The sequence below is a fragment of the Miniopterus schreibersii genome (assembly GCF_964146895.1).
Source record: "Miniopterus schreibersii genome assembly, chromosome: 1".
Taxonomy (NCBI): Eukaryota; Metazoa; Chordata; class Mammalia; order Chiroptera; family Miniopteridae; genus Miniopterus; species Miniopterus schreibersii.
In genome coordinates, this window is record NC_138101.1 from 150,803,319 (window position 1) to 150,875,407 (window position 72,089).

Genomic DNA, 72,089 nt, shown 5'->3' on the forward strand with positions numbered 1-72,089 from the left:
TGGAGATAAGTGTAGATAGACCTCTGCAGACAAAATTTAGGACCAGTCTTTTCTTCAAAATGAACTACTTGAAAGACCACTGAGCCAGGAAGAGGGAAGAGGGAAGAAGAAAAGGGAAAGAGGCAGTTGGCCCCCTCATCTTCCTGATGGCTGTGGGAAGGGAAGGCCAAAGGAAGAGTGCAGAAAGGAAGCAGACCCTCTCTGAGCCCTGTGCTGACCCTTACATGCTAATGCTCAGGGCTCATCTAATCAAAAGATCCTGTGGTCTTATGTTATACCCACTTTTACAAATAGGTAAAACTAGGCTCTTGGATGTTAAGCAACTTGCCCCAGGACACACAGTTGTTTACCAGCAGAGCCGGGATTTAATTCTAGGTTGACTAAGTTCCACCTTCACTGACTGTGTTCCTCCTGTGAAGGCAGCAGTGGAGGCTGGTGGGAGGGTCTCTTTCAGGAAAACTCCCTGAGCAAAGAAACCACATAAGTAATGATGACAGATGTCTAGTAGATTTTTGTTGTAGGCACCTTCTTTCTTACATTCACTGGATGGATGCATGAAGGGACACATTTTATAGTTTGACTTCTTGAAAGTAAAGGGTTTGATGTGGGCATGAGAAGAGTGGAGAAAGCACATTTAATTGATCCCTATAGTAGGAAGAAAGACCAGCACTCCTGGAAAGCTTTGTTGTGGTTTCTTTGAGCTGGACAAGATCCTATTTGGTAGCTTTTGTGTGTATCACAACTGCCATGTTGGAATCATACGGTGTTGGCATTTCTAGTCTTGTGAGAGGTGGCTGCCTGGCTTGAGGCTTAGGGTGGGGCTATTTATGCAATAGAACTGAGTGCAAGAGAGGACAGAGTTAATTTTCAGGGCTTCCCCTCAAGGGCTCAGGGAAATTCCCACCATACAGGAAGCTGAAGACCTACCCTAACAGGGCTGAAGACTCTATAGGGCAGGTGCAGGGTGTGGTGGGAGGGGTTTTGGGTATATAGTAGGGAAAAAAACCTTCTTGTTTCATCAGTGCTACTTGAACTTCAACACGCAAACAAAGTGCTTGGGGATCTTGTTACAGTACAGACTGGGACTCAACAGGTGTGTGTGGGGCCTGAGAGTCTCCATCCTAATGAGGTTCCTGGTGCTGCTGTTGCTCTGTGAACCACACTGCTGCAAACTCTGCTCACCTTGGAGCACCTATTGCAACATCATTGTGACCTTGGAGCTGGTTAGAAATGTAGAACCTCAGGCTCCACCCACATCTATTCAATCAGGTTCTGCAGTGTCACAAAAGCCCAGGTGACTCAGATATACATCCAAGATTAAGAAAACCTGCTCTGGAAAATGGGAGCTGCCAGTCATGTCCTGGGGCAGGGGGGAGTGTAGTTGGGTGAATGATGGCCCCCAAAAGATATGCCCATATCTAAACCCCTGGAACCTGTGAATGTGACTTTATTTGGAAAAAGGATTTTTGCAGATGTAATTAAGGATCTTGAGATGAGATCATCCTGGATTACCCAGATGATCTCCAATCAAAAATAAATGTTCTTATGAAAGAAAGGCAGAGGCAAATTTGGGACAGACAGGATGAGGCAGCATGATCACAGAAGCAGAGATTAGAGTGATGTGGCCACAAGCCAGGGAGACCAAGAAGAAGGCAGAGAGGAAAGATTCTCCTCTAGAGGCTCCGAAAGAGAGCAGCCCTGCCATTGCCTTGATTTCAGACTCTGATCTTCAGAACCATGAGAGAATGCGCTTCTTGTACTTGAAACCTCCCAGTGTGTTAGGGTAGTTTGAGGAGACTTGTTCAGGGAGGCAGTGTCACACCTCATCTGGGTAAGAGCCTGTGATGCTAAAAGGAGGGGCGGGGCTCAGCTTCACAGGCTCAGAATAATAGGACCCATGAAACCGCCGAAGCAGTGACCTCTGCTCTGAGCAATTCGGGAATGTTCCTGGGAATTGTAAGAGAATAAGGAAGGAGACAACAGAGGCCTGGGAAGACTATGGGAAATATGGGAAATATGGAAGGTGGATCTGCAGAGGAAGAAGGAAGGGTAGGACAGGAAGCAAACACGCACCAGATTTGCTGGGAGAGGACGGCAGGCCTGGGGCCAGGAGGCTGGCAGGGGCTCCCTGAGCACTGGATCCCAGCCAAACTGAGGGCCACTGTATAAAGAAGGGGCTACCAAGGAGACTCATGTGGAAGGACCCATGAAAGATCTAAGAAGTAGTAGGAAAGAGAGTAGAATGAAACCTAAGAAGGGAACCAGGAATAATTGCATTGAAATCGGATGAAATGTGCTTTGATTTATTTGGAAATGAATTAGACTTACACATATGCATAGTGTTACCTCTCCCGGTAGCTGGTGGACACCAAATATGATCATTAAGCACAAAAATGCCATATATTTGTGATCCTTATGAATATGACTGATTATTAAGCTAAGAGAGGTTGAAAGATTACCTCTTTGTTGTGTGTTCCACAGGACCGACTTTTTGGCTTCCATTAAAAAATGCTAAAATCCTCATCACTTGGTTGTAGAGGGGGTGTCAACTCATAGACTTGTGGAATCTCAAGTTGCAGATGGAGTCCTAAGGTACATCTAGTCCAACCCCCTGATGAGTAGGAACCCACTGCCTGGCTCTTTTTTTTAATGTTTTAAATGCATAGCCAGTTTATTCATTGTCTTAGGATGGTTCAGTGGCATTTAGTAGACTGCAAAGACCACATTTGAGAATGTATATATGTGATACTAGTTATTCTTGTGAATTTAATAGAATTTGCTTCTCTTATTGGCTCAAAGATTCTTCCGTCATTCATTCACCAAAAATTTATTGAGTTCATGTTGTATGTCACACTCTGAGATGAATAAAATATGGATGGCTAGAAAAAGCATATTGACCAATTGACTTTGACTCCTTAATGTAGCCAGATCAATATAACTGGTTTGACCCACACTGGGCTGGTGATTAAAGAGACAGGCTAAAGTCCCAAGTCATTGTTTTTGAACTTATTCCCATGGTGGAGTGGCCAGTCAGTGCTAAGATAGGAGCAAACATTCACCAGCTTTCTCAATGCCTGATTTTCTACCCCCACCCCCAATTTTAATACTTATGCCAATTAAAACATACAGTCACTTATCATTACACTATATTTGATTTTACAAAGGCTCAGATCCCACTTTTAGTTAGTATAGCACAACAGAAAGATCATAGACTTTGGAATAAGTCAGGGAGTTCAAATTTCCAGCTAAGTGAGAGGGGCAAGTAACTAAGAATCAGTTTTATGACCTGCAAAATGGGGGATAATATGTATCTTGCATGATTGTTGTGAGGTTTAAATGAGATAACCTGGTCCATGGTAAGTATTTGGTGAGTGAACAGCTATCAGTCATGGTGCCTTAGTTATTTATAGCAATTCCTCTTCACACTTGCCTCGAGGACCACACACAAAGACATGTCAGCCACTCCCGCATTATCATGGGCAGCAATTTCTGCTAAGTGGGAGTTCATTTCTCTTTTTTAGTTGTTTCTTGAGTAGTAAAACCAGCAAGCTGCATTTTTGGGAAGGTGGTGAGCATGCCAGGAAGTGTTGGTGTCCAGGGAAAGTGTTAATGGAGGTACTATTGAGCTCTTAGTGATCCAGTTGGTTTGAGTATGGAAACAAGGCCACTCAGAAAAAAAGATTATTTGCTTCAGCAAATTCATTGGCTTGCTCACAAGTTCAAATAAGGCATGGAGCAACTATCTGTGAGTGAAATGTGTTTCATAAACTTACTCATGCACGCACACTCCTGCAGCAGTAATTTAGGGCTATATGCAGGCATATTAGTGTTTGGGGGCTTACAGTCTGCCAGTTGGCACTCACTAGATGCCCAAATCATCTGTTCAGTGACCAAATTGCACGTTTGACCTGAAAATGAGATTGTTTTATATGCTTCATTTGTTATTATGGCTTAGATACAGAGGGAAAAGTGGTGTTATGTTTATGGAGCAAAACAATAACAGAACAAAAGCATTGGAAATGACTGTAGAGTGTTGCTGGTGTCATCCCTATTTATGGATGGGTGTACTGAGGTCCAGATTGGTGAGAGGACACAGTATGTTTTTGTATCAGCATTGCCTATCTACAACTATATCAACCTCCCTTTTACTTTGACTGTATAGATATAGACCTTGGCTACATATATACATATAAAATAGCAGCAGATGTTCCAAGGGAATTGGATGGGTGAAGTTCACTGATCCAGCCTGTTTTTCTCTACTATGCAGCTCCAGCCAGAGCAGAGTAAACAGTGTGTTAATAATTATCGAGTAAATTAACTTGGATACATTAAATCTTAAATCCTGACCTTGCTTTCAGGGGTCTGAAATTATTTAGATGATTGTCTAGACCTGACTACAGAAATATCCAGGCACACAGGCATATTTGTATGTACGTTGGGGACCATATAGATGATTCAAATAATTTAAGTTCAAATATTTTCTTCTTTACTAATGCTCATCCTTGAATTCTTAGAATACCTGCCTCGCTCGGCTGGGCGTGGCTCAGCGGTTGAGCGTCAACCTAGGATCCAGGCGATTGGGGTTCAGTTCCCAGTCAGGGCACATGCCCGGGTTGCGGGCTTGATCCCCAGTCAGGGGCATGCAAGAGGCAGCCGATCAATGACTCTCTCATCATTGATGTTTTTATCTCCCTCTCTCCCTCTCCTTTCCTCTCTCTGAAATCAATAGATATAAAATAAAATAAAAAACAAACCCTCCCCCCCAAAAAACTGTTAAAAAAAAAAAAAAGAATACCTGCCTCTTCTTTACTTGGTTTCTAGGGTCAGTTGAGAGTGTCTATGAGCAAAAGTGTCTATTCAGTATTGATCTTGAGAGTAAAGGGATGGATTACAAAACGAAGGAAAAAGCCCTTCTCTCAAGGAGCTTACTCTCATTTTATACTCAGCTGCTGCCCTATTGCCAAACAGGATGAAGAGAATATTCAGATGTTGTAGTGACATTTGACGCAATGGCAAACATTTACATTTTGTAAATGAGTTTAATTTTTCAGCTTTTAAATGACATTCAGTTGAAACAATCATACTATAACACAACTGGTATTTTAAAAATTAACCTATTTGATTCCCTCTACCAAGCTAATTCCAAGGTGTACATTTTATCCATGGCTATGTATAACAGTTCAATAAACTAGACAATTGTTAAATCTCTACGACAACTATTAAATCTGAGGTAGGATAAATAATGGTTGCAGGGGTTCTACACTGATCACATTCTCTACTAATCTGTTGCCCTTAGCTTTGGGGTCATAGAAAGAGAGGGGGGAGGTGTCCAGGGAGAAAGATAATGCAATGGGAGAAGCACTCCTTAGAAGTCTGAGCCCACTGGGCTGTAGAATTAGAAATAGATTTAGAGGACTACTCCTCCCCCAAATCATTGGAGCTGCTATAAGAGTTACTGGATGTCATTGTTCAAAGTTATCTCTTGGTTAGCCATACCAATGGAGCTAAGCAACAATGCACACATGAAAAACATTTGAATTTGAAATATGTTGTGTGACTTTCTATTTCTACAGCAGATATATGGTCCTAATTATAATTTACTTGAGTAATTACTAAGTTACCTTGTATTACCTGAATCTACATCTATTATAGCAGAGGTAAGTGGCTGAGGCATGAATTGAGAGACTGAGAAAGGAGAGTCTCCTGTTTAACTTTTGCTACAGACAAGTCACATGTGGATAAACAAGAGTTAATTGAATACAATTCATAGGAAAAGTCCAATGCTGAATTTGTATTTCTCCAAAGATTATGAATGCTACAGTCCCACTGAAAACCAAATTAAATACTTTTATTCACACTAGCAGGTATGTTTGGCTCTAGGCACCCAGACATTGACCTGGTCTTTCTAATTGACTTGAGTGCTTCTGCCCCAGACATTCATTTGCTCTTGGGGCAGGGTAGTGGCGATCCCATGGGCAACCAGATATAAGTCTTGCTTGATGGCCTAGCTTTTCCAACATGTTTTGTGGAATTGGGCCTTTAAGACTGACCATTTTCCCTGCAAACTCTTGGCCTCTGTGTTTTCTCTTGCTCTGGTTCTCTGGTTTGGACAAGGTCAGGTGACCGATGTCTGCTGGTTTGCTAACAGCCCATAGGAGGTATGCCTATAAAATGCCATAGACCACCAAATGTTCACTATGAGAAGGATACTACCTGGCAAAGATGAATGGTTTTCTTGTGAACTACTGATGAGAAGTGCTGCAGAATAGGTACTGACCAATCTTCTTCAGCATTTGAGGCACTTGTCTGAATTTCTTGGAATAAAAATCATATCCAGAAAGTTGCTAGTTTCATCTGGGTGCACGGCCAAGTCATTTTTTATCTGCATCGCGTCAGCACATACTTGACCTTGTGGTGCCTGCACGTGGAATCGTCTCAGAAGTGTAACCAGGATGACTTTCATCATCACCATCGCGATGTATTTTCCTGCACAGCTACGGGGCCCAAAACCAAATGGCTGAAAATACCTGTAAGGAACCTATGAAAATGATCAGACAATTAGCCAGAGTTTTAAAGGCTAGAATTACGCAGTCTCTGTTTGATTTACCCTGAAAATACTGGGCACTCAGAATACTCTGTTTTGGGGTCTCAGTCATACTGCTCTTTCTCTAAGGTGAATGACTGTAACCTAGATAAGCCCCTTTGTCCATCCAGTTTGATTCACTGCCTGTGCTGCGCTCCCAACCTTGGACAGTACCCAGTTTTGCTTTTCATATAAAGTGCTGGGTAAAGCAATGCAGATAATGTTATTACAGCCACTGTTACTCAGCTAGTTCTCTGGGATGGCCACAGCTTTACTGCTCTTCTGCAGATCACTGAAGCAAAAACTGCTTTTGTGAAATGTAATATAACTTGATGACAACAGACAAATTTAGGGAAAGACGTAGATTCCTGACCTAGTAGTGCCAAACATCTAAATATTTTTAGTTATGCAAAAAATTAATGGGTACCACATCTGCTGTCTTATCCACATCTGAACTTACATAGGGCCTGTCACATAGTAGATTCCCAACAATTTTTTTTTCTTAATGCTCATCAGAGGACATTTTTTTTTTTTTAATTGATTTTAGAGAGAGAGGAAGGGAGAAGGAGAGAAACACTGATGTGAGAGAGAAACATCAATCAGTTGCCTCCCGTACATGCCTCAACTGGGGATCGGACCCTAAACCTGGTTGTGTGCCCTGACCTGAAATCAAACCCATGACCCTTTGGTACATGAGACGACACTCTAGCCAACTGAGCCACACTCACCAGGACCTAATAAGTTTTTGTTGACCAATTGTCAACATGGCATCAGTTGCTCATACAGAAGCAGAAAGAATTAGAGAACTGGATTAATTACCATTTTTCTATACCATTTGCAAATGGCAAAAGAAGGCACTAAGGGAACTATCTGGATAATACAGGTTAAAGATATCATTGCCTGAAATCTAACATAAGGGAAGCAGAATCTAAACTTCAATGATAGAAAAAGCAAAAGTGGAAGCTCCTCTAATTATCGAGTCCTGTTTAGAATGGGAATTAGCGCTCGTGGGGCCATTTGGTGAACCAAGGGCAGACTACCAAAACCACATCTTTTGATCTCATCTGATTTCCACCTGAAGCAGAAGTGGACTTTCCTTTGCTTAGATACTGCTTCAGCTGAATTTACATGATGACAAAGTGGTAACTTTAAATGGAAAAGTAGGTTGGTTGGGTTAAACAAAATTTGCCTCATTTTAATCAAACTCAGTTTCTGACTTCTTCACATTTTGACCTATTATGTGGCCACCATATAGATACTTCCCAGAGCTGGGAACCCAGCATCCTTGGCTTGAGGACAAATGTAGTAGCCATGGTCCAAGCTAGGGAAAATGTGTGTTTCTGGGGAGGCTACAGGGGGCAACAAGTAAACAGAATGAAATGCACATGGTACAAACACAGAACAGAGAGGATTTAACAGCTGACATTTTAAAGAGTGGCATACTTGGTTTTAAGGAAGGGCACTTACATTCTTTGCAAAGTTTTCAAGAGTAAATTCATTAGGCTTGGGGAAAAACTCGAGTCTATGCATTCTCCCAATGTTCAGGATAATGTTAGTCCCCTTTTTCACTGGGTAACCATCGATGATGTCATCCTGCAAGGCTTTGCGCATGACCAAGTCCACAACAGGCTGGTACCGCATGCTCTCATAAATAAAGTTTTCCACCATTTTTAATTTCTGAATATCATCAATCCTTATGTCTCTGTCACCTGTGGGAGAAGATAAAAAGAACAAAGAGGGAGTGTTAATTTCAACATGTAACTGGCATTGAAACTTCTACAGTTTCCACTGAGCAGTTTGCTCTTGGTTGGAAAAAACTGTATATTTATAATTCTGATGCAAATCAGCAGCCTGGGCCAAATATGTTATGTTTCACCTACAGAGTGTTTTATAAAAATTCGTATTTGAAGCCAATTATTTTTAAAAGCTGGGGGATTTCATAGAAAAGCCTGGATTTTTATTTAAATAAACAAACAAACTGGTAACACTGGACTCACCCCCCCACGTGGCAACAATGGGCTGAAGTTGAGTGACTGATGAGCCTTTAGAGGGACAAGCCCTCTGCAGTCTCATGCAGACCTACCCAATCTGCTTCAAACCTTTATCTGCCTGGCCTTTGAGGTCTTTGAGTTTTGCCCCCCTTCTAAATTCTAGGGGACATTGACTCCTTCTCTAGTCAGAGTGAGACAGTGCTTTAGTCAGTTTCAATGACATTTTCTCCTCCGGTTACTTGTGCAGTCATCTGCCAAGGACATATCACTGATGGCCCCTCCCCACATCTCATCAAGAACAACCTGTTGTGGTAGAGTGGCAAGAACCCCCCCCCCCACACACACACACACACACAACAAAATAGGTGACTCAGATCAGCCCTGGGTGTGCTGGGGATTGAAGGACACCCGCACTGTCAGACTGGCAAAGCTTCCAGAATTGACAAAGCTTCAGAGCATCTTCAAATGGGCTATCGCTTTTTGCAGAATCAAAAGCAGACCAGGGTCCTGAGGCAGCCCTGTCTCCTGTACAACTATGCCATTCAGGAAAGGCCTTAGTTGATCAGAAAATTCTAACAGCCCTGCCCCTCACATACTGCTCTTGGTACACTCAGGGTCTAATGGGGTGTGTTTATCTGGGATGAGGTGGTAGAAGGGAAGATGATGGAGAAGGTAAGCAAAGGCATCCCTAGGAAGGAATTATCATGAGTGTTTCTAGAGGCAGCATGGACACGTGCAGATGGTTCTGCTGCTTTTCCATCTTTGCAGACGTCTGTTGAAGTGTCAGGGGGACATCATGGGGCACAGACACTTTGCACTTCTCAAGGAAATGGTATGAAAGGCTATGTTCTCAAGAGTAATTTCCCCCCCTTGTTCCATGGACACCATCCTGCTAGGTCCTCTCCCTCACTCCCCTGAGCTTGCTTGTTGAGTTCTCCCCCCACCAGTCCGTGAGCCCCATGAGCACAGGGATGACACTGGCTTGTCCACCGCTGTGCCCCTGCACCTGGCACAGTACCCAAACCTGACGAGGCCACTCCAGGGAACCTTCTGGAGTCTGAAGACTGAGTGCTATTCTGGCTCTGTGCTCTCTAACTTGCCAGGCATTTTCCTACCTACAGCTATGCATCTGCAGACCCCTTCCCTCACGTATTTAACTCTTCTGTGAAACCCCCGTATTGTAAACTATTTCAAGCAGCATTGAAATGGTTTTAAAAAGATAATATTTTCCACGGCCAAATAATTTGTTTCACAGGGATTGTCAAGGTCAAGAGAGAAAAGTCTACATCATTATTGATATCTTGTCACATATGTCAGTGTGTGTTCCTAAAAAGATCACCCATGTGAAGGACATCCCAAATAAGGAATTCTGTTTTCTCTCAGAAAGCAATTCTGACTTCCGCATCTGACAGCGTTTCTGTGGAAGGAGGGTGATGTCAGGAGCAGTGGACAGAGTGATGCTCAGGCTGAGGCAGAGAACGGAAGGGGTAGTGTAGGGAATTGCTTGAGTGGGGGCCCCTGCAGGGGAGGAGGAGAGGGTGGGGGAAGGAGAGGCCAGCATCACTGGATTGGGGGGAGAGGAAAGCTGATTACTCCCCTGTCTCTCCTCTGCCACCAACCGGAAGTTCATTTGTGAATGGGCTGCGTGATACCCAGAAACACTGCTATAGGTGATAGCCATTTCCCTGGCTGGACCCACAAAAACCTCTTGTCACTGATAAGGTAGGCGAAAAATTGTGCGTGATCAATTGTTTTAAAAACACAAACAAATATGACCATATACATGTGTTTATGTGCACATAAAAAAAAAAAAAAAATGCACAGCAAGCTGCTAACAGTGGTTTCCCTGGGGAATGGGAATGAGGTTGGAGAGGTGAGTGGAAGGAGCCAGGGGATGTCACTTTCTACTTTACACATCTATCGTTTGAATTTTTTCAATGAGCATGTATTATTTTTATAATCAAATAAAACACAGAAAGAGCTTCTTAACCTATCTGGCATAATGAAAGTGTGAAGGATTGACTTGCTTTATTGCTCTCTGGGTGGATTATAATAAAGATTTTGTTTGACACCAGATTTTTAGTACGTAAGAGGCTAATATTCAGAAGAAATTGTTTTCTAAGCCTTGTTATTTATTTAAGGGATTCTTACCAACAACAGTTTGGATTTCCTTCATTATTGCCTCTTCAATGTTAGGGTGCTTTGCAATGAGGAACAGCATGAAGAACACAGAGACAGACATGGTGTCCGGGGCTGCGATCAACATCTCCAATATGCACTGGTTCACATTCTCTCTCGTCAGGTCACCACGCTTCTGAATAATTGAAAGAGGGAGGGAAATCGGAAAAGTGAGTAAGAATTTCACAAAACGAGGGGCAGTAACACTCAAGGGTCAGCAACCTCACCAAAATGAAATAATACATATTTCATGTTTCTGTAGTTGACTATGAACATTTTTCGTAATCTTCAGCTGAAAACTGAACTATTAACAAATTATCTACGTATGTAGTGTCTTTGGAGTCTCCCATTTTCGTATTTTGTACTTTGCAGACACACAGTCTTAAAGGTCAGTCTTACCAGAATGTCTAACGCGTGGGCCATTTGAGTTGGACATTATAGAAGAGCTGGCGCAAATACTTAAAAGCAGAACTATGCAACACGATCACAAGAGGGAATCATCACACACCTACACGCAAACAGTCATACACATAGGTTGTGTGGGAATTATGGTTAGTTCACGTCAGTACCTCAGCAAAAATCAACTCAGTGGCGAAATCTATACAGTCTTCCAGTTTGTCTGCTGTGGAAATCCTGTGTCTTTTTTCTTCTATCAGAATTTCCATGGCATCTTTCAAATCCTTGCTGGGAAAGAAAAAGTGAAAATATAATCTATCTGCACTCAGTTAAGACATGTACAAAAATGGATTCATTGCCATTAAATAAAATTATCTGCTTTAATTGAAACCGTTAGTGCTTATGAATAACTGAATTTACACTTAATTCTTCACAAATATCCTTAAATTACATATACATTACACTTCATGTTAAGGAACCAGAATTTCTAGGCACAGACTGCAAAATCAAGGCTGTAATCTCTAGTTAAGGGTTAAAAACTGGTACCGAAAGCTAACTCCAGCCATGTTTTCTGATATTGTATTTGGCCAGCACAGTGCATAAATGGAAAAACAAAACCAAAACCGGTGAATGTCTCTAGTGGGGACATGCACTTTCCAGTTTGCCACGGGCACCTCTGTTTTCTGTCGTCTTATATCCACCCTGCCCACTTTTATTTGCCTGGCCCTCAAGACTATTGAGTTTGAGATGTCTCTTCTACACAGTAAACTCAAGTGACTGCTTATTAATCTTGATATTTATTCTCATACCTTGCAGTGCCTGCCACATAATAAAACTAAGTACATACTTGTTGAATGAATGAATGGCTACATAAATATGTCTAGGCATTTTGACAGTGTGGTGGAGGGAAGAGCTCCTTGGACAAAGGGTCAGGTTCTAGTCCAGGTGGTTCTCTTTCTACAAACCTACTTTAAGTCTCTGAGCCTTACAGCTCTTTTAAAGGGGTCAGACTAGGTGAACGATGAGGTCACCTTGAGATCTGAATTCTGTTATTCTTGGCTTTGTCTTTAAGTGTATGTGTTCATGGGTGTGTTCCCCAACCTCAGGGAACAATTAAACGTAATACAAGCACCTATTAAAGTGTTCTGTGACTGAAAAGCCTTATATCTGCCAAAATAAAAAATAGAAAACAATAATGCTGTAATATTTGGAATTAAAAGAAGCAAAAATATAAAACTGAATAAATAAGGATGGGGGTACATGTTCCAAAATCCTGTCCATAAATATATATTTTAAAGTATTAGCATGATAGAGAAAGACAAATACTGTAGGATCTCACTTGTATGTGGGATCTTAAAAAACACACAAACCTGAGCTCGTAGATACAGAGAACAGGCTGGTGGTTACCAGAGGTGGGGGTGGGGGGAAGGCCAAACAGGTGAAGGGGGTCAAAAGGTACAAACTTCTAGTTATAAAATAAGTAAGTTCTGGGGACATAATGTACAGCATAGTGACTATAAGTAATAAATCACACCATATTGCATATTTGAAAGTTGTCAAAAGAATAGATCCTAAAAGGTTTCATCACAAGAAAAATTTTAAACTATGTATGGTGACAGATAGTAACTAGATTTATTGTGGTGATCATTTTGCAATACATATAAATATTGAATCCCTATGTTGTACACCTGAAACTGAAACTAATGTAATGTGTCAATTATACCTCAATAAAGATATTGGCATTATTACAAGGGTATGGAGGGGAGGAAATGAAGAGATTTCTCTAGGCCTTTACTGCTCTGTGACATAGGGGATATAAATTAGTGTACTAACCGTTGGCAAACGTTATATATAGAGAATGTTGCTAAGCTATTTCTACAGAAACCTAAGAGAAACTGTTATATAGTCTCCTGCAGCGAGTTTCTGTGGGCTACTGGCCAAGACCAAGGCCAAACTAATGACCAAGAACTACCACCAAATCTGACCTCAGTGAAGTGACGAATCCTTTATCTTATCGATTCAAGTCACAGTAGGCTCTGGTAGAAATGAAATGAAATGTATAAAGAATGAAGTCTACATTATACATGCGAGAACATAAAGAGCAACAAGTTGATTTCCTCCCTGGAGGCTAATACTATTGAATTTAAAAATACACGAACAGGATATAGTTGGGTCTTCAATCAAGTGTGGGAACTTTTAGAGATTGGGAATTTAAGATGAACAGAGGGAAGGGGAAAACTAACATATTTAGTGCCTACTATGGCCCAGGCTCTCTGTTCATTGCCCTCCGTGTAGGATCTCATTAACCTATATCCCCACTCAGGAAGGCAGGTTCTGTTTTACTTTAAAGAACTTTCCAAGGCTATTTATTTACTAAGTGGTAGAGACAGGCTACAAACCACATCTGTCTGCCTCTAGATCCCATGGGCTTTCCACTGGTGATTAGAAGTGGCAGTGTTTAATGGCTGGCTACTTACACTAAAAAAACACGTTGATTAACTAAGGCCATTGGGCATTTGTCCAGTTTTCTGCTAGACTAGTCTAAGACCAAAGCAAAGCCATTTAATGATTGTTTCAGGATCCCCCAAAGACACAAGATATATAACTAAAAACGACAACAGCGAAAAAAAAACCCACACCACACATTTTATTGAAGTTCATTATGAGAAAATTCTTTTGAGACTACTGTCAATTCCTACAAGTTGAATTAAGTTAAATTTATTCAGAAGCAACACAGCTATAAAAGGATTTCATATTTCCATTTTTCCAGATATGCAAAGAGAATTTTGACAAATAATAATGGCAGGTTCAGCCAGCCCTCTGTTCAACTCAAAATACACTGTAGCCCTGGCCAGTTGGCTCAGTTGGTCGAGCGTCATTCTATACACCAAAAGGTTGCCAGTTTGATTCCCGGTCAGGGCACATGCCCGGGGTTTGGTCTCGATCCCCAGTAGGGGGCATGCAAGAGGCAACTGATGGGTTTCTCTCTCTCTCCGCCCCCCTTCTCTAAAATCAATAAAAACACATTAAAAAAAATACACTGCAATGTTTTAGTTCCAGATATGGAGCTCTCAGACCACCCACTTGGCCCCCTTGCTAAGAAGCTCCCCTGGCCAAAGGCTTCCTTTACTCTGGTCTAGCCATATTCAGCCAAATTGATGTAAAAAGTGTGACATCAGCAACTTAATCAACATCTCCCTTGTGGGCTCTAGTAAGCAGAAAACTTGCTGAAGAGGCCAACAACAGCAAAAACACAATGAAAAAACAATCCAGTTTCACAGACAAATTTTCCAAACTTGTGTTACTTACACAGACTTTTCATATTTTTTGTATAGCCAAGAAATCTTAAAGAAGATGTCTGGTTTGAGAAGGAGAGCTTGCCATGCCTCAAAATAACCCTGGATTTTAATTACGATGGCATTTTCTGGAAAAACAAACGACAAACAAAAAGAGCAGAGTAATGAGCAAAAATGTGAGTCCAAGAAGGGTACTCTGAGCAAAAAATATCCCTAGATTCCCCTACCAGTCTGGGGTTCTAAGCTAGGCAAGGTTCCACCTTCAGTGGGCGTTTTAGCCATGCTATTGCCACTAGACAAACTGACACTAATTTATTCTGCTTGGCATCTCAGTTGGCCCAGTTGACCAGAAATTTGCCAGTTTTTGACTTTGTGTAAGAGACACAGCCTAAAATCTCACACACTCCTCTTTGGCTGAGCCTCCATGTCGCTCCTGTTTTTCTGGACGGGGGGATGAAAGGGACACTAGTAATTACGGCTGTCATAGCCTCAGTTCTGGCACGTGGGAGGGCAAAAAGTCACGCTGCCCTCCTGCCGGGCAGCCAAGAGCCACATTTAAACTTGATTTGGTGTTTGTTAAGCAGAGCCATTAAGTAAATAATTTACTTGGATTATGTACCTAATTAATAGCTTTCAATTGTATTCTACCTCATAGTGCTTTATTCATATTTTTGCATAGCACTCCTCAAATAGCTTTCATATGTAGAATTAATCTTAGTATCTTTATTGCCTTGTCTTGAGCCATGTGCATAGTCAGCTCTTAATTAATGTTTCTTAATTAAATTGGAAATTAAGGAAGAGAAAACCCCTGCCTTTTCCAAATTATACAAACGGGAAGGGAATAAACATTTATTTTCAACTGCTAAATACCAGCCACTATGCAAGATGCTTTGCAAGAGACTTCCCTTGATCCTTACAGTCTTGCTAGGGGAGTGATAGTGTCATCATTTGGCAGAAGAAACTGCAGTTCATAGAAATTGAGAAGCTTGCCCAACACCACACAGCCAGTGTGGCAGGCAGACTCTTGGGCTGGAGCCCAGCTCTGTCTGACCTCAGGGCGATGTTCTTTCCTCTTCATTGCACTGGCTCCCTTAGACAATCAGAGTTTAGCAAGGGCCAGGTGAGGAAAGAGAAATAAAATAACTCCGCATGAGTCATGCAGGTTCTTAGCATCACAGTCTGTACCCAAAAGTTAACGTTTATAATTCCCTTTACATGATCCTTCCTAAGATCAAGGCGAGCAGGGAACCAAGGAGCAGGGACCTATAAGATATGTACCTGCTGAACCTGAGGAAAGCTGTGCATACAGAGGCAGGCTGAGATTGGAGTCCCTGTCTGAAAGGGGGTCAGGCAAGAGGGTATGGCTAAAAATCCTCAGAGTGAACGCGGGCTCCATCCAAACGGCAATCAAATGAGCTTTCTATGGCTCTTGTGAGGAGTAACTGAAGAGCAGGGAGACGAGGTGAGGAGAGCTGAACACAGAGGGAGGGCTTAGGGCTTGTCTTTTTGTCCAAATGTGGTCAATCAGACAGCAGGTATTAGAGTTCAGCTAGTTCAGGCAAGTGTTAAAATTGTGCCTTACTCTTATGCTTGTAATGTTTTTCCTTATATCTGTACGTGGCTTGTGGCCTCACTTCATTTAGGCTTATGTTCAGACATCCTCTCTCCAGAGGCCCCGCCTGACCACCCTCTCCATGAGGACCATGTCCACTCCCATTGACCTCCCCCTTTACTTACTATCCCCTCACACTTATTATTGATTAATATATTATAGGCAAAATAATATTACCTGTTATATATTACAAGTAAATATATACTGTCCATATATCCACTGAAATGTAAACTCCCTGAAGGCAAGGACTTTGTCTGTCTTGTTCACTGCTCTATGCCCAGAACCTATAACAGTGCCTGGTATAAAACAGGTAATCAATAAATATCTGTTGAATAAATATATGAATCAATGAACACTACTAGAAGTTAATTCAGGAAGAATGACATTAAACTGGACAACAGCAGAATGGAATTAATCCCAATGATTCATGTTTGCTTTTAGGTGGTGGTAGAGTTGCATGTATGTGTTTTAATGTTTCTTTCTATAGTATAGTGAGGAAAGTAGCTTCTTGAGTGAGACATCTTGCCAGAGTTGTTAAAAATGCTAAGTGACAAACTACATGTAAAGCAGCTTTTTACACTGCTTGCTACATGGTAGATACTAAATTAATCGTGGGTATCGTAACTGTTTCCCGCAGCTGCAAGCAGCAGCACCATCATCAGACAGGCAGAGCCTAAGCTTTCATACTTAGTAGCTCTGAGGGAGAGGTGTGTATGTATATGTATACATCTGTATGTGTGTGTATATATATATATGTATGTGAGTGTGTGTATATATCATGCCCCAAAATAATGATTGAAAATGGTTAAATATATCAGTTTGTTTGGTGGGAGGATACATTATCGACCAAGTAAACTGATCGCATTTGTTGAGTTTTGACTGTGGGTAGAATTCTGTTTCCTAGAGCAATGAAGAGAGATACAAAAAAAAAAAAATAGATGGCCCCTACTTTACAGAAATTTATATCTTATAAGTGAACAAGGCAGACACGCTAGGGAAAAAAATATTAGGAAATCTTAGAGATGTTGGAAGAATAATGTGGAAAACAGCATATCGTAGTTGAGCCCACTAGCTCTCTCAGCCCCGCGTTCAACGAAGGGCAGAATGGCAAGGAATGAGAATGGAGATTGGGTACCGTCCAAAGGGATCCCCAGGAAGAGCATGTTGGAGGTGTCCAGCATGATGCGCCGCATGAGAGTCAGCACGTCCACAGTGCCCGCCTCGCTTCTGACCTCCTCCAGCCTGTCCAGATGCCTTATGATAGACTCAGCACAAATTGTCACCATGCGCACGAGGCAGGGGCCCGACAGAGCTGAAGGGAGTGAATCAGAGAGGGAGCCATCGTGAGCTCTGGGACACACACAGTCAGGCGAGTTCGGCTTTTTATGTTTAGAGCTTAATCGTCCACAATTTTTTATTCAATAACTGGGTGGAAATTTTCATATTCTTTTTATACTTTTCTTTAATCTCCTAGTTTTATATAAGAATGTATCACCATTATTGTTAAAAATGAATGAATGAATCTCATTTTAAGCAAACTATTCAAAATTACATTTTTCATGCTATAGCAAATCATTTGTGAGATTGCAATGAAACATTTGGTACTGTGGTCATAAATCACAAAACAGTGTTTCCTTCATACTTACTATATATATTTTCCTCTAAAGAAGATTTGGCTTTGTCCAGGGTGATACTTATTTTATGTTTCAACAGGTGGCAGGATATTGCGACAGAACTAGTCAAACTGGACCTTAACTATTTTATCTAAGATGCTTCCTTTTAAATTTAGTTTATACGTTTAAAATGCTACTCTTATAAGTTACCAAAAGTGCTCTTCTCTTAACTTTGGTTTTTCTTCAAACTACTAGATTTATTGTATTCAACCAGTGTCATAACAGCTAAGCAATTCTATACATCAAATCCGTAGTATATAGTGGCCCTTATAACATATTTGTTGAATAGAGCAATGCGCGAATGGATGATGAATGGATGAATGAATGAGTGAACGAATGAAAACAGGTAGAGTGCACTAGCTCTGATCTCACCCTTTGTTCTGCTCCTGACTGTCTGAGCAGCTAGTGGCCTCTGATGGTAGGTGATCTCTCTTGAGATTTTAACTCTTAAAGTCCCCCTTTCTTTCTCTGTTGTAAGTTTCTTTAAGCTTGAGAGTAATCTCTCTTTTTTATGTTTTTTATTATTCAGACTTGCTGTTAAAGTCAGAGTCCTTGAAATGCAATGAAAAATACTGGGGAATTTTGTAGGCATAATTCTCTGTTAAAAAAAAAATCAGCTGCAGAATCCCCTCCTCCCCCCCCCCCAAGGCAGACTATGCAAATTAAGGAAGAGGGCCTGGTGAGTGGTCCTAGATTCCTAAGATTTTTACTTAAATGTAAAAAGAAAAGGTTGCATTTGTGGCATACTTCCTGACAGTAGGAAGGACTTGGCAAGTATGAGAGGCCAGGATGCTGTTCCCTGGGTGACTGTCATATCCACAAGAGGGACAAGTGATTCCTTAATGACTCAGCACTTTGTGTGTAAGGGTTGGTTTTGAACATCACTGGTGGTTTTCTCCCAGGCCGTGTGATTTGCCTTTATGTCCAAGAGCTTGAAGCCAAATTTCAAACATATAAACAAAATGTAATTGCTTACAGGTAGTGGTATGAGGTAGATATGATTTTAATTTTTACAATCTGCTTAAAAGAACTGAACTTTACCCAGTTCTAAAAATAATTTGAGCAAGTAATCAGTAATTGAGCAAGTAACCATCCATATAGACAACTCTCTTGGCAGTTTCAGGAAACACAGGCTATTTCTTGGCCCTCTCATTTCATTCCTCCCAGGATGGGTCCTGGCCTAAGCTGAACTTTAACTATTTCTCCAGACACACCCAGTGAGTCAATATCTTCATTAATATTACTACTTTAGATACCAAAATCTATTCCAGACTTTCTACTATATCAGAAAAACCAACAAGGAGCCTAACTCTAGAAAAAAAATTCATCAAGGAGTGCTTTGGGCTCTCATTGGTTACTAAAAACGTCACACACAGCCCTAGCCAGTTTGGCTCAGTGTTAGAGATCAGCCTGTGGACTGAAGAGCCCTGGGTTCGATTATGACCAAGGCACGTACCTCAGTTGCAGGCTTGAAGCCCAGCCCTGGTCAGGGCGAGTGCGGGAGGCAACCAATCAATGTGTCTCTCCCACATCAATGTTTCTCTTTCTCTCTCTCTCTCTGAAAAGCAACAGAAAAAAATATCCTCAGATGAGGGTTAAAATAAATAAATTAAAATGTCACACACAGCAGTGAATTTTCAATAAACAATTAGCCCTCTATTTTTGGCATTTAATTTGGAATAGTTTTGTAATGTTTTCATTAGAAAATCTGACCTTCCGTATATATATGGCTAATCTAAAAACCACAAAGACTTTTTATTAATCTCTTAGTACTGTGGATTCTTCCTTCCTTCCTTCCTTCCTTCCTTCCTTCCTTCCTTCCTTCCTTCCTTCCTTCCTTCCTTCCTTCCTTCCTTTCTTTCTTTCTTTCTTTCTCTCTCTCTCTCTCTCTCTCTCTCTCTCTCTCTTTCTTTCTTTCTTTCTTTCTTTCTTTCTTTCTTTCTTTCTTTCTTTCTTTCTTTCTTTCTTTCTTCGATATTGAGAGTATGTTTACTAAACCTAGGGACAGTGAAACAAGGAAAGGCTTAGGATAGAAGAAGCAACAGGAGAGAGCCTAGGCAGGGCGCTCTTGGCTCTCTAGGAATGTCATAGGAAAGAAATGAGCCTAGGTGGGGCTGAGGAAAGGGGGCCTTAGAGATAGGTTCAGGGAGTTAGCCTGGGAAGAGTTGCTGCTGCCCATTGCTTCCCTGGTTGCAAATCTCATGGGGACCCTTAGAGTTTAGGAGATGCATGCCTGAGAAGGAAGAAGAGGGGGAAGGGAAAGGTGAGGCAGAGCAGGACCGATTCTCCTTTTAACATCTATGTAGGTGCCCTCCCCTCCATCCACCCTGCGTCACTGCTGTAGCTCTTAATTGTTCTCACTGCTCACGGTCATGCTTCCTTCCAATTAATCATTCACTCTGCTACCAGAGAAGATTTTCTAAAACACAAATATGTTCATGACCTCCTGCTTAAAATCTTGAATGATTTCCCTGTAGCTTCTGAGATTAGCTCAGCCCCTTAACCTTACTTAGCACAGGAGTCTTTGGTGGCTGGCCCTGCCTTCCCCTTGGCCCCACTTGCATGGATATGTGCAGGCATGTACCCATGCAAGGTCCAAGGGCCTACTGACAGCTCCCTGGACAGGGCATGCTAGCCTGTCCTTTTCTGACTTGGAGTATCCTGTTCTTTCCTCCTGTGGAATGTAATAAGGATCACACTTTTTAAATTTAGGCAGCTTTTACCTTCTCTGAAAACTCATTATAAGCATACACTTTTCTCAGTGTGCTTTAGGTGGCCCATTGGTCTGTGCTGTGTACTTTCTGCACACATCTCGACTATAACACATCACTGAGGATGGTGTCTGAGGTACTGATCTGCCACTCTGCTCCCTCCCGCATTATAAATTCCTTGAAGGCAGAGACCATATCGTATTTCTTATTGTGTTCTGGGCACCTAGTTTAATGATGAGAAGAGAGTAGTTTGTTAAACAGATGGATGAGTTTAGAGATTCTATTAATTCTCACATATCAGAATAGAGAATAATGGTACATGATAGTTAACAGCTCCTAAATACTAGTTCACATATTTCTAATACACCTGGGCCAAATGACAAAGTAAAATAAAACTTACATTTCTATAGGATCTTTGGGAATCAAATCCACAACCTGTAATCTTAATCCTGTACTCTTTTCATTAACCTATTCTGCAATTTTGTCAGGCATAAGAAAATTTATCTGCCCCAAGACGAATAGTAGGCAGAATGATAGTCCCCTAAAGTTGTCCAGACCCTAATCCCTAGAACCTATTAATATGGTACCTTACATGGAAAAAGGGACTTGGCACATATCATTAAAATTAAGGACCGTGAGAGGGGGAGTATATTATGGATTCTCTGGGTGGGCCCACCTAATCACGTAAGTCCTTAAAAGCAAAGAACCTTTCTCAGCTTAGGTCAGAGTTTGAAAGAGATATGATAACAGAGGGATGGTCAGAGAGATGTGATATGAAAAGGACTCAACCCACTATTGCTGGCTTTGAAGACAGAGGAAGGGGCCACAGGCCAAGGAATGTGGGTGGCCTCTGAGGCTGGAAAACATAAGGAAACAGATTCTCCCCTGGAGCCTCCAGAAAGAAACACAGCCCAGTCAACACCTTGGTTTGAGCCCAGTGAGACCCATGTCAGACTTGACATACAGAACCATAAAATAACATGTTGTGTTAAGCCACAAAGTTTGTAGCAATCTGTTACAGCAGCAAGAGGAAACTAATACAACAGTCTACAATAGAGTTGTGCCAAGTCTTGGTGATGGGCAACTCTGTAGAGGGGAATCAGCACCCAGGGGGAACAGGCATAGCTTTTCCCTGTCTCAGCAGCCACGCAGGAGGCATCTAGGTTCCCTACAAGGCTGACTGGAGGAAAGAATGTTGATTGTGCATGGTCAGTCCTAAAATCCATCCAGCTCCAGTTCCCACCACTGACAACATTTCCAAGGCATGACTATGTTCCTTGGTGTTAATGTCAAAGCCTGATCATGTATATCCCCCAACAGCTTCATGTCCAGCAGGATATGGTAAAAAGGGAACTCACTAGATAAGGAGGCTTGGGATCTGGTCTCTGTTCATCCATTACTCACTATGTTGGACAAAAATCACAGACTGTGAAACTCAACTATAAAACTCAGAGGCTGGATGAGGCAACATATAGAGTCCTTCCCAGTTCTAAAATTCTCTAATTTTATTCACAACTTGCTTTCTGTTAAAACATCTGGGATATAAGTCAGTGATTCAGCAAACACCTTGCTGTTTAAATCAAACATATGGCAGAGACACTCAATTCCTAATTGAAATAATCCTAAGTTTAGAGCTCCATCTCTTCTTCACATTCATAAAACTGCTTTGTGTCTTAACAGGAGGGACAGACGTGGTGGTGGTTAAAAACGTGGGCTCTGGGGCTGTCTCCTGGTGTTGGGATCATGGGCAAGTTACTTAACCTCCTTATGCCTCACCTTTCTCATTTGTAAACTGTAGGTGATTAGAGTATTTTACCACCTGGGGTTGCTATGGGATTAAAATATCACATGTTTGGAACAGTGCCTACTATACACTAAATGTATAATACATGTTAGTTCACGTCATTATTTCAAAACTGTGAAGCAGCAGAATTTAAGAAAGATTCCCAAAAGAGGCACATTCATAGATAAGAGCAGGAGGCAGCCAGGATTACCTTTTGTGAAGAAAGGCCGAACAACTTTCCAGAGGTCTGGATTATTGTTAAATATGATGCCATTCTCGTGCATGCCGATGCACTGCAGCCCAAGTTTGCTGCCGAATCGGGAGATGTAGTGATTGTGCTTCATTACGTGGAACATACTTGAGGACCTGCAGAGAAAGCAAGTTGTGGTGTTACTTCTTAAGGGTCAGGAGAACTCCTGGTGATGACTTTGACTACACGTGGCTCTCTTAGCGAATCAATGAAGGCGTATTCTCAGGTGAGGATTAAAAAAATAAGTCAATAAATAAATGAAAATAAAAAGGGGCAGAGTGGTTAGCAGAGAAAGAGTAGTGGTTTTCTGCAGTGCAACTATGGGAGAGGTGAAGATAGCTGAGGCAGGGCAAACTGCCATTAGTCTGTGTTTCAGTTGTGTGGACAGGACGGGAGCCAAGCCATGTATCCAAGTTGCCCATGTGTGTGCCCTGATGGGGATCTGCCACAGGCAGAGCTGAAGAGATACAGCTCTTGACTTTGGGGCTTGAGAACTAAACCGCACAGGTCTGCCAGGTGAGTTAAAATTGATCCCCCAGAGCTTTTTTCCACCTGAGATTATAAGTTATCCCATGTTTTTGAGACCAGAGTGGAGTTCAGAGACAGATCTTAACATTGGAAAGGGACTACACATTTGAGCAGAGCAATAGGAAGAAAATATGCACATTATTGCAAGAAAGCAACATATTTATAAACATCTCTTTGCTATTCCAAAAGAGCAAAAACCTGGGTATTTTCTGGTGTGCAAATGATAGAAAATGCAAAGTAAACGTGCGGTGCCCAATAGTGCAAATTCAAGAAGCATAAAATATCATCGGTGCTATTGTCATTTTAGATACTGCTGTTATTTTTATTTTTATTTTTATTTTGGTGAACTGAATGTTTATTCAAGTTTTTAGGTGTTCACTGCAACTTTGGTTCTTCCTCCTTGCTTCTCCACTGAGATTTTATTTTTCAACTGTAAATTCTCTTACTATGGGGGTTTTCTGAACATATAACCCTCAGAGATGGGGCGTGGCTGCTGTGGTCCATGCAACTAGTTTTTGCGCAGCCCAGTCCTTACCCTGGGCTTGGAGTGGCGGTCTTAACACTTGTTCCTCCCTGTCAAAGTTGTCACTTGGCTCCTAAAAGGATGACTTTGCCTTAATGAGGTTGTTTTGTTAATGCCTGGGAAAAACACATTCTCATGGAAGACATTGGGCCAAAAGAGCTCTGTGCTGGCTGAGGGGATTAGGCTGTGGGCTAACTATTAGCCAGACCCTCACATTTGTGATGGATTCCACAGTCCTATTTAAACTTCAAAAGAAAGCCCCTGAAATAATGGCAGGGCCAGAAAATGAAAACAGAATTATTACATGCATAAATTATTTATGGGGGGAAAAAATCTTATGTTCAAATCAAAACACTCTGTATTAAGTAAAATGTTCTCTTGATTTGAGTCCAGATAACATTCATCAAATGATCCTGAGATTTGGACAAGTTTCCTTCGTCCTAGAAACAAAAACAGAAACAAAAATCCAGATGCTTCTATTTATATTCCAGGGAATTAATTTGACTGACAAACAGCTGCAGTTTTGTCCCGTGTAGAAGAATCATGCTATAGAGAAGACTGAAATTCTTACCAGATTTCAGGCCTCTAGCTTCCCTTACCTTCCCCTACCTCATTCTGTAATTAAGGCAGAAAGTAATACTTTGTACCCTCTTTATTCACAGATTTCTATCTAAAAATGTTTAGTGCTTAGAGACGAGCAGAACACTATTTTTCTGCTCCGACCCCTGAGCTTTGTGAACTGCATCAACCACGCTGGCCTGTCCGGCCGTTTGAGGTATTGCTAGTCAATTTTAAAAAGAGAACGAGAAGCCTCGAACTTAAACCCCACGAAATGTTAGTTAATCAAGACCTAACTTTTGAAGTCAATGTGTCCTTTAGGGGGCACCCACACCTCAGTTATTCGGAGTCAGAGGCTCAGCCTTGGCAAAGGACAAAGCTGTCAAGACAGAAGCGAGAGGCACAGCAAGCCAAGCATGAGCGGCAGGCAGAGCAATTTGCGGCAGGCAGAGCAATTTCAGCCAGGCCTTTGGTCAGGAGCAGGCTGGCTTTATCTAACCCGGGAAACCGGGACAGCCACTACGAGAAGGCTGGTGAAGAACCAGGGACCCAGCCCAGAGCTCTCCAGGCGCCCAGGAGCGCGTAGGGACCTCGCCCACCTGTGCACACACTGGGACACCAGCTGGGGGAGATGCTGTGCTGACAGCTTGGGAGAGGGAGGATTTTTCTCATCATGAGAGACTGAGGGAGTCCTCAGGCTCAGAAGGGATAGTGGGTAGTGTTAGTTGTCTGGTAACTGGAGTGATTTTTCTTCTTTAAACATAACTAAAGTCAAAAGATAGCTCCAGAGATAGCAAACCTATTGTCTATTTAAAATGGAAAGGAGCCAGGAAATAAGTTCCTAAGTGGTAAGTGTTCTGAGTTTAAAGGACTCTAAGGTCTGTGGCCAGGCTTAAGAGTGATGAACACTAGAAATAAGGAGGCGACAGTTAATGGAATAATTGGTCCCCCAACATTTAGGAATACTTGCCTGTCTGTGCTTGAGGTTTATGCTCCATCAACCCTGTCACCTTTTTGCTGTCTTTTGCCCTTCTAAAGTCCTCACTTACCCAGCTTAAATACCGGGGTCACTGCAAGAGGGAACTGATTGTAACCACCCTAACCAAGTGATCAAATTTAGTATCATTAATAGTGGGACAACCTTTCCTTGTCTCTTTTAAAAAATATGTTTTTTATTGATTTCAGAGAGAGGAAGGGAGAGGGAGAGAGGTAGAAACATCAATGATGAGAGTCACTGATGGGCTGCCCCCTGCATGCCTCCCTGCTGGGGATCGAGCCCACAACCTGGGCATGTGCCCTGACTGAGAATGGAACCATGACCTTCTGGTTCATAAGTCGATGCTCAACCACTGAGTCACACCAGCCAGGCTCCTTGTCTCTTGATGGGAAGCAGTATGAAGTGCCTGTACTACCAAGGAAGTATTATTACAAAAATGTTTAACATGAATCTAATTAAGCCTTTAGACCTAATTTTCAATTTATAGGAAATACAGGGAATAGAGAAATATGTGAAATGACACCATAATGAAACAATGTGAGAAATTCAGAATGTGTGGCAGCCAGCCTACAAGACAACTGTCCTGGTCTCTTCAAAAGATCAATGTTGGGGGGAATAGGAGGACTGCTCTTTTAACTGTCCTGTTCATTTGAACATTTTCTCAATAGAAAGTTTGAAAAAATATTTTATTGTCAATCATTAAAGTCACTCTCTTCCATGCATACTCAACTCCCTTCACCCTCTCCTTACTTTGTCATAGTTGTCTGGTAAAACCTCAGCCCTGGCTAAATCCAATTCTTAGCTTACTCTGTGCTTGCACCTGGTAGTCGAATAGGGCTGGGAACACCCCCCAACCCTGCCCCCCACCCACCCTCTCACACACATACACACACACCGGCTGACAGGTCTCAGTTACATTTAAGTGAGCCCTTTGTGTGGCTGGCAAGTCTACTACATTTCCCTAGCCCATTCACTCACTCTTCTGTTATATCCTGCCTCCTCTCTCTTCAAATGTTCCACTTCCTCCCCCTCAGTCTCACTTAAAGACTTTATTGCCAGTTTTACTGAGAAAACAGAAGCAACTAGAATCTTTGCAAGCTCTAACCACCAGGATCTGTACCAATATACTAAACCTTCCCTCCTATTACTGTGGATGAAATTCCTACTTTATGGAAAGCTGCTTGGAAAAGCTATTTACACCCGCTGCCTCCAATTCTTCTACCCCCATTCTCTACTCCAGTCAGACTTTTGCCTCTACCACTCTCGTGTCCCCACCATGCTCTTGTCAAGGTTACCCGTGACCTCCCTATTGCTAGATGCAACACTCAGATCTCTGTATTCACATGGCATCGTTAACACTTCCCTCTTCCCTGATATGTATTTGTCACCTGGCTTTCCGACCGACCACCATCCTCTCCTGGTTTCCCTTTCTCTATCTAGCTCCTTTGCTACTTTCTGACTACGGTAGAGGATCTTGTGGACCTCAAGAAGGAATATATCTGCCAAGAAGGACTCCTTGTGGTTAACTGGGCCCAAATTCATAGAGTCTAGCAGCCATTGTTACATGCACACTGCATATCAGGGAAAAGCCACAGACAGTGCCAAGCCCCCTCCACTGTGTTCCTGCTCACTGAGCCAACCTTATAAAGGGGTTACGGGAATCATATTTTGAACTGAGACCTGCCCTGTCCAATCAGAGCTGCATGGCTTTCTCCCTCACTTCCTTTAGATCTTTAAATCCTCATTTGCATCTTTACCAACCAATGAAAACGGCTCCATAAGACCAATCAGGATGTGCTATTGCAACCAATAAGAACAGTGCTATTTGGACCAATCAAACAATGCTAATTTGGATTTCTCATTTGCATAAAATGGATCAATCAGGGATCAGGGTGAGCACTTTATTTAGATAAGTGGGCCTCCCCTTTGTCTTGGATGAGTGCACTTTCAGTTTCCATTGGAGGCTGCCTTGCCCTGGTTTGCAAACTGATTATCTCAATAAAGTTACTCCTTTTACCACACTCCTTGTACCGCACCACACCTGTTGGCTTTGGATTGGTGATGGTGAAGTTTTGTTGACAGTTTAAGGCTCAGACCTTGCTTTTCAACATCCCACTCAGATGTCTGCTAGACCTGTCAAGTCAAAATGTCTGAAATGGAATCAATCCTGGTTTCTCCCCATCCCAAACTTGTTCCACCTGTCTCACGTAACTCAGCATCTTCCTTCTTCCAGGTGTTCAGGCAAAAACTGTGGCATCACCTTGACTCTCACACCCAGTATCCAGTCTGCTAGGACCTATTGGCTTTGCCTTCAAAATACACCCAGAATTTTACCTCATTGTCGCATCACCCTACTGCCCTCACCTGGACCAGACGCCATCATTTTTTGACTAACTTCTCGCTTTATACCCATCCCTTGTCCCCTTTCCTAACAGAGAAGCCAGAATGATTCTGCTGAAACATGAATGAGTCAGATATGTCACTCTTCTGCTTAAATTTCTTAATGGTTTCCATCTCAGGGTAAAGGCCAGAGTTATTACAATGGCCTTCAATGCCCAACAAGATGGGTTTCCTATTCCCTCTGTAACCCTGTCTCCACTACTCTTCCACTAGCCACGCTGGTATCCTTGTTGTTCCTCAAATGTTTCAGACAGGCTCCCACCTCAGTGCCTTTGCATTTGCTGTTCCTTTTGTCTGGGATGTTTTTCCTCTAGGTTTCTGCATGGCTTTGTCCCTCACTTCTTTTAGGTCTTTATTTAAATGCTGTCTTCTCAATGAGGCCTGCCTTGACCACCAATTTACAATTGTGCTCCCATCCCTGCAACAGGCCCTCCCCATTTCCCTTCCCTACTTTACTTTTCTGTGTAGCACATATATACCTGATAATTTTGTGAGCAACCATCCTGGTTTGCCTGGGATTGTCCCAGTTTCAGCAATAAAAGCCCCACATCCTGGGAAACCCGATAGTGCCAGGCAAACTGAGACAGTCAGTCACCCTACTGATATACTTTACATTTTACTTGTTTATTATTGGTACATTAACAATATAACTATATTTCTCTATGGCAGTAGAGATTTTGGCTGATTTGTTTATGATACCCAGGGTACATAGTAAGTTCTCAGTAAATACTTATTTAATGAATAAATGGAGGGACAATAATAATTATAAGTTAGGATCATATTCTCAACAAATATGTTTAAAGAATAAATGAATAAATTTCCTATAAATTTATACATATTAGAACATGTACTACTGTAACCCTAATTGGTATGTTAATTGCTAACATATATGCAAATATGACCCTAATTAGCATGTCAGTTGCAAATTCTGCTTTATGGATGCTATTCATAATTCTTTTTTTTGTATTCATGACAAAAAATAATATATACACGACATACAGTGTCATGCACAGCTTCTGTAGACCCTCGTTAATTTAGCACCTATCTGCTTGGGGAATTGTGCATACTTTACCTACAGATGATTAGATGGACCTTCCCCCAAAGCCTGGGTGCGCAGGCCACATCCCAGCGGCACTCATGCCTGCCCAGCCCCCACCCCGCCCCGAAGTTCTGCAGTCCTCACCACTTCGGGACTAAAGTGGTTAGAAAAGTTGGGCCATAATCTCCACACAGTTATAATGACTACAGATCTCAAACTTTTCAAAAGAAGAAAGATCTGGCAAACTATTCATATAAAAATAAAAAGCTTTCTGAGGTCCAATGGGGCCTTTTCAAGAGGTACAGGTAGTTCTGGAAGGGACCTGAAGAACAGGCAAGGAAAGGAGGAAGGGACAAACATGTCCTAGTCCTGTGGGGGGGCTCGGCCCTTAACAAAACTGAGCGGCTCAGAGGCAATTAAAAAGAACACAAAGACTCCAACCAGTGAAAAGCCTGTGAGGACAGGACAATGAAAGAACTGGGAGAGCTGAGGGGAGGGCAGGATGGGTTGTGTCCACGTCTCCAGCGTGAATCAGCGCCTGACTTGGTCAGGTAGCTAAGGTGACTTTCCTAATTAAGACAGCAGATGGCAGGATGCCACCCACTCCTCCCTGTAATGAGGGTCCCACTTCAGGAACTGGCTTTGGGCTTCCAGGGAATTTATCTGGTGATCTAAGCATCTAGGATCTGAGAGTGATTTTTATTCTGGTCCCCAGATCCTTTCTCACATGCGTCCTTCTTCATTTCTAGTCTTACATGACCACTACCTGAGCTAGACCTAAGGCTAGCACAATAAGACAAAACCGCTCCCACTCTGCTTGGCTGCTTCCCCTGGCCCCAGGGAAAGGCCCCCTGCTCTGGAAGCTTCTTGCCTTCTCTCCTCTCTCTAGCTCCTCAGCACATTGGAATCACCCGGAGAGCTCTAAACAGTGCTGATGCCTGGCATTGGGGTTTTTAAAGCTCTTTGAGTACTTCAGCGTGCAGCCTGTGTGAGAAACACTGCTCCAGATCCTGAGCTGCAGGCAGTAACTTTTTGCATAAATATCCTATGGGTCACTTCACCTGTCTGCTGGGGGAAATAAGTGACAAGGAAGGCAGAAGCTGACGTGAGGGCTGGAAGGCAACTTGCTGTGCCGGGGGATGAAGGAGCAGGAGTAAATGTTCCAGTCCCCCAAGCCCAAATGTCATCAGTCCCAGGACATTCTGAGACTGCAGTCAGTTGCAAAAGTGAGTAAAGCATTGATTTTTAAAATGAGAACATAGCAAGTTCACTTCCATTTGGCTGACCAGAGTTCAATAGCCCAAGAAAAGTGAAATCCTAGAGTAATTATGTCCAGCCGTGAGAGTGCGGTTCTCAAACTTGAGTGTGCCTCAAAATCACCTGGAGGGCTTGTGAAAACACGGAGATGTTCTTATTTAGTGGGTCAGGGTGGGGCCCAAGAATTGCATTTCTAATAAGTCCCAGGTATGTTGGTGCTACTGGTCGAGGGACCACACTTTGAAAACCACTGCTTTAGAGTCCTTTCACAGTGAACCTAATGAAACGACATTTCTATCTGAAGCTCTTTACACTTAGCTGTATAAGGTTGGTCTGCCTTAAAAGCACAACACCACCAAAATGAAGGAACAGAAAAAACCCAGGCAAAAAGTGAGGTGTTAGATTGTTCAAATATAACTACGGGATAGTTCAGGGAATTGGGTTTTGAGGATACCATGCTATTTTATGAAAATGATGTCTGTAATCTTGGCCTGAAAAAAATCAACATAGTTTCCAGAAGTGCTTCACTTTACTCTGGGCAATAGTCTACATATCTAAACAAATAATGCTAATAAATCAGTAAGCCACCCTGGTCACCTTAGTTTGTGGGTAAAGCCTCATTAGAAATTATAAATATAAAAATTCATTAATGAGACAGTGTTGGCAAAGTTGCCAAAAATCTAGTAAAGATAGCTGAAAGTCTAGTCAAATATGCTCTCTCTGAAATTCTGCATTTTCTATGATTACTAAATAAGAAAACTAGTATTTCACAAGGCTACTACTATACGATCAGTGCATATTTGATTAAATCTGGAGTGAATTCAATCTGCTTAAGTTATCTGGAAAATACAACAGTGAGGGGCATCATTTCTTCGAATAGACGGTCGTGCCCCTGCTTTGTTTAAGATCACGCAGCGAGGACACTGGCATGCAGTCATAGCTAAGACAATGTCATGTGGATGGCGTCTTTCTCTGTTGTCTACCCTTCTAGAGGTGCCCAGTGGCCTGGCATTAGCGTCTCTGTTGTCTACCCTTCTAGAGGTGCCCAGTAGCCTGGCATTAGCGGCACATTAGCAAACTGGTACAGTCAGATTTTTGTCTCAGGCACGCCTAGGAAAGCAGGAAGGATAATGCCTGCTCTGAAGTATGTTTTGTCGAAACCAAACCATCTAGATTCTCTGCATTCGCTGATTAGAGGGGTTGGAACCTTTCCAGGCTTTCCAGAGTTCTTTATCTGTGCACCTCTGCCTCAGGCAAAGCCCTTGTCCCACTCGTTTATGGGGTTGGGGTGTTACCTAGGAATATCTCACTTCACTGAAGTAGTAAAAAATAGCCTTAGGAACAAAGATGGTAAGATATCAAAATAAGTTTGTTTTTGAGTAGGAAAACCCCCAGCTTTGACTTTTAAACTGGGCATATATGATATAACCCACGGGCACAAACAATAGTGTGGGGAGGGCCTGGGGGGAGGTGGGGGCTCAGATGTGGGGTGGAGGGGATCAGTTGGGGGGGAAAGGGGGATAGCTGTAATACTTTCAACAATAAAGATAAATTTAAAAAATACAGGTCTCTGATTATTAAGAGACTTACTTGCTGATAATGAGTGTTTCCTCTCCACACACCCAGACTCTCATGAACTCCCCATACATCTTGTTGTAGTAGTTGCAGGCACTGCCAATCCCCATCCACAGGAACCTGAAGTGTGAGATGAGGGGCCCAATTCCCATGCAATAGCCGGGACCTAGGAACACCAGCAAGGACAGTCAGCATTCCAGTAACACCAGAAAGAGCAGCTGCTTTATGTTACGGATGTTCTTAATTCTTTTATACCTAAGTGTTTTTTCACATCTTCTGATGTATACCTGTGAAGCACTAAACAAAAACAAATTTAAAAATAAACCAATAAGCTTAGCTAGAAGCTCTTTCCCCCTCCAGGAATAAAAAGTAATTCACTGTCCACACCTTACCAACTCCATTTGGCCTCAATCATTTCATTCAGAACGAGCCAGGGTATGTGTCTATCTTCCTGCCCTGTTAAATGGTGTTAATGAGATCAAATACAAGTTAATCAGTCCATCTAGTTACAAGCACAGAAACCAGGAAAGGAAAGGTGACAAGCTGACAGATCTGTCTGGCTGCCTAGCTTTGTCTGAAAATTTTTGGTTTAAATCCCCCAGTTGACCTAATGGGTGGGTTGGAATTAGGTTGTAGTTTTGATGTAACCTGTTAAAGTAAGAAAAACATGATCTGCAAAGATAATTTTCAAACAGAGAATATGCTTTTCTTTTCTATTTTCCCCTCTTCTTCAAAAAGGACTGAGTTTAAGAAAAGAATCTTAAGCTAAATCTCATTAGGCAAAATAAAGCTAAGACTTGAATTAGGCAGTGAGTCTGATCAGTTTTTAGAGCAGAGTTTCAGTGCTGCGATGTGGTTTCACTCAGCCACTTTCATCCTGGCTTATGTAGACTAAGGCAGAATATTTTTTAATTAATTGATTGATTTTTAGAGAGAGAGGAAAGGAGAAAGAGACAGAGATTGATGTGTTGTTCCGCGTATTTATGCATCCATTGGCTGGTTCCTGTATGTGCCCTGACCAGGGATCAAACCCGCAACCTTGGTGTGTCAGAACCATGCTCCAGCCAACAGAGCTACCCGGCCGGGACTGACAAAAGCAGAATTTTGAAGACAGGAATTCCGTGAACAGCTATGGAATTTTCTGTTGCTTATATCAGAGACCAAACTTGGTAGCTTGATTTTATCAGTGGTGGTAAAAAGTTAGACAAAGGCATTTTGGAATGATGTTAGGAACTTATTTATAAAGTAGTAGCTTTTCTAAATCTTTCTCCTTTAAATCCATTCTGTTGGTGAACTAGTTAAAAAGCCAAAACATGCACAACTGTGTGAGGTAGAACTCTCACTTTATGGGCAATGGTTGTGTAATAATAATCAAGATAATCTAAGCTTTTTCTTGAATCATGTAAGTTAGATGTTTAGTTCCAAATTTGGCAAACAAGGTTTAGTCCTAAACTATGCAATAATTGCATAATGTGGACAAGACTATTCACTTTTTTCCTTTAATGCGAAGGACTTTGTTCATATCTATGGGAGGAAAATATTTTCAAAAGGTTCTTAATCCTTTGTCCTAATAACACTATTATTATAAGTAGATGACTGACTTTATATAAAATAATTTCATTAAGTTCTTAAAAAAATTTAAATAAGCAGGTTTGATTGAATATGTGTTTCCTTAAAATATGAGACATGCTAATGTGCTATCAGTTGAAATATGTATAATAACAAAATACTGGGTGGTCACAGCTGAAACATTGTAGATGATCAATAAATGTGTTCTGAGTGAATTTTAAAAATTAATTAGATGTGTGTATAATATAAAGAATAAACTTTTACATGTCATTCTTTTTTAGAGTATTTTAGATTGTATTTACATTTCGATAAAAATGAAAAGGTATCATTGTATCTGTTACATTTATTCCAAATGAGGTCAAACAGCTGGCTATTTGAGAGTAGATTTATTCAACATTTGCTTACTTAATACCCCAGGCTCATGGGAAACAAAGACAACAAAAAATTGCAAAATCAAACAGTTATAACACAATATGATCCTTTCATTTACACTCATATTTTACCCCTTCCAGCTGGAGAGAAGAAAGCTCCAGGAGGGGAGAAACTTCAGTAGAATATTAGGGAAATATTTTTGGTTGCAGCCACATATTAGCTGCTCTCTGCTTCCCGGGTTTGGGGATGCCTCTCTAGGCATGCAGCAATTGCAGGAGCAGTAAATGCTTGACTGCAATTTTGTAGAGAGACAGCCTTTGTGAAGACAACAACTGGGACCTCTTGCCTGCTATCTAATCATGAAGCTGTTGTGTGAAATGCATTTCACACTAAGTATACACCCTAGAGAAACCCGCACACATGAATGTTCATAGCAGCACTATTCTCAATAGCCCCAAACACCTTTCAACAGAAGAAACAGTAATTGAACCATGAGATGTTCGTGTAACTGCATATCGTGTGAACTACAGCTGCAGGCCACCACGGGGATGAATCTTACAAGGATAAAATTGAGCAAAAGTAGCAAGAGAGAAGAGCAAATAATGTAGGATTCGATTGCTGAAACCTTTAAAGCTAGGCAGTATTAAACTACATTGTTTGGGGATGTGAAATTAGGTGGTAAAACTGTAAAAAAGCAGGGAGTGATTGTCACCTAACAGAATTATGTTTACCTCAGGGCGAGGGAGAGGGTGTGATTGAAAAGGCACAAGGGACATTTTTGGGACTCTGCTAACATCCTATCCTATTTTTTGTCCTGGACTGTGATGACATATTTATTTGTGCACTATTCTGTAAAATATTTTCATAAGGGGAAAAAAGAGAATGTGTTGCTATGCACTTTCCCCTGTCCCCCCATGGAGATGTGGCGCCCAGAGCAGAGAGAGGCTCTGGAGGAGGAGACCCATGTGCAAGTTTGGGGATGCTGTGAGTTTGGGGGGAAGGGAGAGCTGCCAGGTGCCAGGTAACTGAATCCTGCACAGAGATTGGTGAACTTGGGGCATTTTCCCAGAACTGAAGCTTCTAAATCCTCTAAGTAGGAAGGGCCCTTTCCTCACCCAGACTCTCATAGCTCACCTGCCTGTGTGTGTCATCTCTGCCCGCCTGTCTCCCTCACTTCCCAGAGCCTGATAAAGCAGAGCCTCTCAGTACACGTGGGTCAAAGAAATTTAGATTTGAGTCCAAGTTTAATTACTTACTAGCCATGCAATATCTACTCTCTTTCAGTTTCAGTTTCTTTACCTGCAAAATAGGCAGAAACACACCCACTCCATCAGAGTGCCATGAGGATCACAAGAGAAAATAAGTGTGAAGTTGCTTTGTTGTAAACTGTAACTTAAACGTAAGGGCTTCGAATCATTATATCTTCTTAAGCCCCTTTGGCTTTCCCTGCCCCTGAACTTCCCCTAACCTGTAAAATCGAGAACCCAGAGAGCCAGTGATTTGAAGGAACTGGCCCAAGGAGTTGAGAAGTATTGGTCAGCAAGAACTACCCCAACAAGGCCAATTTCCTCACTTTTCCTTCCCTACCCAGGAACATGGGATCTCAGAGTCTGTGCCACTAGAGGATTCTGATCGGACCTCATGTGTTCAAAGGGAAAGCCCAGAACTAGAAACTTCCTGACCAGCAACATGATCATCCACATGGAATGTAGGACTTCTGGTTGCCCTACACACAAGTGCTTTCATTTTTCCTCCAGCTGGAGACCTGACAGGCCATTTCCCTTCTCTGTACTGTAACCTCTCACCGGGAAAATGGGGAGTTTGAGCTTCATGGTTTCTCCTACTTGTCAAAACAATTTGCTGGGCAAGGCAAATCGCCTCTCTGGGGCTCAGTTTCCCCTTCTGTCAAATGAAGGTGTTGGGCTCATATCTGTGGCTCTCAACCTTGGCTGTTCATGAAAAATCACTTGGGGAAATTTTTTAAAATATCAGCATGGGAGCCCCACCTCAGATGTGGCTGAGAACCACAGTACTACATGACCTATCAGTGTGTGATAGCATGGTGTCCCCGGCTCATGGTGGGGGACAGAATGAGCTGCCACCTAGGCTCCTGATCCAGAGCTTCAGGGGTGCCAGTTCTCATGCTTGCCCCCTAGACTGACCTCCTCACTCAAGGGCCCAAGGGAGTTCTACCACCACATGCAGCCTGAACATCTCAGGGGGAGGGAGTCTTGTTTAAAATGCACCCACCTCAACTCCACTATTGATGGAGCCTGACCTGGGAGCCCACTGGGGAAGAAGAAATTCAGTGAGAAAGGATTTCAAGTTAAAGACCATGGAGAATCTTCTCTCAGACCCCATTAGGGAGTAGAGAACAAAATTAATTAAATGTTCTGTTAAATTGGTCATCAAAAGTAACCTAAACTACCAGGCTGAATTAGATAGACAGGCAGTTCTCTGGAAATTCTTAAAGAATCCAGACACAGGGCACTGTGCACCGGCCCCATACTCTGTGATGAGGCCCCCCCATGCTTGGAAGTGTGTACTGACTATGCTCCTGAAATATAGCCTTACCTGCCATGTAGCATATGGGGTTGGGGACAGATGCCTGCCATGAGGAATGTTCACTGAAAACTAAAGAGCTAGTCTGATATTTCTGGTTAATTCTGAATTAATATGATAGTGGGTGAGTGGTGGGGGTTTCTATTGGATTTATCTGGATAATTATGTTATACTCTACTTTTGATCAACTCACAGATTGTGTTGAAGATTCTATCAGGGTGTGATGTTCAAAGGGAATTGTAGTGGTCCCCATTCTTCGACTGCTCAGGTCTCATCCAGCCCTTATGTGGGCACCATCTCACCCCTCCCCCTCCCAAGAATAAAAGAAAATGAAGAATGAGATGAAGAGAAGGCAGGGAGAAGGCATGAAAGAGGCAAAGTGGGAAGGAGAAGGGAAGGAGTCCAGAAGGCATTCTAGAGATTTTTTCACCTTGAGAGCAAAAGCAGAATGAATTTGAATCCAACAAATAAACAAAAAACACCTGGAATTTTATCTCACTCCTCCCAGTCTCAAACTTACCTTAAAGGCTTTGTGCCAAGTCTCCCTTACCAGAGCTAAGTACAGAGTAGAAGGGATTATCTAAGATATTTTAAAAATACTTTCATTTAAAATGTGCAGATGATTGGTATAAAAAATTTCACCTGAGTCTTCATTTGCTAATGTTGCTGTGGGTTTCAGCCATCACCCCAGGTTTGCTCTGTGTCTTTGACAACTTTTCCTTACCCTCACGGACCAAAAGCCCACATAAATAATCTCTTAAGATACAAAACTAAATGATGACTTACCTGGGATTGAAGATGTGTCCTCATAATTCCAAACCAGAAAGAGAAAGCCAGTGAGCAGCAGGATTGGCATGGTGGCAACAGGCATAGCTTCTGGCACCACGCTGGTGATGTTATAATGCGTTGGGTTCAGCATTTCCAAAATCATATTGTGTTCCTCTTTCCCAAGGGAAGCAAGTTAAAGTCCTGTGGGAATCAAAGGGGCCGAAAAATTAGAGAGTCCCCTAAGAGGTATATCTAGGACTCCTGTCCCTTTAGAAGATGCTGTACTGTGGAGAGCTGCACTGTTTTATAATGTGATTGGACGCTTAGACAAGACAAATTCGACTTGTGGGTACAAGTCAAAACAAGCAAGCCCAAGGCGGATCTTTTGGCTTGACCTGCAGCATTTCTGACCTTGATAGAGTCTCAGGTTCATTTAGACGCTTGGTCTGATAGAACCTTATCATCTTGCCCTTGAGTGGGTAGAGTGACTGAATTCCCAATTGAGAGCCAAATTTCTTACCAAAATACAAGGAAATGTAGCTTCTTCCAGAGGTGGAGTCATTCTGTGACTTCATCAGCAGATTTTGTGTAGGCAATCTTTTTCCCTCACAGCCAAATCAATGTGTGTTTTTTTAAAGCAGCCCTCAACACCCTTCCTTGTTCAAAATTGCTTTCCCCAAAGAATAAGCTTCTTCAGCAAGAACGTGTTTCTTGGTCATCAGAGAGGCATTCTCAGAGCCCCCCATTAGATTGTCTGTTGAATTCAATGTGACTCACTTAGGACAAGTGAGGCTTCAAATCTCTTGTATCACAGGCTGGATTAAGCAGTGCCCATGGTGGGCAATGTCAGAGGTAGTGGGAGAAAATGGGAGAGGAGGAACTAAGGAGAGGAGGAAGAGCAGGATGGGAAGGGGAAGAAAAGAAAGGACAGACCAAGCAGAGTGCCACCAGCAGTGGGCTCAGGTGCCACTCAGCAACCTCGCTGCTCACAGCAGCTAGCCTCCTGGGCAAGATGCTTTTTCAGTTTGATTTGCTGGCTCTGTTCTTCAACAACATGATGTTGAGTCTGTCTGGAAGGTTCGTAAGGTTTCCTAATACCTGCACTGTCAAGAGAGGGTTTCAGAGATGCTGGTTTGCTGAAGGTAACCTAGACCGAATAGATTTGTATGGTGAGGAAAGAGCGACCATTCAATGCAGTTCCCGGTGTCAGACGACTCCTTCAAGATTTACCTTCCCTTAGAAAGTGCCTGAAGTTTCCAGGACTTGTAATGCCTCTGAAACAGATTTTGGCTGGGTTTTATCTAGTAATAAAGTGCTAGATTCTTAGCCAGGGCTTCTAATTGGATTTCAAGGGCTCTGTGAACTCCCTGAAATGCTGCATAAAATGTTTTATCTGCTCATCTGCCCTTTTCAGGGGAAAGAAGCCAGAACTCCCATCGCATTCTTAAAGACTGTGTTCTTATAATTCTCCCAAGGCCCATGAGAGATCTTAATCATCCAACCAGAGGCCCATTTCTGGCAACTACAGTCAATTGCTTGATTCATTCTATTTTCCCACCTTTTAAATAATCATTAACAGTTAAGTGCAAGGCACTAAAAACGCCTGCACATGTATTGGGCAGTTAAAAAAAAAAAAGTATATGTATTTGATGTATATGTATATAAAGTTGAGTCTGAAATTTAGCAATGTTTCTGTTATTATCTGGTTCCTTTGTTAATGAGTAGGTGCTGCTTTGGACAGGTTGAGTTTTTTGGTCTTTAATTTCCAGAGTGGAATTTTATATTATTCTGAGTAAGCTCTTGAGAATTTCTAACAACCAGGACCCTCGAGGTTTCTATTCATATATATTTTTAAAATATATCTTTATTGATTTCAGAGAGAGGAAGGGAGAGGGAGGGAGAGATAGAAACATCAACGATGAGAGAGTCACTGATCGGCTGCCCCCTGCAGGCCCGAACTGGGGATCCAGCCTGCAACCCGGGCATGTGCCCTGACTGGGAATCGAACCCCTATCTCCTGGACCTTAGGTCAATGCTCAACGTCTGGCCACGCCCGGCTGGGCTCTATTCATATTGATGAAACCCGAAACCAATGTTAAAAGCGTCAGTGGAGGAAGTGATTGTGACAAAAAAGAGGAAGATGTCACACAGGAAGTGATGCTGGCAGAAAACTTTTTTTTTTAACAAAGAAAATGCTCTAAGAGCCCAGCCGGGCATGGCTCAGCAGTTGAGCGTCGACCTAGGATCCAGGCGATCAGAGTTCAATTCCCGGTCAGGGCACATGCCCTGGTTGTGGGCTCGATCAATGACTCTCTCATCATTGATGTTTCTATCTCTCTCTCTCCCTCTCCTTTCCTCTCTCTGAAATCAATAAAGATATATTTAAAAAAAGAAAAGAAAATGCTCTAAGAATTGCAATGTCTCTAATGTTTTAAATTACAGTATATTAAATATTAGTTTTACTATTTTTCCATTTTCCTATACACTTAAAACCTACAGTGAGAGTTTTTAATGTTTCAACAAATGTGAAAGGTCACAGGACAGTCCTATTTTTTCTCTTGATTTTGAAGATTGCTCTGGCAGTTTCAGCTTGCGTGGTCATTTTTACAATCCTGCACTGTCGTGTGAAATGAGGACTGCCTTCATGTCTAAATCTTTAGTGGGGCTAAGGAGCTTGGTTCCTCATCTTCCTTAAAACTATGTCATCAAGCCCTGGCCGGTTTGGCTCAGTGGTTGGAGTGTCAGCCGAAGGTCTGGCCAAGGACACGTACCTTGGTTGCAGGCTCGATCCCTGGCCCCAGTTGGGGTGCTCGTAGGAGGCAACCAATCGATATGTCTCTCTCACATCGATGTTTCTCTCTCTCTGTCTCTGTCCCTTCCACTCTCTCAGAAAAGCAATGGAAAAATATCCTTGGTGAGGATTAAAAAAAAAGTATGTCATCATGATGCCCCCAAAAGTACCATTTAAAGACCCAACAGGATAAGATCTTTTTTAATTGATTTTTTTAGAGAGGAGGTTGGGGGAAGAGGCAGGAGAGAGAGAAATAGAAACATCAGTTTGTTGTTCCACTTACTTCTGCATTCATTGGTTGATTCATGTATGTGCCCTGACTGGAGATTGAACCCACAACCTTGGCATTATCAGGACGATGCTCTAACCAACTAAACTACCTGCCCAGGGCAGGATAAGAATTTTTTTTAATGCTAACAAAGCATTTTGCTATATGTCAGGCACTTTACAAATATTAAGCCATTCATCCTCACAACAGTTGTAAGAGCTAAGTATGAGGATCCCCATTTTACAGATGATGAGACTGAGGTGTAGGGAAGTAGCTTGCCCTAGGGCACCCAGCTTGTTTGTTGCAGAGCTGGGATTGGAGTTCATATAGTCTGTCTCCAGAGCCCATGCTCTTAATCATGCCATCTTGTTGCCGATAATGGGATTCATTCGGTCCCTATATTCAGGAACTTTTCAATCATTTATATTCATTTCTAGACTATTCAGAATGGCTCCCTTTAAAGAAGTAAGCTTTTCAGACCTCAGAAAAAGATTCTCTCCTCCTTGTACATTAGTTTTCCTGTTTGATAGGACATTCTGGTGGGCCACACAGGCAGGTTACACAGAGGCCTTTGAGTGGTGGTACTAGAACTTCATAGAGGTTGCTTATATGTCTTGGGTACCAGGAATACTCTCTCCTTACCCCCATGCACATATGTATATATACACACATATGGCTTTAAGTACCATATGCCTTCAAAGGCCATCTTGAATGTCTGGATCTTCAGGCATTTGCAGGATGGTCTCTACTCTCCAATTGCCAGGACATCCCACAAGGGGCCTGGCACCAAGTAGGGGCTCTGGCCGCCTGCTGAACCAGGCCTGTGCTCCTGTGCAGTGTGGAGCTGCGGGTAGCCTAACAACTTCACTTAATGCCTCACCAACCTCAGGGAAGGAAATGCTAGTGCTATATCCAGAGTCCCCACTCAGCGTTGCAAAGGTGCCTAGGGACACAGCAGAGCTTGGGTGTCCCGGTGACCTTGGGATCAGGACACACCATGGGCCCCACAGTGCCAAGAGAGGCTCCCAGGTGCCCTAATATAGCCCTGACCCAACCTTGCAGAAGTGCTGCCCAGCCTGGCCAGGCACTTCCAAATCCTACCTTGCAGCATGGGGCCAACCTGTCCAGCAGGGAGACGACCCAACCACCCCGGGTGCCAAGCCTGCCCTCCCTCTCATTCTCTCCAGTATCTCTGGTTTGTCCCCCTTTATGCCCCCACTCCCAGAGAAACAAGATGCAGACACCTTGGTTCTCCCTGCTGCCCCTTCTGATTTGGGTCCCCCACAGAGGGCTGCCTCCTGGGGCTGCTGTTAGGAGGCCTCCTGGGGCTGCTGTTAGGAGCGAGACAGATGTGACCTCAGCCATCTGGGGCTGACAGGGTCTTGGAGGGGAAGGTATAGACCCTTGTTGAACAGTTCCCCAAGTGAGGGAGAACTTCTCGTTGGGGGCAGGAAGGCTTGTGGCTAGAGAGTGTCCTGTCCCAGGGAGGGGCTGCTGGGTGGGAATGAGGCCTGGAGGGGTGAGAGTGGGGGTGAGTTAGCATGATGTTAAGCAGAAAGGAGGGTCAGCAAAGGACAGAAAGAAGGCTGGTGACCCGGGGCTCAGAGAGTCGGGGGAAGAGGGGGTGCACTGGGGAATGGAGACAGCAATAGGGGACACCTGTGCAAAACTTTGTAGGCACATTAAAGATATTAGAACTTGTCCCAAGAGAGATGAAAAGCCACTGAAGAGCTTTAAGCAAGGAGTCAACAAATAACCCATGCTTCCTGTTGCCATTTCCTTTCTAACCATTTCCTTTTAACTCCTGGCTTTTGCTTCGACTACACTCATGATACCAGCCTCTCAGAGGTTACATATGACCTTCCTACTGCCCAATCCACACCTCTTTACCTTCATCTTTGTTCTTCTTGATCTCACCTTGTGGCATTGGACCCGTTCCACCCTTCCTCCTTCTTGAACCTGTTTGTTTGTCGTTACCTATGATGGGCTTTTCCTTTCCTCCCATGGTTCCGTCCTATTCCTCTGTACCTGTTCCTAGTCCCCCTGCAGCCCCCAGACTAAGTGGTTTGCCCTGTATGCTCCATGCTTCTTTTGAGAACTCATAACTTTTTCTGACTCCAGTTCTCATCACTGTTTCCTTCTTGGCCCTGTCCTCTCTCTTTAGCTCTGGATCTGAAGCCCCAAATGCTTACTGGACATCACCACTTAGATGTCTCACCATCACTCCACACGTCTAAAACCAAATCCATCAACTCCCTAACCTCCTTCACCCACGTCAACCTTTTCATACATCAGTTTTGTAGTCGTTCAACTTCAAAATCTTGTTCTTCCTTTACCCCTTACTTTCCTACCCATACTCCTTACCCCAGCCTAAGTGTGTCCAGTCCCAAGGTTCTAAGGATAGTCCCTAGAAATGTCTTTCCTTGACTCAAGGTACTTTCCTGAACTTCCTTTACTCCTGGTCCATATCTTAATTTTTATAATGGACCTTAACCCTACCATCTGCTCTGTTTATGATCAAAGCATATTCTCAGTGGTCAGTTGAAGGCAAATTCCCATCTGCCTTCTAGACTCTTGCCAAAAATTACTTGAACTCTCCAACCCAATTGTTTTCAAAAGCCTTTGTGAAGAATCTATTGGGGATTCTTGGTTGACCCTCAACCCACTCTGAGAAGTCCCAAGATCTGATAGCCTCAAGGGCTACACAGGTGACACAAATGAAGTATACAGATTTGTAGCACATTATAGAGCATAGTCTTCCTCTCAAAGTATCAGGCATGATGCCAAACAAAACATCTCTTCATGGCCCAATCTAGTCCCCAGCCCATCTGCAGCCTTTACTTAGCATCTGAATCAATTGCCATGACCCAAGGAGCTGCACACTTGGACCTAGTTGTGTCCTTTCTGCAACGGTCTTTGCCTAGCCAGGCTTTGGTGCCAGGCCATAAGCTAACTTGGAATGACTTTATAAGATCAGCCACACACACTGTTTTATCTAAAGAGACGTTGTCAGGACAATAAAATCATTTATATTTATCCTTCAGAGTTGAATATGTTTTTGTATGTTTCCTCCAATCCCTTACAGTATAAATGGGGCATTAATGCTTAAAAGTAATCTCTGTTTCCTCTCCTGAAAGTTGAGTTCTCCAAAGCCAGGGATACATGTCTGTCACTTCACTCCCGTATCCCACTCCTAGATCAGCATTCAGACCTTGGTACATGGTCACTGCAAACCTGTTACCTGAGTTTGCACTGTTTCCACCTTTGTCCAGATTTCATTTTCTGTTGTAACCTCCCCAATCTCCTTCCTCTCAGGCCTTCCCCTTTCAGTTCATTCTGCATAGCACTGCCAAATAGTTTTTTAACTCAGTTTTTATCACATCAATCCTCTGCTGAAAACCCTTCTGTGCTCCAGGTAACCATTGGCTTCCAAATTCACCCTCATCAAGCCTTACTTCTTGGCTCTCCGCACCCAAACTCTGACTCCTCACTGACCCACAGACATCCTACCTGTGAGTTCTTCTCATGTCCCCCCAGCTCAGCTGGTTCTGCCCCATGATCTCCTGAGAGAGGTCTGTATCTCCCTCCCCTGAGCCCTCTCTTACCTGACATAAATACCCCTCCTTACTTTCCGTTTGATGTGGGATACTCTGTTTTTTCACTGCTAAGTCACTCTATAACTCAGAGTGGTGGAGAGTTTCATTAAACATTTACTAAGGACCCTGAATGAGCAAGGTGATACATTCAGAAATGAGATGCAGAAGTCCCAAGGAAGGTGTTATACACTAGGTCTCTAGGATGACAGGCAGAGCTGCCCATGAACTTCTATACCAAGGAAGCATGGGTTATCAGAGGCTGAAAGATGCTTCGAGATCTTCTAATAGTATAGTTCTCTGCCTGGAAAAATGAACCAACCACATGAGCTCCAGGCAAGTACGATCTTGTTTCAGTGGCCACTTAAAAGTGTGGACTTTTCTTCAGGGCACCACTAGGAGACCTCAGCCGCCAGCATTTCAACCACGTAGGGAAGACTATTGACAGTGCATAAAAGGCAAGTTACTCTCTCAGGTAAACGGACAAGCTGCCCAAATCCACATTTCACATGAGCCTGCAGACCCAAAGCTCTCAGGCATTAGGCAGGGATGGCGCTTTTGTGTTCATCTTTGAGGTCCCACGACTTCAATGCATGTTTGTGGAAACTCCTTTCTTTGCAATAGCTTACTGGCCAACCACCAGCAGGCCTAGCTGCCCCTTTAGCTCAGCTTTCATTTTTGCCCCTCTGAGGGTGCCTTCTTGACCCTCAAGATACCTAATCCATTGTCTTCCCAATGGCATTTGATATCCTCTCCAAGGAGAGTTTGTTTTAAAGTACAGTCAACATTTACCACCTGAAAAGCCTTCTAGACCTTTATCACTAAGCGCCTTTCCGGCCATGAGACAAGGGCTGGGGGTGCAGGGGATTGTGGGACCAGAGGTCTACCAGGGGGCCCTCAGATACTGCTCGGTAAGAGTTGCCTGACACCCACACTGAGCCTGTCTCATGGAGGAGGCAGTAAGGGCAAGGCTGGGTATCGTTCCTGCAGCAACAGTCATTTCTCCAAGAGGTTTCCGACCCCTTCACTTAAAAAAAATTTTTTTACTTTAGTTAATAGTTATGTTGACTTTACTCCCAGGCCATAAGTTTTTGTTTCTTCAGTTTCTCCTAGGATATCTTTTTCTTCTGTGCAACTTTCTCCTCTGGTTTAGGAGCAACCTGCTCTTTTTCAGGAAGGATCTTCTCAATGTGGCAAGGAGAGCTTATGTCTGGGTTAATCCACCCATGAGCTCTGTAACTTCCATGCCACATATTGGGAGCTTTGTTCACCTGGATGTGCTTAATGACCAGAGAATCTACATCTAAGGCCTTAAGTTCAGCATCACTCTCTGCATTTTTAAGCAAGTGCAGCAAAAATTCAGCACTCTTTTAGGGCCACCGACCCTGTGACCACCCCACTGTTTGTCCTGGGCACATCTACCAACTCCACTATTATAATGGACTGAATGACACACTTTGCTCTGTAAAACGAACCCTTAGATACTTGGACGCTTTTTGAATATGCGTACCCTTGCTGGCCTGGGCAGTTTCACAGGTGTCTTTAACGTGAACATGAAGATTTGAACCTCTTGATTTGCATGATTTTGTGGGGTTTTCTGGGTCAAGTGATGAGGGGACATTTTCAGAGGTCACCTCTGGCCACTTTTGGAAAGAGCTCCCATCCCTTCACTTTCAATTCAATTTTGCAAGACCTAGCATATTGTCTTACCTCAAAAGAGATAAGGTAGAAGGATTTTTCAATCCAATCTTGGCTTTTAACCTGAGGGAAAAGGCAGAAGTGCCAGCATCACAGGAGCAGGATTATGGGGCTGGGGGCCTGAGTTCAAGTCTCAGCTCTGTGGCTAACCAGCCCTGTGACCTCATTCACTTTCCAAGCCTCCCTGAGCCCTGGCAGATGAAGTGAATTCTACCTCAGAATGCTGAGGTATGGGTTAAAGTGAAAGCTTCAGAGTTGTGCACCAGTGCTGCTTGCTGTCCTTCCTCAGGTGTATGGTCTCCATGGCACATGGAATCATATGACTCTGTGACGCTGGACCCAACAATGACGGGTTTCCAAGTAGGGCCTCTTAGGGCAGCCCTGATGCCACCAGCCAGAGAGGCCACTGAGCCTCTTTCTTGTGGCAAAATCCAGAGCAACTACTAAGCCCTGTTGTCCAAGATTTATCGTGCCCAGATCCCAAGAGGCCTTGTTTTGGCTCCCTTTCATCTTGTAAGGGATACAACAAACCAGCCCTGTAGGGAGCACACCCAGCTGCTTCTGCAACGGGATCTTTCATCATCACCACAGCACAGATTCCTCCAAGGCAGAGACTGACATCTCCTTTATCTCTGTGGCCCCCATGGAGGCTCCCAGGAGCGCCTCGAGCCTGTAAATGCTCAGTAAATGTTGGCAGGTGAACAGGGTTAGCCGGCTGAGTTTTTTAGGCCTGGGGTCATCAAAGAATGACGCACTCACATAATCCCAGAGGAATGTTTCCTTATTCTGCGATTCCAAGTGCCAGCTTTCAGCAATGCAGTGACCCCTAGCCACCACCCAAACAGTCAGATAACAGCAGCATTTCTGGCTTTTCCTGGTGAGCTTATCTGTTGTTTAATGAACAAGCTGTGAGGCCACAGAGATGGCGTAGAGCAAGGCCAATCTCTGGCAAGGCAGCCAATGGCTGACCCCAAGTGCCAGGCTTACTTAACCTCTCTGGACCTCCTTTCTTTATCTATAAAACAAGGGGGTTGGGCCACATGACCTCTTCTCGCTCTGTGTCTGATACCCAACATTCCTACCCGTTCTCTTCCCCTCCAGAAATGCCCAGTACCTTCGCTCTGCTTCACCTTCCTCCATTGTCTCCTTCTGCACCATTGCCTTTCGCCAGCCAGTGGTGCCTGTGGGCCCAGGGCCCAGAGAACCTGGGAGATCAGGGAACCTGGGGCGCAAACAATCAGCTTTGGTCATCTTGAGCTCTTCTCATCCTCTCTAGAGCCTTGGGCCCATTCTGAGAATCTAATGGAAGCACCCTGGAGCGAAACACTCAGGAATCAACATGCAATGCTTTAGGTTCTGGATCCCCTGAGTCCCATCACCCTCTTCAAATGAACAACTCTTGGGTTAAGTTCCTTTCTTCAACCTCCACCTCAGGTTCCCAATGCCCCAGAGGCCCTTTCTATATCAAAACCACCTTCACTGGCCAGTAAGAGTATGGTGTCCAGGTTATAAGTGAATGAAATTTTCTTTGGTCATTTTACATTTCACCTGGACCCTGAATATGGGTGAAGATTTAATAATAAGGTGATAGATTATGCAGCCAATGGAATCAATGAGAACAATTTGAGGGGAGAGGGTAAGGGTCATGCCTGATACCCTGAAGTCCTATCTGTGCCCACTTCACACTGACACTGTCCATGGCCACACAGTAGCCCTTTGGACATGAAAGCTCACAGGATCTCTGGACTTCTGCCATGGAGGGTCCCATCTCATTGAGAACACATGCATGTGCAGGCTTCTGTGCTCACTCCAAAAATATATCTTCAGTGTCCTAGCCACTGTTCCAGGCTCTAGGAATATAGCAATGAACAAAAGGAGGTCCTTGCCCTTAAGTAGTTAATTTGAACACCCATATTACTATTAATATAAGTCAAATCACAAGTGTTCAACCAGCCCTAGCCTGGTTTAACAATTGGTTTGGCTCAGTGGTTAGAGCATTGGTCATGGACTGAAGGGTCCCAGGTTTGAAGGGTCATAACTCAGTTGCAGGCTCCATCCCCTGTCAGGGGGCTTGCTGGGGACAACCTATTGATGTCTCTCTCTCACACATCAATGTCTCTCTCACTCTCCCTGAAAAGCAATGGAAAAAATATCCTCAGTTTAGGATTAAAAAAAAAAAGTTCAACAAGAGGCATAAACAACCATGGGAAGAGAGGAGAAAATTATTATCCTGGGAAAGTTGGATATGGCTTAACTAAGACAGGCTAGTAAACCAGGACAAACGGAATAGGGAAACTGAGGCAGTTAATTAAAGGGCCAGTTTACAGCTCTCTAGTAAATCACAAAATCCTATCTTCCCTAAAACAAGGACACTCACACAAAAATGGTTGACACTTAACCTCCTCAACCAGAGGCTAAGGAGCTTAAATCACCCTACTCAGGGAGATAGCAGAAATCCAATTGGTGCCATTTGTGCCAGCCATACCCAAGGGCAGATGATGAAGGGAATAAATCTCATTCTGGCACATCTTTGTAAAGCTGATGTAGTTATTGCTGTAGTTATTCTATTGATCCTTCCCTAAGTCTCCCCTAAACTCCCAGCCTTAAGACAAAGGACCCAGGGCTTTTTCTCCCTCCCTGGAGCAAGCCCAACCTTTCTTCCCTCTCAGGCATGCATCTCCTAAACTCTAAGGCTCCCCAGGAGACTTGCAACATCCCAGGCCAACCCCTTGAACCTGTCCCAAGGCCCCCTTTTCTCTGTCTTTCCAGTGAGCCAAAGCAGCCCTGCCTAGGCTCTCTCCTGTTGCTTCTTCTGTCCTACACCCTTCCTTGTTTCACTGTCACCAGCTTTAGTAAACATACTCTCAAAATCACCTGGAGTCCTGCTGTGAAATCTTTCCTGCACAAAGTCAAGAACCCTCACACTCCCGGCGGCCTGAGGCAGACCCGCTCCCAGCCCGGTTCCTGTCTGGTAACATAATGAGCAGGCCTTGAAGGAGAAGCATTATTTTACAAGATACCAAGCTAAGGGAGAGGCACTGCAGGCTGAGAGTGAGAAAAGAACTGATGGGAAACTCAAAAGAGGCTATTGCATCCCTCCCTGTGCCATTGTGGGTTCAGATAGACCCTCATCACTGTGTGCATTCATTGCTACAGCTCTACCTCAGTTTCTTCATTAGAAAAATGGGGAACATAATAGTGTTTCTTTGTTATTGATTGCTTGGTTGATTCTTAGAGAGGGAGAAAGAGAAAGATCTTGAGAGCAGAACAACGATCGGCTGCCTCCTGCATGCCCCCTGATGTGGATCGAGCCCACAACCCAGGTACGTGCCCAGACCGAGAATCGAACCAGCAACCTCTTGGTGTGTGGGGACGACGCCAAACCAACTGAGCCACACCAGCCAGGGCCATAATAGTGTTTCTTGGCATGGTAACTGAGTAGGAAATGAGATAAAGCATATTGGGGCCTTATCGGAGTAGCTAGCACATAGAAGAGTCAATGAAAGTTGTAGTTACTAGTCTTCAGCCTCCAACAAGAGCATACATAATAAGAGGCAGTCCTGGGAATAGCTGGGAAAAGCAGTCTCTGGACTGGAGTAGTGTCCTCGGGGGCCACTGGAGACTGTGTGCTTTTGGGCAGGTCACTTTATCTCTCTTGGGTACTCCAAGGGTGCCAGGGAATGAGGCAGTCTCCCTTGTGGCCTGGAGGTGAGCAGTTCTATGACCTCCTGTCATGTGAGAGAGACTGAGGTGGCCTGAAGAGCGTTGTGGAGTAAGTGATTTGCCTCGAGTGCTCCTCCTCACCCCCACGTCCTTTCTGTGTCATTTCCCCACATCTGCCATCTACCCACTTTCTTCTCCCCAGTCAGAGGAAATTGGCTCAACAAAATAGTCTCTGGGGATCATCTTTCAACTTGTTCTCCCTCCTGGGGATAGTTTCATTTTGGACGGCACAAAAGAAATGTTTGGCACTCTCTCAGCTCTATGAGAGCCTGCAGTCTAATAGAAGGAAAAAACACTACTAAGCACGGTACTGTTGACAAGTACTAAGAAATATTAGCATTGAGATGTGGCCAAACAAGGCTTTGTGGGAAAGGTGGTACTTGTCCTGGGCTTTGAAATGTGGCTGGGATTTTTATGGTGAGTAGAGGAGGGACTTTGTAAGTGCTTGGAGGTCAGAATGAGTAGGAGGGCTGAGAAAGGCGGTTGAGGGTAATGAGCCTGAAGAAGCTAGATTCATGCTGGGAAGTGCTACTGTCTACTGGTGGAGCTGTAAGCAGGGGTGGGGATGCTGAGGGAAGATATGGGAAAGGCATAGATCTCTGGCTTTTAGTTTGATCGTATGTATTTCTAAGGTAGGAAACTAGCATGCATGTGCTCCCATACCAGAAAACTAGAGGAAGTTTTGAGAAAATAGAAAATTCCGCTAGCTAAACTGCCTATGTGAGTGCTAATAATGGAGGCAGGCATCTTCAGAACTAATTGGAGCCTTGCAAAAATATTTTAAATTTACATCTAATTTTACTTACATCTCATTGTCAATAAGAACGGAGTCTGATCATGCCACACTTGGCTTCAAATGACCTTTTGCTGCTTCCCAAATCCAGTCTGTCTTCAGTGGATGAAAGAATTGTCCACACTGAGATATGTGTATGACTCCTTTATACTCTGAGAATTTAGGCCGTCTTCAGTTCTGGGATATTCTTGGCTAATCTTTCTTTAAATATTGCTTCTCCTCCAAGCTCACCAGTTTTGCATCTTAGAATATCAATTAGGCAAATATTGGGTCTTGTGGATCCATCCTTCATGTTTCTTGCCTGTCCTTTCATATTTCCCATCTACATTTTTGTGCTGCATTCTGAGAAAATTCCTTGATTGAATCTCCCAGCTCTTCAAACTGTTATTTATTTGGTTTTTCAGTCTTCCTTTCAGATTTTTATTTCAAAAATCAAAACATAAATGTCTATTACCTGTTCATTTTTTTATGGGTGCAGCATCTGCTGGTGTCTATGAGGCTATTAATTCAGCATAGGCTATAGTCCTGTGTTGACGGATCAGCACATCTCTTTCCTCAGGTACGAACTCTTCTCTTTGCTTACACTTCGTGACTCCCTTCTGTGGTGTTTGGCCTTACTTAGGTGCTCACTTTTGTGGCTGGGGTTTCCTTAGTGAGCTGGCTGCTCCTGTTTGCTCACCTTTTGGAGGCAGATGAGAAGAGCAGGATGTTCTGCTGCAGGTTTTACTTTAGCCTGTTTCCAGGACCAGTGAGGAAGGAGTGGAACATACCACTGGTCAGAATATCTTAGCAGTTAGGCTTCTGGGCTTGGGTGTACACTGCCTCTCCAGCTCCAGCCCTCTGTTCCAGTAGCTTCTTTGAGCAGCTACTTCCTATGGGGAAGAAGATGTACAGGGCCTCCTGAAGCCAGTTCCCCGAGCCTGCTGTTGTCCTGGTTCTCTCCTGCTCTTACAAACCCACTTTCTCCAGGTGTGGCGCTTTCCTAGGTTCTGTTCTGTCTTCATTGGGATGCTGTTATCGCCTCTATGTGCTCTGATCTGTTTCCTTTATCAGGTTGATCCCATCAAGTTTTTATACTTTCAGGATTTCTGGCCCGAGGAGGACTCCCCTTGTTTTACAGTTCAGTTGTGGATTTAAAAAATATCTTTTTTATCAATTCCAGAGATTTGGGATTGACAAATAAAAGCTGTAGCCTGTGCTTCATCCACCGTCTTGAGCCAGAAGTTTACTAAGGATGTTAAAAGTAAGGTTCCACAGATTTCTGAAAGCATTTCCAAAGAAGTAGCTCAGGTGATGTTTTAGTGATGTTGTTGAAATGAGCCATTGGGCTGCGTAGGAGAGTCACATATTTGGTGGCTTAAGGAAAGACCCTGTGACAGTGAGGCAGTAATCGCTGATATCAGAGGTGCTCCAGACCTTACTTAAGAGGCTCCAAGGTTAGATATGTAAACATAGGAGGCTTCAGGGGATAATAAAGAGATATATTTGGAAACTCGGAAGAGCAAATACAGATTAGATATGGAGGCTAGTGACCCAGCTGGAGGAAAGAGAAGCAAGCAGGAAAGCGAGCGCATCGGAGCAGCTTCTCAGGGAATGGTGGGGATGGAGAACGTGGGACGTTTGGGCCACGCAGGAGGATTCCAATAAAACAATCACAATTTCTGTAAGGCAGGTGACTTGCAAAGAGGCAACAGGTGAATCATTAAGAAGTGACCTTTGATAAAGGCTCGAAAGATCTGTGACCGATTGGAATTTGGAAGTAAGACATAATCAGCATTGTCACAGTTTTTATGATACTACAGTTGCATTGTAGTGGGGGACAATTCACTTTACAGCTCTGCCCCATGCTGTGTGACGCAGGGCAAGTTACTACACCACTCGGACCCTTCAGTCTCCTTGCCAGCAACATGGAGATAACAGAAACGTCCTTGCCTTGAGATAACGTAGATGGAATATCTGTAGAAACTGTAATGTGATGTAAATGGCAGTCATAATTTTACCCGAGCTTCCTTCTAATTCTCCTGGAGTTTAGGAGCAAAGCAGAAGTGAACAGTCCTTGAGAGCATCCCCAGCTCAGGGAAGCGGTCCACAGGCAGTGGCCCGGGGGGCTCCCCACACGGCGAGGTGCTGCGCCCTCCCCAGGGCCTCTGTGTGCGCGCACAGGCCCTGTCCCTAGGGCTCACGACCCAGTAGCAAAGGCAAGCCTTGAACTAGTAATAAGTATAAAAATGAGATGAAGTTTACCAAAGGGAGCATGCAGGGTCTTATGGAACAGAAAATCTCTTCCGGATGAGGTTAGGTGTAGTGGGTATTTTCCAAAAGGGCGGGCAAAGGGGTGATTTATTCCAGGAAGCAAGAACAGTGCATACAAAGACTTCTATGGTTAAGAAGACAATGCTCTTACCTAATGTGGAAAAACTCCCTTTTTCCAAATTATGGGGGCATTAGTCCAGTAATTTGGGGCAGACATTACTTGTGCCGAGGATATCTAGAACAGCTGAACTGTACATTTTCACATGGTTCCTTAACCTGTCAAGGGGATGAAGTGGGGACTGGCCCCAGGGGCCTGTGGGTTCACCTGAATTAACTTCCACTTCTCATGAAAGTCATTCATGACATGGAACACAGAGAGGGACACTTATCCCCATAAAAACCCAGTTAAAGTAACTCAGAGGAATCTTTAGTCAACAGAATATTTGAGAATAGATTTTTTTCAGTTTGTTCTGCTTGCAAGTGGGTGGGGAGGGAGGCTTACTGGCATTGCCACTCCCCAGACTGGCATCAATGCCACTGTTGACAGTTTAGAAGCCCTTAACCCCCTGGATGGAAATTGTCCCAGAGGCCCAAGTTTAATTGAGACAAAAATTGAGACTTGCCTACTATTGATCCCAAGTTCTACATGGAAGCTATTATCAGTGATCCTAAGAAATCAGCCAGCAGGTGCAGAGGAAACTTTCTCCTTGCTAGGACATGATGTAAGTAATGAGATTACTTGTGTACTAGCACCCTGTAGGTGACGGGCTCCATAATGATGGACGAGTAATGTGCTTGCCAAAGAGCTCTTTTTACACTCAAGCCAGTGCTGCAGGAAGCAGTCATTTTCTTATACCATTGGAACCATCCTCCTGAAAATTATGGCCCCAGAAATGATAAAATTGCCCAAATAGTTGAGCTGAATTCTGAGTATCAGTCCCCAGTTTTATGGGAGCCCAAGTTTTGCCCCATGGAACCAGACATTCAGAGTAAATGTTTTCTGCCAACAGACACTTAGTGGGTAAGGCAGTATATCTGTCTCACTAGGGCAGAATCAGGCATGAGCATCCTTGAAACAAAGTGTCTCCATACAGCTTCTCAATAGACAGCATTGGGTCTAGAGATACTGCTCTCTACCCCCACCCTGGGAATATCTAAAATGGAAAAAATAAGGGTAAAACCCGCTGTCAGCTTAGCTATACAATCTTTAGGTCTTAGGAAGACTGCACAGGATTCCATTTACAAAAGAAACCGAGAGCAGGTTTAACCACCCATATATATGAAGCCCCCATTTCTGTGACAATCAGAGAGCAGCCAATGGTCTTCGGCCCAGTTCTCTGACCTGAGTGTCTGGGAATTAGTGTCTACACGGGAGGAAGATGTAGAGCTTGGCACCCAGCCTGTAAGTCCAGCAGGTGAGGAGCGGAGTGAGGGCCTCACATAAATCATCCTGGGCTCACCTCTATCCATCTGACCCAGTGAAGGTCATAGGCTTTAGCCTATATGGTATATCCCCAAAATACCATTTACAAGGCCTATAAACTTGGTTGGGCAAATTACTTAACCTCCCTGCGCCTCAGCTTCCATAGCTGCGTAATGGTTGAGGATTTTAGAGCTCATTTCCTTAAAGTACCAAGTACAGTGGCTAACTCAAGTGTATTTCCCGGTAAGTGCTAACCTTAATGGTATAGTAAATACCCTCCCAAAGACAAAGACGGCAAGGAGGAGAAAAATAGTTCACTAAGAACTATGCTTTGAAGAAAGAGATGCAGTCAGATAGCTTGGCCTTGGAGATGAGCCGTGGCGGGGGGGGGGGGGGGGGGGTTAGAGAACCAGAGACTGGTTTACCCAAGACAGTCCCAGTTTAGGCCTGTTGTACCAACACCATTATTAACAGCACCCCCTTTACTCCCAAAAGTGCCTGGGGATTTAGACAATAAATTTTATGGTCACTTTACTGTATATGTGAGTTTCAAGTGCGCTTTTGGCAGCAGCACTTGAAAAACCTTCTCTCTGTCCACAGCATCACTACTACAGTGGTCGCTGTTCTTAATAACTATAATGGCTGCCTTGCATGGGGTGCCAACTTTTGCCTCATTATAGCTAAGCTTTCACCATCCCATGAAAATTTTATCTTTATACCCGTTTTATAGATGTGGAGAGATCAAGTAACTTACCCAAAAGTCCTGATTTCACTGTTTTAAACTTGGGGTGATGGCCCCAACTTACTATACTTCGGGGCTAGACGTTAATAGCAGGCTTCTGTGTGCCCTTCAGTCCTGGACAGGGCAGAACAGGTGATGATTCTGTAAGGGTGAGGAGAGCCACTCTGGAAATTTCCCTTAGCAGTGAAGCTGGTCTTCTCTGACTCCCCCCAGGGCCTGAACCACAAGCACCTTGGGAAGGATTTAGCTCAAAAGACTGTTGTTGGCTCTTGGGTTGGTACCAACAGGAGCTCTGCCTCCATGCCATGACGTGAAGAATCCAAACAGGCCTTGGCTTCTTAGACACTGTGCTCCACTGCCTGAGCCCAGGGAACCAAGGTCAGTCCCAAACAGCACTATTGCCAGTGCAATATTTTCCTCTAAATGTTATCCCAAAGTGGTAAACCATTTAAAAACAGTAGCAACCCATGAAGGTCAAGTCCTGTTTCCTTGACCTTTCCTCGTGTCTCTTAAAATATAACAACTCTTGATCTGTGGTGCTAATACTACTTGTGGATCACAACAGGCACTTTGTGCATATGTGTACCCATTAGTAACTCTACACACATGCATATATTTATATGCCTGTGTGGTCATAATAATAGCTAACACATATTGAGCACTTACTGTGTGCCAGGCACTGTTCTAAGCACTTTGTAGGTAACAGTCTCATTTAATCCTTATACCAGGTTTAGGAGGTTGTTACTGCTAACACTGAAGTACAGAAACTGGCAGCAGCTTACGCACGCTACTCAGCTTCTGTGGCTCAGCAGCACTCTCTTATCCTCTCTATGCCTCTTGCTTTCTTCCCTTGCCTCTCCTTTGTGCCAGGTAGCTAACGTTTTAGAGCTCATCTACTCCCAAAGGCCTGGAAGCTCCTCGAACAATCACTAGTTAGGACTCTCGGGCCCTGCCAGGGGATGGGACTATGTTTCCTTGCTTTTAGCTAGGACTACATGCTTTCCAAATCTCTCTGCTCCCCAAAGCTCTCCAGATCTCCCTAGCCCACAGCCACCCCTCCCGCCTTTGTCTTCCTTTTATTGCCCCCGACCACAGTTAGCATTTGTTGTGCATCCGTGGTGACATCGCTAGCATGTCTTTTATTCCAGTGTCATGCAGCTGCTTTTAAGCATGTGGCTTGACTCTCAGGCTAGATTGTAAACTATCCTGCCTCTCTCTTCCAGCCCCTGCCCGGCTGGACTCCTCTTGGCCTATGCAGTTCATTTGTGTCATTTAGGAAAAGCCTCCACCTCTGGGAGGTTAAACTTTGAAAAAGGTGCCCCTTTCAGTGGAGCTTGGGCTGGATTCCCAGCCCCCTTCCTCTCCCACCCCATCCCCCACCATCTCTCAGCCTGTGCAGCCTCTCTGTGTTTAGCAGGAGGGCTAACAAGCCAGTGCTCAGTATATATCTGTTGGCTGCCTGCTGAAATTGTTACAAAGATTTACAAAGACTAATAGGACTATAAGAGTGGTTTTCCCTTTAAAATGTAAATCTGATTCATTCCATTAAAGAGTTTAAATCCAAAAAAAATAGGGGAGGCAACTTAAGTGGAAACTAAATGTCCAAGAAACCAAAGTTGGCTGCTGCCAGTGCTGCTCACCAAAAAATTGACAAAAGCTTAAGAAAGTGGGAAAGTCTTAGGAAGTTGTGGGTTAAGTACTTCTGCATCCACCCACCACAACCATTTACAAACAGTGTCAGTTTAGGAAAATCACAAAATCTCTCTCCTGCCACAGATTGTGCATCTGTAAAATGGGGCTAATGATCCCTGCCCTCCCACAATGCAGATGATGATGCCATCAGTAGAGGAGATCGTGGGTAGTGACGGCACCCAGAGAACTGTGCCAGGCGGTGTTAGGAGTTAGGATTACTATCACCAAGAACATCTGTCAAGTAATAACCAAAGCTTTTTTTGCATGTAAAATAAAGGTGTACGCATTACATAAGCATCCGTTTCTGGCTAACACTTAAGTTTAGGAATAATAGGAGATAGCTGTAGCATTTTGGCCACATGCAAAACAAACGGAAAAAAAAACAAAAAAAGATGACATAAGGAAAGAACCCAGAGAGAGGCCGCATTGTGTCCCTCAGTTTCAAGGGAGATTTTAGGGGGGAATTGGGCACTGCCCAATTCCTTTGGTTCCAAGACAACCATCTTCTTTCCTGAGGGAGAAGGTATAAGGCTTTTTTCCTTGTAGAGATACCATGGGTTGGACAGCGGGGGGCACTGTTATCAGGACTGGAGATAGGCGTGATAGGAATCCAGGCGTGATAGGAAGAGTGCTAACCTCTGGAACTAAGTCTGACTACACAACTTTAAGAATGAGTCAAAAGAGGGAGTGATAGTGCAGGTGCCAGGGTTGCAGCAGATTGGAAAGCATTTTAAAAGTGGAGGAAAATGCCAGGCAGATGGGGAGAAACTATAGGGAGCCAGTAGGAGTGGGCAGAAAAGAGGCTGAGGGCTTTCGATGTGGGCAAAGACAGGTGATGCATTTCACAGGAAAAATGACCAAATTCTGTATGATTCATTCATCAGCTTTTCTAGAATGCTGAACTCCTACTAAGCATGGGCCTAGGATTCCAGTGTGTGTGCCTGCGTGTGTGTGTGTGTGTGTGTGTGTGAAGGGGGGCAGGTAGGAAGGATACTAGAGAATATTATCTCTGCCTTTAAGTTGCTTATGATACAGCTAGAGAGAAAGACACAAATACAAATAAAAATAGCAGGGCTTTATGTGATAAACACCACAGGAAAGGAGTATGCAAATTGTGACAGTGGAATAGCAAAGTGATTGACCCTGTCCAGAAGAGGGGGGTGGAAATCAGGAATTGGCTCCCAGGAGGCAGTCTTTCCAGCCACATGGAATCATTAGAATTCTGCTGAAACTAGAAGGCAGAGTGCTCTTGGTGATGGTATAAAACATAAGTTCAAAAAAAAAATTTATTTTTAGTGTTTTCACAGAGGCTTTGGTCCCAAAGGGCTACTGAAGCCCCAGTGAATGTTTAGGAAAACCATTAACTAGGAAAATGTCTGTGTAAGCCGTAGCCAGTTTGGCTCAGTGGTTAGAACGTCTGCCTGGAGGCTGAAGGGTCCCGGGCTCAATTCTGGCCAAGGGAACATACCTCGGTTGCAAGCTCCATCCGTGGCCCTGGTCAAGGCTCCTACGGGAGTCAACCAATTGATGTCTCTCTCTCTCTCTGCCCTCCCCTCTCCTTTTCTCTCCTCCTTCCACTCTCTGAAAAGCAATGGAAAAAAATATCCTCGGGTGAAGATTAACAAAAAAGTCTGTGTAAGCCAATCCAGAGCGTGTATGAGCTAAATAAGCCATGTTATAATATGCATCCAGTGTGACTAAAAATGCCTGGCCCCTTTTAATAGGGGTCATGCACACACAGATAACTTGCAAAAATGTTAATTGGAACCAGCAGAGATGGAGTGAGATTACCATGGGTCTTCAGAACATGAGTCATTTAGAAGCTCAGAGGTAGTACCTCAGGCTATTCCAGAGTTCAGAGATTGTTTACTCTGAAGCCAAAGGAAGGAGCAGGCCAGGATCATCCAAAACCTTTATATAAATCTTATCAGAGAAATTATTAACATGCCCCATCCGAACTTTGTAAAAAAAAAAAAAGACATGAAGATACTTTGGTTAATCGTAAGTCAAGAAAATACAGTAAATGTGCTTCTTTCAATTTATGATTTTTTTTCAACTGTTCTAGTTTGAAGTAGCTATTTCATCAAAGATAGCACAATGCCTTGACAGAGTCAGCTGCACGGGCACTTGTGTTATATAAAACTGGCTACAATAGTGACCATTTAAACAAAGCGCTGGGAAAGAGGAGGGAAAGGGCCTTCCTCCCGGGGTAATCAAGGAGAGCGTCATAGAGACCATGAGGGAGAAAGAGGGCTCCAAGGAGTTAGGTTCTGGGGCAGGCGAGAGCCGGCATGGGAGGAGGTCCGGTAAAATACTGAAGTCCTCTGATTCTGGGCAGTCTCTCACTGCCCACCACCCCACCCTCATACCCCATTGTCATTTTACTTCTGAAAGTCTCCCCTCTCCCTCTTCCTCTCTCCCCTCAGTGCCACCTGTGACCTAAGGCTTTCCTCAGCTCTCTCTGAAGCAGAATTACCTGAATGCCCCTGCTCTGCTCTTTCCAATTCTTTCTCCTTTCTACTGACAGACAGCTCTCCAAAATTTAGACCTCACTATGTCACTTGTCTGCTTAAACTTGAAGACCTCCTCACCCCTCAAGGCTCGTTTTATTTTTATTATTACAGGACTCCCCCAATTGGGGCCAAAGAAACTATCTGGATTTCCTGCTCTGCAATAAAGAAAAGGTAGTCATAGCTTAGATATGAAGAAAAGACGGCGGCGACAGGCTCGTTAGACACTCCTGTGAAGGAAGACGTGCGCTTCCTCCTTTGGTGGGCAGAGGAGGGGCCCCTCAAGTAAAAGCTAACATCGAAGCTTGGTCACTTTTTTTTTTTAATCTGCATCCAAGGGGTAAGGATATTTTTCCCCATTGATTTTAGAGAGTGGAAGGCGGAGGAGGGAGGTGGGAGAGAGAGAGAGGGAGGGAGAGAGGGACATCGATGTGACAGAGACACGTCGATTGGCTGCCTCCCACACACGCCCTGACTGAGGGCAGGGATTGGGCCTGAACCCAGGTGCTTGCACTTGACCAGGAACTGAAACCTCAACCCTGCAGCGCACAGGCTGATGCTCCAACCACGGAGCCACATGGGCCAGGGCGACTCTTGGTCATTTTTTGACAGGCTGACCCAAGGGATTACAGAAGTAGTGAATAAAGATGACTGCCCACCCTCATGGAGCTTACAGTTCTTGTAGGGGAAACAAGATACAGGTAATCACCTAAATAAGTACTTAATTACAGTTCTGTGATAGAAAAGGTAAGAATTCAGGAAAGATTAAACCAGGCTGGAGATGATATTTAAGGCTTTGGGAGAAGCTGAAATGGCCAAGGAACGCAAGAATTTAGAACTCAGGAGGAGGAACAGGCAGAAGCTACAAAGAAGACCAAAAAGGTATTTTTATCTCCAAAGCCAAGAGAGAGTGTGTTGCAAGAAGGAAGATATGGTTAAATGTATCGAGTGCAGCTGAGCAGTCAAGTCAGATAGATAGATAGTTCATACTGGATGAATTGAGCAGTTTCTGCAAACTGAAGCAGGAAGCCAGAATGGAAAGGACACAAAATGACAACGTGGAGGCGGTGTCTGTGCATAATTAAAAAGTTTGACTGAACGAAGAGCAGATAGAATAGGTGAAACTTGATGGATGTGTGGAGTTAAGGGAAGTTTTGTTTGCTTGGCCTTGTTTGTAATAGAGGATTCTAACATATATTTGAGTGCTGAAGGGAAGAATCCAGGTGTAAGGAAGAGGTTGAAGATTTGGGAAGAAGTATACCTGAAGGAAGGACCCCTGCTTAGGTAGGAGGGGTGAAATCCAGGGCACACATGGCGAGACTGGCCATGGTTGGGAAGGACATGTGCTCCCTTGTGATATACATGGGAGGAGAGGACAGGTGCAAATGCAACTGATCCATTTTCTCTGCCCACCTGGGATAAAGGTTGGAAGCACAAAGCTCTGAGAAGAGGAAACTGTAATTGTGAAAGTTGTGGGAACTTCTAGGAAAGCATGATAAAGCTGCTGGGCAGTGCTGAAGGCCCAACTGAGGACTGGAGAACATCAAGTTAGAGCCACACCAAAATGTCCAGTTGTGTCACATTCTCCAGGAATACTGATCCACTCAGGCACAGATGTGAATAAGTCTGAGGGTCCTGAAAACACATCCTCTACTTGAGAGGGCAGACAGGACAACAGGGTCCTCGGGGGTCAGCCCGAGAATGGGGAAGAGATGAAGTTGGGAGGGTCTCTGGGGAAGAAGAATTTGGGGGAGCCTCAAGAAATAGAGAAGGACACTGGAACGGGGGAGGGTAAGCAGAGAGCAGTCCCTGGAAGAGCCAGAAGACTTGGTGACAACTGCGGCACACCTCTCAGTGAAGTCGGGAGTTATTTATACCTTCAAATGAGTTCAACCAGTATCAGCTTATAGAGGTTAAGACCACCCAAATTAGGATGGGCATGGTTTCCAGATCATGGTTTCTGAAGCCCTTTATGGTACTTTCAAGTGCATGGATGAGAAATTACTCAGAACAGATGCAGAACTGGGTCACTAACTTTACAGAAATAACACATCTGAGCTAATTAAAAAATTTTCATATTGAGTTTTGCTTCATCTGCCTTTCCAGTCTCCTTTCCTGCCATGTGTGCTGGACAACACCCAGCTGTACCAAACTAGTCCTAATTTCGCAAGCACACCACCCCCATTCAGGCAGTGAGACTGGGTGTGTGATGTTCCTTCCTCCAGCATTACCCTGGGCTGGGTGCTGGCTAGCTAGTACCTGTTACCCTTTTTTCCCCTCTTCTCATTAAGGCAGCTGAGTATTTTTCATTGCAGAGGGAACAAATCTGTTCCTGGCTTTTGAGTTTCAAAATCCAGGCCCTATAGGCATGGGCAAGGACTGGCTACAGTAATGGCTTTGGGAAAAGAAATGGGTTACAGGAGACAGACTTTTCTTTTCTTTCTTTTTTTTAAATCCTCACCCAAGGATACGGTTTTATTAATTTTTAGAGAGGGAGGGAGGGAGGGAGAGAGAGAAACATTGATGTGAGAGAGCATATGGATCAGTTGCCTCCCATCCGTGCCCCAACCGGGGACTGAACCCACCACCTGTCTGATGTATGAGACGATGCTCCAACCGAACCACCTGGCCAGGGCAGGAGCAGGGCTTTTCACCTCCTGCTCACACAGAGAGACGAAATCTCAGGCCCAGGGGAGGAAGAGACACATACAGAAGAGGAGAGGCTGGGGCAGGAGACACACGTTGGCGGGACAGTGGCTCCAGGGCCCTGCTTCCTGCCGCACTGAGTGCTGCTGTCCTCAGAAGCGCTATTGCTATCGTACTTCCCCGTCTAAACTGGAGTTTCTCCCATTCACCTACCCAGCCTGCTAACCTGTCTCATTTTGGATTGCACTGTCCTTTACCTTTGCTTTCATTGCCATCATTTAAACTTTTGGGTATCTTCCAAGTCCAGACTTCAGGTCTCTTGAGAAAAACTCGGGAGATCTGGCCACGCTGGACTCACATCCCCTCGTGGCAAGGATCTGGTGTCCCTTTCAAAAGGGCAGGTACTCTCCATGCCCCCTGATTATTGTTACTTGCCTGAACTTTGTAGCTCTTTGAGCCTTAGAACCCTGATGCCCAGTGAATATGACTGGTCTTGATAAATCCAGTTTCCCGAAACACTAAGGAAAATAGCTGGTCTCCTTTGTGCAAAGATGCAATAAACCTCTGTTCTCTCACTAAGTGTGCCCAGATGCACAGCTCAGACTCAGCTGAGGAAGGGCTTAGCTTTCACGTTGCAAAAATCTGCCAGATCCAACCTTTCTCTGCCACGCTTAGAGGAGCAAACAGCAGGATACATGGTGATGCTCTCACACATCACATTATGTATACAGCGCTTTCCTCTCATCAAGAGGCACTTGCACATATGCTGATAGAGCAGGTCAAACACTGGCATCTCCTAAGAGGTTAGACTATGTACCCAAGGTCTCACATAGCGACAAGACTTTAGAACCTGGGCCTCCTCATTTCCCAGCCAGTGCCCTTGAAGACTATACTGCTTCATCCTGCCTTGGAGAAAGGCTGGGTGGGAGGCCCTCCCACGGGGCAGAAGGAAAAGCACTCTGTCCTCATGTAGATAGAAGTAGACACGCTTCTGCCAGTTCATTCTCCAGCCCATGGAGTCAAGGACTAGTCCCAAATTTCTATCACACTCTGACTCATTTAATGATACTCTGCAAGTTGATTTTTACTTCTTAATCCATGAGTTGGACAGATTTGTAGAGCACGTTTCCTAAAAAGAGCTCATATCTGCTCTTGCCCTTTCAGAACAAGCTTTTAAAGCTGACTTGGACAGTGTTGAGAAAGCTGGAGGCAAAAAACTGACAAATCAAGAGGTGCCACTAATCTCTGTGGGGCCTGGGCAAACGGAGGTCCACTCTTCCCTTTTATTGCAGCTGGATCATTTTCTGACTAGAAGCATTCATTCTAGGAAACTCAAGGTATTAAAACTTGGTGATTCCTACCTCAAGGCCATGGGCTTAAAATAATAACATGGAGACTTACTTGATTCAAGATGTGGCTGGAATTTGAAAAAAACTCTGGAAAACTAAAAGATGCTACTACTGAATTTGAATCTGAATCCTATAAAGCTTATCCTGTAGGATCAGTTGATTAAATTCATATCAAGATCTACTTTTGAAAATGTTACAAGAATATGTACAGAAAAATTATATGATCTGAAACATAAATAGTAAAAATGTATTTACTGGACTATTTACATAACATTTTATTTGTTTCCCATTAAATACATAATGTGAAATCTTTACTAAAGAAAAATATTTTGGGATCACATTTATAAAAACAAACAACAAAAAAGTGAGCTTGATATATTTTATACTCCATAGACTTGGCTGTTGTCATGGTGACTTTTCAAAACCCCAAATTGGGACTTTCACCCCCATTCCACACTGGAGAGGAAATCAAAGAACTGGGACTTCTACATCCAGGAGAATCTCCTGAGAGCAGGACTTTCCTTGCTTCTACCCAAATACACATCCCGCTCTGGAGAGCAAGTGAGCCCTACATTCCAGACTTTCATTGTAAACGCTTCAGTCTCTGCCGCTGCTGGGCAAGGTAGCTGGAGCCAAGCCTTTCTTTCCCCTGAGGTGGTTGGAAGCTTTCGGGTGCAAAATCAGACCAGCTCCTCTACTTGCGGCAGGCCAGGGGGGACTGAGTGTGATCATCTCAAGCAGGCTGCTTGGTGACAGAATTTTCCCAGCCCAGGGCAAAATGAAAGTGGGGAGCCCCTTGTTCAAAAAGCAGGAAAAAAGCCTTTCCCTTTCTTCCGCGCTATTTCTCTCCACTGTCATGGTGTGTTTTATTTGCCATTTAATGTTGTGCCGCCCAGGGTACAGCAAATTCAGACCCCCACAGGCACCCGGGGGGTTGGGGGGGCGCCCTGTGACTCAGTGCCCTGGCCGTGCGCCCAGCCCCCCGTCCCCCACGCCTGTGGGTAGGTGCCCGCCTGGCTGAGGGTGGCAGTGTTCCCTGGGCAGGGCTGGGGGGAGCGGGCAGCCCAGGACTCGCTCCGGGAAGCGGCGGGAGAGGGGACCCCGCGGGAGCCACGGGCTGAGTTCCCGGCGCGTCCATCAGACTCCGCTTACAATGCGCACTTCAGAGATAAATCAAAAATCTCCATGTGGCGCCTGCAGAGCGTTCAACCCGGAGCGCAGCCCCCTTGGAGCGCCGGCGGGTGACACCGCTCCGCGCTCACGGAGCAGGGTCCTGGGGTGTAGCCCCCCCCCCGCCCCCAGGCAGGAGCACCCGGGGCTTTCAATGCCACAGCTGGTTGGCACCGGGCACTGCTCCTTCCTCCACCACCACCCCCAGCCTGGGGCAAATGCGGACACTAAACAGACAAAGTACCAGACTCACTCCTCCCTAAGTTTCCTCTAGGACACTGTTTCAATATTTTTATTGTGCAGGCGGGGTTGCGTTAGTTACATCAGACCCCGTCTCCCCCAGCCCCGTAAAACCACTTCATCGAGGCATAAGTGACATACAGTAAACCTTTCACATATAAGGTGTACAATTTTATGTTTTAGCATATATGTGCTAAATATATATACATATATCTACATAATATATACAAACATGTTTATATACAAATATTTGTACATATATATACTTGTTAAACCACCACCAAGCCCAGCCCGGCGTGGCTCAGCGGTTGAGCATCGACCTAGCATCCAGGCTCTCGGGGTTCGATTCCCGGTCAGGGCACATGCCCGGGTTGCCGGCTGGATCCCCAGTTGGGGGCTGCAGGGGGCAGCTGATCAATGCCACTCTCATCACTGATGTTTCTATCTATCTCTCCCTCTCCTTTTCTCTCTCTGAAACCAATATATTTAAAAATTAAAAAAATTAAAAACCACCACCAAAATTAAAATAACATCTCCATCACCCCTTTGTAATCCACCCTTCCTCCACCCCATCCTCAGACAGCTACTGATGTGAGTCCTGTCACTATTGATTAGTTTGCATTTTCTGGAATTTTATGTCATTGTGACCATTCAGTCTGTACTCTCTACCTGGCTCCTTTCCTCAGCATATTGATTCTGAGATTCATTTATGTTGTTCATATTAACAGTTTGTTCCTTAATATTGCTGAGTAGTATTCTATTATATAATTTCGCGAGACTTTATCCATTCACTTGCTACTGAACATTTAGATTGTTTTCCAGTTTTTTATTTCAAATGAGACTACTATGAACACTAGCATACAAAAGTAGAATGGCAGTGTAGGTATATGTTTTAATTTTTAAGAAACTGCCAATTATTTTCCAAAGCACCACTGCATGCCCACCAGTTGTATGTGAGAGCTCCAGTTTCCCCACATTCTCACCAACACTCGGTATGTCTTAGTCTTTTAATTTTAGCAGTTTGGAGCTATCTGATTGTGGTCTTAACTTGCAATGATTTTGAACATTTTTTAGTGAGCTTACTGGCCATTCATATATCTTCTTTGGGGAAGTGTCTTATCAAATCTTTTCCATTTTAAAAAATTGGTTTGTCTTATTGGATTTTGAGAGTTTTAAAAGATATATTCTGGATTCAAGTTCTTTGTCTGATATATGTGTTTTGAATATTTCCTTAATTTCTTAATGTCTATTATTTTCTTAATGTCTATTGAAGATCAAAGTTTTTCATTTTTGATGGAGTCCAATTATCAAGCTTTTTTTTTATGGTTCATGTTTTGTGTTGTAAGAAAACTTTACCACTCCAAGGTCACAAAGATTTTTCTCCTATATTTTTTCTAGAAGTTTTATAGTTTTACGCTGTTCATTTAGGTCTCTGATCCACTTAAAGTTAATTTTTGTGTATGGTGTAAGGTAAGCGTTGATGGGGGCTCCTCCCAACAATCCCTCCACCCCTTATCAATATCCAATTGATCCATCACCATTTGTTGACAAGACTTTCCTTTACCCATTGAATTGCCTTGGTACCTTTGTTTAAAATTGGCAATATGTGTTTGGGACTCTTTCTGGACTCTATTCTGTTCCATTGATCTGTATGTTTTATTTCTTTTTAAAAAAAAATTTTGTATTGAATTTATTGGGGTGACATTGGTTTATGAAACCACCCAGGTTTCAAGTGTACAACTCAATAACAAATCATTTGCGTACTACATCATGCTTTTACCACCCAAAGTAAAGTCTCTTTCCATCCCTCTTTATTCCCCCTTTGCCTTCTTCCACCTCCCCCCACCCCCTTTCCTTCTGGTCATCACCATAATATTGTCTGTGTCTATGTTTTGTTTGTTTGTTTTTTTGTATGTTTATTTCTTGCCAATACCCAACTCCTTTGATTACTGTAGTCTTGAAATATAAAGGTAAGGTTGGTAAGTTGGAAGATAAATTCTCCAACTTTATTCTTTTTCAAAATTATTTTGTATGGTGGCCATGGAGATGCGCTGCTCAGATCTCCTTAAAAGAACCTGCTGTTGGGAGCCTGGCTAGTTGATGGCTCCTTCCTATGGATTCACCATCAAGTTCACAGAAAGACCATGTTTCTTTGGCGAGCTCCTAACCAATGACTAAGTACGGAGGGGGCACCACTGGTAGCCCATTTCACCCACTGCGGAATTCTTCCAACAATCTTTGCCTGGGGACTCCCCGCTCCTGGCCCAGGCTCTCAGAACTACACTGTAGTCTGAAGCCCTTTTCACACAGTCCTTCCTTCTCTCTCTCCTTTCACAGGTGTCACCTGCACTGGTCTGACAGCTTCCTTGCCTACTCCTGCTTCATTCCCTGTCATCTTCCCTAGTCTTGTCCCCCCATAAATCTCTTGCATATCTAGTCTTTCTGCTTGCTTCTCAAAAGTCCCTAACCAACATATTTTGGCTATTGTAGGCCTTTCTCATTTCAATATAAATTTTAGAAAACAAAAACAAAAGCCTGTTGGAATTTTATTTGGAAGCTCATTGACTCTAAAGAAAAATTTGGGCAGAATTGCTACCTTTACAATATTGAGTCTCATGTCACAAATATTTCTTGCCATTTATTAGGTCTTCTTTAATTTCCCACAGCCATGTTTTATACTTTTCAGTGTAGAGGTCTCAGATATCTTCTGTGGATTTATTCCTATGTATTTTATGTTTTTTGCTACCACTACATTGGAATTGTTTTTAAATTTTTATTTTCCAATTGATTGCTACTAGCGTATAAGAATACAATTTGACTTTTGTATCCTGAATTAATATCCTGAAACCTTGCTAAACAAAAATTTCCATGGGACCCCAGTGCTCTGGTAAGAGTGGAGTGTGGGTAGCTGGAGCTCCTCCTATTATGTTCCCTCTCCCCAGCCCCCTTCTCCCACAACACCACCTTCAGAAACAGCTTCTGAAACTGTATGAAGAGCTCTAAGACTGCAGTAGCACAGCTGAACAATCCACTGTTCTAGAGGAGTTGCTATTTATTGAGCACTTCTACCACATTTTATCTCACTTTAGTCTTTAAGAGAAAAAAAAAATTGTGAAATAAGTAGAAGTAGCTCCATTTTAAAGAAATAGAGATTAAATTTCCTTCTTGTAGTAGCATGGTTTCTGTTTGAGGAAGGATGCAAATCCTGTCTGACTCCAAAGTTCATGCTCTTTCCTCCTGCCTCAACCTGGCTGGCCCCCAGGCTGACCAGGCAGGCAGGCAGCTAGATTTCAAAATGGGCGTCTAATGAGGGCCAAGTCTTCACTGCCGATCTCGTGTTCAGTCAGCACGCCGGGTCAGGGGGCCTGTCCGGGTTCGGCATTCCACCGCGGCACCTCCCACCCAGTTTGTTTCCCAGCTCCCTGACCCACCCATGCTGCTCTTTGAGAGCACCAGTGACCTTTCTCTCACTCATCTGTTTGCACAGCTTTTTTTTTCTTTTCTCTGCTGCCTTACCAGAGAATATCTTCTTGGAACGGTATGACCCAGTTTGCTTCTGGTTCTCTTCTAAAGTCTCTGGTCACCTTTTATCTGTCTTCTGTCCTGATTCCTACCTCTTCTCATTAATCACCCAGGATCACCCACTCTGCTGAGTTCTTTGGTTTTGTCTCTCTCCACACGCATTCTTAGAGATACTCTTTCAAACACTTGTAAGAGCAAGATCCCTCTCATCAGGGCCGCCAGTTGCCTAAAGGTATGGCCCCCAGGCTTCCTGGGTTTCCCAGGATAGTCCTACTGTCGCCATAAAACAGCTTGGAAATTCTAATAGTTTAGCATCTAAATGATGTTTTTCAGACTCCTCCCTCATCTTCCTCGACTCTCAGAACACAAATCTTTTCTTAGACCCAATGTCTTGATTTGTACTTTGAGAGACATAGTTAACATTTCCAAGGAATGCCCCCACTTAAGATGGGCATATTTGCAATTTCTAAACCTTGTTGAAAAACAAGCTCACCATAATTATACCTAAAGTGATAGCTAATTCCTAAATTCTCTTACTCCTGGAGATACCACCATCATTTTCATTTTCTTTCCTCCTTCCCTTCTCCCATCTAATCACCAAGCCTAGCCTTAGACCATTGTTGGCTCTGTGCTTGTCTTGAGTTGGGCTCTACCTTCTGCAGCTATTGTCCAGGCCAGGGCGGAAAATCTTTAATAAACCAACTTTATCATTCATGTTATTCCTCAATATGGAACTTTAATAAGCAGAGAAGAACCAAGGTTTGCTGGCCCTTTTATGTGAATCATCTTCTCCATGCTTTTCCCCATTTTAGTCTACATGTCACAAATGCCAGCTTTCTGTCAATCTTCAAATTCCTTCCTCATTGTAAACCCTAGCCCTGTACTTTCCCATCTTAGCATTTGTTTCTCTAACCCTTTCCAACCTTCAAGATATGTGTTCTACAGTGAATGTTTCAGAATTTACTTAGTAAATAACTTATTTGCTATTGAACAAGCCCTGAGGAGCAGAAGTTCCCACATTAAGTGGAAGTGAACATCATTAGCCTGTGAGCTTCTTCAAGACAAACACCATGTCTTATTTAACTTTGTATCCCCAGCATCTAGTCCAGTGCGAGACACATCATTTAAGTGCAGTAAAATATGTTGAATAAATAAACACTACTTTATGGTGTTGCCCTCTTCAATAAGTTCCACAGAAGAGTTTCAGTTTCCTCATCAGGAAAATCATGCTCAGAATACTGACATCATAGGTTTAAATAAGAAAACCTATGTAAAGTTCCTAGCACAGAACTTGGCACAGAGAGCTCAATCCATGCGAGTTCACACTTTTCCATTAAGTTTTTAGAATTGTCATCAGAATAGTACAGTTCCCATAATTGCTCCTGCATATCAGGGTATTTTTGCTAGAGCTGCTTCTGGGGTAGTACCAAATTCAAGTGTGGGAGTGTAATAATCTCTAAGAAAAGAAATCTTGGTCTAGGAGAAGGAAAATCCATGAGGACTGCTCTTACAGTACCTTGTTATCAGTTTTTGGTGTGGGGTGTGGCTGTGACGGTTCTGACATGCAGATACACACCGGCTTAGCTTTTTAAGAGATTCTATAAATGCATAATCTGTTTGAATACTAGGCTTCCTTACAGTAGGGACCATTTCCCCCTTCTCTTCCCTCTTTCCATGCAGGGGAAAAATAATATGATTGGCAAGCTGAAAAGCCTTTGGACATTTCTAGTATGTTCACTGTAACACTGAACTCCGCCCATTTGTATCCAGCGGGGGTAATGAAAATTGTTAATCCTGAGGAGCTATTAAATCACTCCCACAGATTTAATAATTTTCATAGCTTTTGGAGTGGCGGTTGTCCCTAAAATGAACTAGGCCTCAGTTTTTCTATCAGTAAAATAGGAGCCATAGTTTGTACTCTCATCCTCTTCTTAGGATTAAGAATCATTATGATATAGAGGAAAGAGCACTGGACTGGGAGTCAAGAGAACTGAGTTCCGTCCCTTGCTATGACTAGCTGCACAGAGTTTGGGCAAATCATTTCAACTCAGTTCCCTCGCCTCCAAAATGAGAAGTCTAAATTAAGCAATCTCTAAGCCAGCTTCCAAATAAAGAGTGATATGCTTTTAAAGAAATGAAATGAGTTAAGTGGCTCTCTTCTTCTACCCACGGATGCCAGATGGGAGACTTTCTGTGCACCATATAGAGGGGATTTGGCCTGTGCTGCCCATGATAAGTATACGCCAACCACTGATGTCATAGCACCACACACCAGGCAAGACCTCAAAGAGGGTGGGCCTGTGGGATTGGGGACAGGAACCCTAGGGAAGTAGAGACAAGAGTACTACTTGGATACTTTTGCACAAAAGTGACTATTATACTTTGTACAAAAATAGAACCTATTACTATGCATTCTTTTCAGCCTTCCTAAGCTGCCCACCAGCCCTCTGACTTATGGTTGGAAGGATTACCCATAATATACCCCAGCAGAGAGGGATTGGAAAAAGAAGTGGGAGGTTGCCTTTTACACCTAGTAGATTGTGAGTGCCCCTCTGGGGTGGACTCAGGTATAGCACTTGATGGTCATGCCAAGTTCGAGGCAGGTCACCTCCAGCCCCAAACCTTTCTGGGTCCATATGACATCTTAGAATCTATATGTGCCTGTATACATCATATTTTCCAGATGTAGGAAAGAGCCACAGGGTTTTCAGTCAAAATAACCTGAATTCAAGTCCCACCTATATGAATTATCTGGCTTTTGGCAAGACACTTCAGGGCCCTGAGCTGATTAATGTAAGGGTCAGAAGTAACGGGGGGGGGGGGGGGGGGGGGGGGGAGTAGAGTGCTTTGTCCCAGGACTAGTCACAGCTGCCCTGGGCCTCATTCCTCTACAAATCTCCTCCTACCTAAATATTGTTTTAGGGAAGTTTTTAAAATTAACTCTCTAAGGCTGCTCTGTCACAGACATTTGAAGAAGTGTAAAATGTAAGCCAGAGAAGCTTTAGAACCAGAGGGGACAGACAGTGCGGTCCTGCAAGCTTGAAGGGATGTCCTTGTTGGATAGTTCTGTTTTCTGTAGTATTTCACCCTGCCCCCACCCCAGCCACGCCTGGGCTCTCTTCCCAGCCACCGAACATAGTGGCTCGCCACTCGACCCATTCTGGATCTTGCTTTCTCTTCCTCTCTGCCAGTGTAGCCCCTAACTGTTGTGGTCTGAGGATGCCCCTGGAGAACCCTGTCTCGGGCTCTTCTCACAGACAAGGTACATCAAAGAGTCCTACCCCACTGCATTGGGGAGATGCATTATGGCAAGGAATGGCGACATGCCCTGTGGCCACTGCTGCCCCGCTGAGTGCCCACCTCCAGTTCATAGCTTGCGGTAGTCATTGCAAATGCAGGATCTGAGCCCCCCCCTCCCCCCAGCCATCAGAGCCAGGGGTTAAGGAGACTCTTCTGTGAGAAGATGCCTGAGTCAGAGCTTTTGCTTTACCAAGACCAGAGGGACTGTTTGAATGTCAATTTAAAATAGCTGCTTGTGCCATTGTGGCCCAAGGAAAGCACATAGGCTGGGGAGTCAGACTGGCCCTGGGTTTAGACCCCAACTTTGCTGTTCACTGTTTAGATATCTTGGCAAACTGCTGAACCTGGTTTCCACATGTCAAATGGAGATGCTGAAGCCTTTGCGCAGCTGTTGTGAGGATTAAAGAGAACTGCACACTGTCAAGTCCTAGCCCTTCGTGGCACTCCCGAGGTTTTCCCTGCTTCCCTCTCACCAGAAGAAGACCAAATTACCCAAAGTATGATTCATTTAGAAGGATTAAATTTTTTCTGTTAAAAGTAGTAATCAATCAAGTTCTGATAGTTTCAATTCAGGTGTTAAGGTGTCCAAAGTAAAGAGATCCATTTGCATCATGGATCCCCACACAGCAGAACTGCTAGGAAGTGGGGTCTGTCGGCTGTTACTCACCCTCCATGTACTCTCGCCCCCACCAACCCAACCCCTGCTAAGGTTTGAAGGAAAAACCTGTCAAGTTTGTCTAGCATTTTCAGACACCAAATAAGGACTATGTTTGGAAACTCTCATGAGATTAAAACTACCCTTTTTCCTGGATAACCCTCACTGACGGAGAGGATCCTTTTGATTTCCTGGTTTATGATTTATACTGAGACCATTTGCGTGTATGTGTGTGTCTCAGAAGTAGCTGATCCCATTCTAACACAGCAGAATGAGTCGTCTTAGAATACAGTGGCCAGTCTATTTGGAGTACTTTCATTGTGTACATCAAATCTTGCAATTGTTTTCCATCTTGGTCAGATGGCTCATCAAGACAGCCAGAGTGAAAAGCTCTATAGTGCCACTGGCCCCCTTTGTCTCCTTATGCATAGACAAGACTTACAAGACACAAACCTCGAAGGACATAGTGACCGGATTTGAAAAACCTTAAAGAACCACTGCAACAACTTAGCTGCCACTTGTGATAAGAATGTTACCGCATCTTTGCTTATTTTTATTTCCCTTCGTATTTAGGAGACTCTGGTACACACTTAAAACTGGAAACACATCCAAACACAGCCAACACAGGTTCTCTCTTATTTATGCAGTTCCTTAAAGCCACAAACATGTTTCTACAGTAATGACCGCACAGCAGTGTAAGCATATCAAATCTTTAGCTCTAAATGACAGAGCTGTATGTTTCTCTGTGCTTTCGTGGCACATGGCTCTAAAAAGCTGTTTCTGCCATTCAACATAAGATACCCAAGTTGCTAACTTCTGAGCAAAGCAGTCAAGAAGGAATCCTTTGTGCCTGAAGATGGTAGCAGTAACAGAAATACAACTCATCAGCAGCTTCTGAAATCAAGTTGTAATCATATTGCGATGATAAGGAGTCTTTCTTTTAGCAGAACAACTGTAAGTCCTCAATTTTCTGGGATTGTCCTGATTTTGAATGCCCTGACCCACTGCCAAGCTCTGTATTTAAAGCATCCCATTTCCCAGTTCTAAGAAGATATCACAATACAGCTCAATTTAAAGATAAGCGGCACATGCAATTCTTA

At 43.6% G+C, this 72,089-nt stretch overlaps 1 protein-coding gene across 1 annotated transcript; it reads right to left on the minus strand.

Moving 5' to 3' along the window:
* Positions 1 to 5,022: 5,022 nt before the first annotated feature.
* CYP19A1 (cytochrome P450 family 19 subfamily A member 1) lies at positions 5,023 to 36,909 on the minus strand. The gene is made up of 9 exons (XM_081142302.1): positions 36,640 to 36,909; positions 31,366 to 31,516; positions 22,435 to 22,589; positions 17,192 to 17,368; positions 14,458 to 14,572; positions 11,322 to 11,436; positions 10,726 to 10,888; positions 8,051 to 8,292; positions 5,023 to 6,538 (listed from the first exon to the last, which is right to left on the minus strand). The coding sequence occupies exons 1-9, from the start codon at positions 36,782 to 36,784 to the stop codon at positions 6,287 to 6,289; spliced, it is 1,515 nt and encodes a 504-aa protein (XP_080998428.1). The 5' UTR covers positions 36,785 to 36,909; the 3' UTR covers positions 5,023 to 6,286.
* Between the last annotated feature and the right edge of the window lie 35,180 nt (positions 36,910 to 72,089).

Excerpts from the sequence above, each read along its gene's own strand:
- CYP19A1 (XM_081142302.1), bottom strand. The coding sequence starts at position 36,784 with ATGATTTTGGAAATGCTGAACCCAACGCATTATAACATCACCAGCGTG. Across the intron at positions 17,369-22,434 it reads TCGGCCTTTCTTCACAAAAG|CTCTGTCGGGCCCCTGCCTC; the intron begins GTAATCCTGGCT and ends CACTCCCTTCAG. Across the intron at positions 11,437-14,457 it reads AAAAAATATGAAAAGTCTGT|CAAGGATTTGAAAGATGCCA; the intron begins GTAAGTAACACA and ends TTTCTTTCCCAG.